Source organism: Arachis hypogaea, chromosome 18 (genome assembly GCF_003086295.3).
Source record: "Arachis hypogaea cultivar Tifrunner chromosome 18, arahy.Tifrunner.gnm2.J5K5, whole genome shotgun sequence".
Taxonomy (NCBI): Eukaryota; Viridiplantae; Streptophyta; class Magnoliopsida; order Fabales; family Fabaceae; genus Arachis; species Arachis hypogaea.
The window spans coordinates 24,386,166-24,447,113 of record NC_092053.1 but is presented as its reverse complement, the minus strand read 5'-3'; the positions used below and the strand labels follow the sequence as shown (position 1 = coordinate 24,447,113).

Sequence of the window (60,948 nt, the reverse complement as noted above, 5' to 3'; positions counted from 1 at the left end):
GCTACAGCTTTGTCTGCTACAGACAAGTATAGAACGAGCTCTTCCCCACTAGAGGTCGGGTCAAAATTGGAGGTAGGCTCAAGAACCTTTTGAACTCCTGGAATGCTTCTTTGCATTCTGGAGTCCAGTTAAACTGATATCCCTTTCTTATTAGCGAGAATAGTGGAAGAGATCTTAATGCTGATCCTGCCAAAAACCTAGAGAGGGCTACAAGTCAACCATTCAATTGTTGAACCTCTCTTAAGCAAGTCGGGCTTTTCATTTCCAGGATGGCTTTGCATTTATCGGGATTTGCTTCAATCCCCCTTTGCGTCAGCATAAACCCCAGGAATTTTCCAGCCTCCACCGCGAAGGTACACTTTGCGGGATTTAGCCTCATCCTATGTAACCTTATGGTGTTGAAGACTTGTGAGAGGTCTTTCAAGAGGTCGGTTTCTTTCCTGGTTTTTACTAGCATGTCGTCTACGTAGACTTCCATTAAGTTCCCGAGGTGGGGAGTGAACACCTTATTCATCAGCCTTTGATATGTGGCCCCGACATTTTTTAATCCAAATGGCATCACCACGTAGCAGTAGTTTACTCTAGGTGTGATGAAGGATGTTTTTTCCTGATCCGACTTGTACATCGGGATCTGGTTGTATCCCGAGTAGGCATCCATAAATGACAAGTATTGATACCCTGAGCTAGAGTCCACTAGAGTATCAATGCTTGGAAGTGGATAGGGGTCTTTAGGACATGCCTTATTCAGGTCAGTATAGTCGATGCACATCCTCCATTTGCCGTTTTGCTTCTTGACTAGTACTACGTTTGCTAGCCATGTTGGATATTTAACTTCTCTGATGAAGCTGGCTTCCAGGAGTGCTTGTACCTGCTCTTCCACCGCTTGAGCTCGTTCCGGGCCGAGCTTGCGCCTATGCTGCTGTACAGGTCGTGACCCCGGATATACTGAGAGTCTGTGGGACATGAGCTCGGGGTCTATCCCTGGCATGTCGGAAGCTTTCCAGACAAAGAGGTCAGAATTATCTCTTAGGAGTTTTGTCAACCTTTGCTTTAGGTTTTCCTCCAGGTTGGCTCCTATGTTGGTATTTTTTCCTTCCTCTTCGCCGATATGTACTTCTTCAGTTTTTCCACCTGGTTGTGGCCGCAACTCTTCTTTGGCTCTCGCGCCGCCGAGCTCTATAGTGTGTACTTCCTTGCCTTTTTCTCTCAGGTTTAGGCTTTCATTGTAGCTTTTTCTTGCCAATTTTTGGTCTCCCCGTACCGTAGCTATTCCCGCATATGTCGGGAATTTCATGCAAAGGTGAGGGGTAGATACCACTGCTTCGAGTCGATTTAGGGTAGTTTTGCCAATCAAGGCATTATATGCTGACCCTACGTCGATGACTATAAAGTCTATGCTAAGAGTTTTGGATTTTTCCCCTTTTTCAAAGGTTGTGTGGAAGGAAAGGAATCCTAGTGATTTTATTGGTGTGTCGCCTAGTCCATACAGGGTATCGGGGTAAGCCCTCAACTCTTTTTCATCCAACCCTAGTTTGTTGAACGCGGGCTTGAAAAGGATGTCTGCCGAGCTCCCTTGGTCTACTAGAGTTCTGTGGAGATGGGCATTTGCCAGGATCATGGTTATCACCACTGGATCATTGTGTCCAGGGATTACTCCTTGCCCATATTCTTTTGTAAATGAGATGGTTAGGAGGTCGGGTGCTTCGTTCCCGACCTGATAAACTTGCTTGAGGTGTCTCTTGCGAGATGACTTGGTGAGTCCTCCTCCCGCAAATCCTCCCGAGATCATATGTATGTGTCTCTCGGGAGTTTGTGTTGGCGGGTCTCTTCTGTCCCCGTCATCTCACTTTCTTTTTCTATGATTGTCCGACCTTTCCATGAGATATCTATCAAGTCGGCCTTCTCTGGCCAACCTTTCTATCACATTTTTGAGGTCGTAGCAATCATTTGTTGAGTGGCCATACATCTTATGGTACTCACAGTAATCACTGCGGCTTCCTCCCTTTTTATTCTTGATGGGTCTAGGAGGTGGCAGCCTTTCAGTATTGCAGATTTCTCTGTATACATCCACTATGGAAACTTTTAGAGGAGTATAAGAGTGATATCTCTTTGGTCTGTCGAGACCGACTTCCTTTTTTTTCTTGGGCTCCCTTTCTTTCTCTTTTATCGAGTGGGGGTGCCCAGGTCGCCAACTCGGCTCCCGTAGTCTGGCATTCTCCTCCATGTTGATGTACTTTTCTGCTCTTTCTTGTACATCACTCAAGGAGGTGGGGTGTTTTTTTGATATGGACTGCGAGAAGGGACCTTCTCTAAGTCCGTTTACTAGTCCCATGATGACTATCTCAGTGGCCTTGAATCTCCAAGCACGCTTTGTTGAACATTTCCATGTAGTCACATAGAGGTTCTCCGACCTCCTGTTTTACTCCCAGGAGGCTCGGCGCGTGCTTTATTTTGTCCTTCTGGATGGAGAACCTCATTAAGAATTTTCTCGAGAGATCCTCAAAGCTGGTAACTGACCTTGGGGGAAGGCTATCGAACCACTTCATTGCCGCTTTTGACAGGGTGGTCGGGAAAGCTTTGCAGCAAGTGGCATCAGAAGCATCAGCCAGGTACATCCGACTTTTGAAATTGCTTAAATGATGCTTCGGGTCTGTGGTTCCGTCATAGAAGTTCATATCGGGGCTTTTGAAGTTTCTTGGAACTTTCGCCGTCATTATGTCCTCCATGAACGGATCCTCTCCTCCCAGGGGCGACTCTTCTCGGTCGCCACGGGAGTTCCGACTTCTAAGGAAAGATTCTAGCTTCAAGAGTTTTTCTTCCAACTCTTTTCGTCGCTCTATCTCTTCCCTGAGATTTCGCTCCGCCTCTCGTTGTCGCTCTAATTCCTGTTCCAGCTGTTCCAAACGACCTTGATGACCATGGACCAACCTCATTAGTTCGGCCGCATGGGGTGGCCCTTCCTTTCCCGATTCGCGTCCATCCGAGGAGTTTACCTTTGGATTTTTGAACCCAGAGGTGCCTTCTCTATGCTGGTCGTTGGTCCCCTGGTGAAGGGTCAGGTCTGCGTCATTGTTTCCAGTGTCCAGATTTTTCTGTTCGAAATCAGACGCTGTATTGCCATCCTCTGGAGAATTGTCCGCCATTACTGGTTGATCTCTCGGGTCCCCGGCAACGGCGCCAATGTTACGATGGGTAACCGGAGATTGATGAGCTGGACTCGTTAGGCTGGCTCGATCGTCTGAGGAGGGAAGCCTTCGCAAGGAATCGCGCTTCTAGGCCTCCGTCCGACTTGTGAGTATGAGTGAATGGGGGTAGTACCTGAAAAGACACTCCGATGCCTAAGTCAGCAAGGGTGTAAGCAGGTTTAGAGAGTATTGGGACTTAGAGATACTTGAGAGATGTCAGTGTATTTATAGTGGTGAACCAATAACCACCGTTGAGGTAGCTCCACCTTTTAAGGTGGGTAACTGTCCCTTTATCTTAGGAAAGTTGAGATATAGCTCCTGAAAGTGGGTTGAGAGATTTTAGGGGCAGTTATTTTAGTGTTATCTGCAAGCTAATTCTCGTTCCCGACTTCTTTAGAGCAGGTCGTGGTGGGCAGGGACGGATTCAGAAATGATATTATGGGGGGCCAATAACACATATAATATTAAAAATTATGTAAAAAAATTATATAATATAAGATGTATTATAAAAATATACGGATAGAGAATATATTTTAAACTAAAAAAAATATGTGTATACTTTTTTACTAATGAAGTGGTCGATTCTTCGTATAATAAAATTCACCGATAATAGAATTTGTGTCAAAATTTTTAATGATTTTCTTTTCAATATAATTAAAAGACAATTAGCAAGAAATTCATCTTTTATTTTGTTTCTAAGTTATTTTTCACAATATTCATAGTTGAAAAAGATCTTTTAATTGTAACAGTTGAAACAGAGAGAATTAATACCAAACGAATAAAAAAAACGGCCACAAGAAGAAAAAGAATTCACTTTATGAGATTTAAAAATTTTATTTAATTAAAAAATATTAGTAATAATATCTTTTTCAGATTTTTTTTAATATTGTTATTTATTTTTTAGATATTAAAAATTATCAATATTTAAATTAGACTAAACTTTTATTTATATTAAACTAAATACTAAATATTTTTAAAAAAAAAATAAATTATACATAATAACTTATTACTATTAAAAAAAGTTGGGGGGCCGAGGCCACCACTCGCCCCCTTATGTCCGTCCCTGGTGGTGGGAACCGACTTCAAGGGGAAAGTTGGTGTGAAATAAGGACCAATTCCTTGGATTGGGCCTTTCTTTTTTTAAACCTGTGTCTTAGCGTTGGGTCAGAGTATGAACACATACATAAAAATAGAATCATAAGTAATAAAATTTTACGGTCCAAAATAATACTAAATAAAAGAATACTGAGAGTACAAACAAAATTATTGAATATTTTTTTTATTTGACATTGTAAAATTTATTATTATAATTCTTGTTCATTGTTTATTATTCTAATTTGTTATAATATATATTATTGTTCCTATTGAAAATGATAAATTAAATAAAATAGTAATCATACATAATAATAAAAACATAATTAGTAAAAAGTTAGAATTCAAAACAGTAAATAAAATAAGATTATTGAGAGTACTCATAAAAAATATTAAAATATATTATTTTATATGTTATTTTTAATTTAATAAATAAATATTAATTTTTATTAAAAAAATTATAACAAACTAAATTAGAATTTTATAAAAAATATTATATAAAAAATATACTAAAAGAAATATAAAAAAGGATTAAATATACTAAAAAATAATATTATAATTTAATATTATATTTTTTTAATAATTAACTAATTATTTATCTAAAAGTGATTTTAACTAATATTATCCAAATAATTTCATTTTATCAAAATCAATTTTAGTATAAAATTGCCAAACATAAATCATGTTGACACAAACTCACTTCTATCCAAAATCAATTTTACAAAATCACTTTCATTTAAACTCCAGTTTGACCAACTCTAATCCAAACACACACTCAGCTGTTGAGTAAGAAGTGGTTGCTGTGTTTGATAACCACAAGTTTGAAAGGAAAAAAGCACGTTAGAGATTTTTAAAAGCTTCTATTTTTTGTTTGGTTAATTTTCTTCTTTACAAACACAGAAGTGATTTTGTTTAGCCACTACCTTCAATATTTATTTTTCTTTTACTAATTTTATCTTTTATACATGTTATTATATTATTAATAAAATTCTTATTATTTCTCTCTTTATAAACTCTTTTTTTATTATTTATTATTTATATTTTTATTAATTTTTTATTTGATATTATATATTTTTATAGTTATAATTTTTGTGTATTATATTTATTATTATCTTTTTATAATAGAATTTATTGATCCCATTAAGTAAAATAAATTAAACAAAAAAAGTAACCATAAATAATAATAATAGTTAAAAATTATATAGTACTAAAAAAGAGTACTAAGAGTATTAAAAATATACTATATAAAAACATATAAAAAATATAAAAAAATTAAACATATATAAAAAAATAACATTATAATTTAATGTAATGTTCTTTTAAGTAATTATTTATCTAAAGTGATTTTAATTAATATTATCCAAATAATATTTATTTTATCAAAATCAATTTTGGTAAAGAGTTGCCAAACATAAATTATGTTGATACAAACTTATTTCTACCCAAAATCAATTCTATAAAATCACTTTTATTCAACTGATTTGAAGTTGATTCATTCATTGTTTCAATTCAAAAGTACAGATCAAAGAAGAAAACGAAAAAGAAGATGAACGACGAAACTAATTGCGTTGAATCAATCCAGATCCATAATGTAGAGAAGAAAAACGCGAAAGAGGAGAACAACTAATTTAATTAGGTTAAAGAAGAAGAAAAAGAAGAAGAAGATGATGATAAAGAAGAATCCGAAAGAGATTTACGTTGTATGAGAAGGTTTACCTTGAGAAACGTTGATAAAGCAAAATAAAGATTTCTTATATAAGTTATAAGAGGCGCGTGTAAAACAAACGAAGATGTAGAGTGGGAAGTGAAAGTTACATGGATACATGCATGTAATTTTTACATGGATACTACCCCTCACTTCTAATAATATATATATATATATGCGCTCTCTTTAAGTGTTCCCTATTAAATCACGCCGAGGATAGAGGAGATATTCGGAAGTTTTATTTAAATATTAATTAATTGCACATAGACTTTGATAGCACAAAACGAGAAGAGAGAGTTCTAGCCACACGACGACTTTGATAGATTGATATCGGAGTTGTATATATGCCATATGCATGTGGGAGAAGGTTGTAAACGACAGAGGTAAATGGTAGCAAATTGAAGTCATGAGTAGCTACAAGAAATTGATGAAAGACAAAATAGAACAAAACAAATTAGAGATGATGAGAGAAAGCTTTGGAGAGCCACATAGGTGGACCAACTAAAAGCCTACATGTATAATGACTCCCCACCAATACCAATTATGAGAGCGAAGGTTCCCCACACAACATCCAATGAGAGGTGGACTGCGCTACCAAAATCCTTCAACTAAGATTAAATAAAAATAAAATCAGCTGGCCTATCCAAACCAAACACAACTCCATCGTTAATTACAATTTCAATTAATAAATAAAAGGGGAGGATGAGGAACAACAACTAATAACAAGCTAAGCTGGGTTTTGACCTTGATTGAAGATGGGTTCTCAAGTGTCCAAACAGGTGGAGCGAAGAAAGGCGATAAAGGCTGAGAAGAAAATATTGTCAGATCTAAAGAGCAGCAGCGAGGAAGAGTACCCAGGGAGTGAGTATCGCCCTAAAGACAGGAAGAACTGGATGTTAGAGCTGAACCCAGAGAAAGTTCGAATCAACCAGATCGTGTGGCCAGGAACACACGACTCTGCCACCAACAAGATTGGCATCCCACTCGTCACTCGCCCCTTCGCTCAGTGCCAGTCTCTCTCCATCTACCAGCAACTCCTCTGCGGCACCAGAGTCCTCGACATCCGTGTCCAGGAGGACCGCCGCATATGCCACGGCATCCTCCTCACTTACAGCGTCGACGTCGTCATCGCCAACGTCAAGAAGTTCTTGTCCGAGACTCAGTCGGAAATCGTCATCCTCGAGATTCGAACGGAGTTCGGCCACGAAGACCCCCCGGAATTCGACAAGTATCTGGAGGAGCAGCTGGGGGAGTTCTTGATCCACCAGGATGACTCAGTATTCGGGAAGACCATCGCGGAGTTGTTGCCAAAGAGGATCATATGTGTTTGGAAGCCCAGAAAATCGCCTCAGCCCAAGCCGGGAAGCCCCTTCTGGAGTGCGGGCTTTCTCAAGGATGATTGGATCAACACGGATTTGCCGTCCACCAAGTTCGATGGCAACTTGAAGCATCTCAGCTCGCAGCCGCCCGTTTCGTCCAGGAAATTTTTCTACAGGGTGGAGAACACTGCAACCCCCGTCGCAGATAACCCCGTTTTGTGTGTGAAGCCCGTCACGGGCCGCATTCATGGCTATGCTAGGCTCTTCATCGCTCAGTGCTTCACCAAGGGCTATGCTGACAGACTTCAAGTCTTTTCCACGGATTTCATTGATGACGACTTTGTTGATGCATGCGTTGGACTCACTCATGCAAGGGTTGAAGGCAAAACCTGAGACAATTCTCAATTTATCTTTCTTCAAAATTAAACTTATTTAAGTTAGTTATTCTTGTTCTGCTCTTATTCTCCTCCTGTGGTATCGGTCATAGTTCTTATTTCATTTATCTGTAGATCCGTTATAGAATGTTTGCATGTTGATGGGCTTGTAAACTTTGTATAGGCTATTTGATTGTAATGTCAAAATAAACTAATTAAATTATTGGTTTCTTAGCTTGAGCAATCCCATTCATATAGCGCAACGTGGAAAATAAGAGTGTAATGAACTGCTTTTACCCTGAGCCTTAGCCATGAGGAATCCATGAGAGTACTGCGGAACACGATTTTCATTCCATTCAACTACACGAAATCGACGATTATTATTGCTTTAGTATTAACTATTATGTACTGACTTAATATGTGTCGGCACAGCGAACGTGGATGCCAACACACAATAAAAGGATTTGGTTCCAGGATATCTACTTTTTCTTTTTAATCATCTTTCTGACTTGCAAAATACAGTTGGTTCCTGCTTTTTAATCAATCATTCTTAGTGTTAAGAGAATAATTAGAATCGAATTAGATCAATTAGTATTATATTTGTATATTAATTGTAAGATTTTATGTTTTTATTACTTTAATTCTATTAGCAGTTATATATACTCTTTTTACATTGTATTTTTACTCTCTTGTTCCTAACATGATATCAAGAGTATAGGCTTTTTTTTCGTTCATAGCCCCTTGTTTTTTCTCTTCCGGCAGTATTTTTTGACCTCATTTTTTTATCATTTTTCGACGCTTTGACCCTATTTTTTGATCATTTATAATTTATGATTGAGTAAAGTATCGTTTTTATCCCCAACGTTTGGGTAAGTTCTGTTTGTGTCCCTAACGTTTAAATCGTCCTATTTGTATCCTTAACGTTTATAAAAGTGATTCAATGTTATCCTACTATCAATTATACTAACAAATCATATTATATTTTCTAATTATTCTCACTTGGATGTATTCATTTTCAATTAGGTCTCACTTGGATGTGGTCGATTTTAATATTATACGCACTATTTGTGTTTAGATTCAAAAGTGAATTATGTAAATGTTATAGGAATTAATTTTAACATTTGATGAGCTATTTTTCGAAGTAGATCATCGATTCTATCCAAACATTTATATTCTAACTTCAAGAAGAGGTTTTTAAAACTCAAGCTAAAGCGTTCATGATGTGTAATTGGCGGTAGGATAACATTGAATCACTTTTACAAACGTTAGGGATACAAATATGACGATTTAAACGTTAGGGACACAAATAGGATTTACCCAAACGTCGGACACAAAAACGATACTTTACTCTTTATGATTTAATTAATATAATTTATTTTTTTTATTTTTTACTTTTAGTAACAAATTAATTTATAAAGAACATTATGTACTCTTTATTTTTTTGGAATGCATTAATATTTATACTAGAAAAAAATAAATGATAAAATTGAAAAACTGTGATTTAGCCAAAAAGAAAATTCTAAAAAAGGAGAGGATTCATTTGATTTGAGGAAAAAAAAAAAGGTTAGCAGGTTCTTTCGTCCAAACAAATTAAAGCTATAAGAGATTTTGGTTTTGGCATGTTGTGGAATGTAGTTTTGGCTTAAAGCGAGAAAGTATGAGAAGGAAGCAAGCATGGGAATGGTTTTGACAGAATGAAACAGAAGATTTCACACTTTACAACAATGAAAAGGGAAGTGAATGTGATCATGTGAGAGACTGACCCAAAATGCAGTGTGTTAGGTGAGTTTCTCTCTGCATTGCACCATTTCCATGCTAATGAAATGTCAGGAATATAATCATGTGCTTTATCTGCTTTTATATATATATATATATATTTTTTAAAAAGGTTCTAAGTTATGTTATTGTTAGTCGAAAATAATTAATTTTAAAAAGAGATTGGATTTGAGATTTAGGAAGCGTGTTTCTCAAAAGAAAGATCTACATCGAGAAAATTTATGACAGGGAATGTATATTGTCATGATTAATCAACAAACTGTTCGATGTGATTAATAAAAAAATTTAAGTTTTGAAGGTTACTTCTGGCCCGTTGCTCATGTCAAGTAAAAGGAGTGGAAACAGTTAGTTATGAATTAATGTACGTGAAGATAGGGGTGTAAGTTACCGAACCAAACCGAAATTTATCACAAAACCGAACCGAAATTTACAATAACCGAATAAAAACCGAAAAAAATCGGTTTTTTTGGTTTTTTTCCGATGTAAACCGATCGGTTCGGTTCGGTTTTCGGTTGGCTCGGCAAAAACCGAACCGAACCGAACCGAACCGCATAAGTGGTTTAGTAATACATTGAATGGAAATTTTAGACTTAATAAATGTGTTTGTTTTATGTTTAGTTGTTGGAATGAGTTGAAATTGTGTTGAATTTGAATGTAATATAATATTATTTCAGTTTATTGATTGTTTTGAACATCATTTTACTAAAATTAATTTTTTATTAGTTAGAATTTAAAAACCGAAAAAACCGACCGAACCAAACCGCTTTTGGTTCGGTTTGGTTCGGTTCGGTTGTTGCGCAGATAGCAAACCGATTGGTTGGTATTATGTAAAAACCGAACAGATCGGTTCGGTTGGTTTTTGGTCCAAAACCGAACCAAACCGAACCGATAACACCCCTACGTGAAGATTATCAACAAACTGTTCGATGTGATTAATAAAAAAATTCAAGTTTTGAAGGTTACTTTTGGCCGTTGCTCATGTCAAGTAAAAGGAGTGGAAATAGTTACTTAGGAATTAATGTACGTGGAGATTGTATTTTAATCTGATTGGTTGAAAATTCTTATAAATAGGAGAAGATTTGAAGGGACAAAAATTAGAATTTTATTTCAGAAATTACTTACGTAAACTCACATTCTAGCGACTTACTGAGTTTGCTTCGAGTTAATTTTATGTAGGGTTCCTTCCATTTGTTTTTACATTTTCATTTATATTTTTCGTAAACTTTATTTTCTTTGCAAATTTACTTTTCAACCATCATTTACTTTCTCTGTTCTCTTTAAGATTCAGCACTTTATTTTTTTAATTTCAAAGTCCTTTGATCATGTCGAAGGCAATTTATTGCTTTATTTAAATTCAATGCGATTTATTCTTATTCTAGTCAATTTATTTTTGAACTACTTTGTCCCTATTTTCATATTTTCTTTTTATTTTTGTTCAATTAAAAAAATACTTTGATGTACTTTAAAAGAACTGATACTCACAAAAACTAATTCAACAACAACTTTCACAAAAATAACCTTTAATATAAACTAGCTAAACACAAAGATCTGTCACTCATTCTAATTATCAAATATTGTTACAGGATTAATTCTAAGCTTCTTAAAAATTTAGTTACTTAGAATATATTTAATACAAATTAAAAATTTTAAAGATAAATTAAAATAAAATAAAATTTAAAAATATTTCTAAAATTTTAATAAATTTTACGGACAAAAATTATATTTTATACATTTAAAAGATTAGGAGGATTTAAAATTCTCAAATATAAACATAATAAAATGTGAATGAAAAATTAAATAGAAACCAAAATTATGAAATAAAATTTAATTTTTACGATTAAATAGTATTTCATTCAAGGTGTTGCCACTAAATCTCTTGTTCCTATTAAGCTTAGATTACTAAACTAGATGAAAAATATTAGACTAAAATATATTTTTTGTTGTTAGAATTTTTTTAAAATTTTTAAAATATTTTTAAGTTTTATTTGTTTTAATTTAATTTTTAAAATTTTTTATTTATATCAAATATATTTCTGATAGCAAAATTTTTAAAAAAATTAGAAATAATTCAGCAATAATGCATGATAATTTTATTTGATTTATTTATATTAAAAGTTGTTTTTGTAAAATTATTGCTGAATTAATCTTAAATATTTTAAAAATTTAACTGCCAAGATATATTTAAAAAAATATATACTTTATCCGAAATATTAATTCTTGAATATTCACTTTGAAATATTTGACAATTTGTCCTATATTATCGTGAAGGAGAGGTTCTATGAGAGAAATAGAAATCAATCTTCATTCATTAATTTCAACTCACTAATGGTACATATATGTTAACCGCTTTGAGTGCAAAGAGAGTAGTAAAAAATAAAACCATACTTCTAATGAACCGCCTATATTATCTAACTAGCTTCTAATTAGTTTTTCTAATTAATTAATTTACTCATGAAGCATAATATGCCCCTCAATTGGCATGTATAAATTGATCATGCCAAATTTAGAAATGAGATTCTTGAATTACCTTATAGATACTGACTTAGTAAAGACGTGTATTAGCTAATGTTAGGTCCTAACGTGTATGAGCTTGATAAATTTTTTTATTATTTTTTTTCGAACAAAATAGCAATCGATCTCGATATGCTTATTCCATTCGTAAAAGGTGGGGTTAGAAACAATGTGGATAGCAAATTGTGAATCACAGCTACCATGACCTTGTACTCAAATTCTATTGAGGATCTAGAAACTGTGTACTGCTTCTTAGATCTTTAAGACACCAAAAAATTCTCTTATAAACACGCAATAGCCAATCACATTACTTGTGTTAGGGCACCCTGTCCATTCTGCATCAGCATATGCCATGAGCCTCAAATTAGATTTGGTTGAGAAAAGCAATTCTGACTAGCTATGCCTTTTAAGTATCTTAGAAGGTGGTGCAATACATTTTGGTGTGTGGTGGTAGGACGAGAAAGAAACTAGTTGAAGGGTAGAGATAGTATAGGTGATGGGAGGCCGTGAGATTGTGAGATACATCAATCTCCCAATCATATGTCTATAGTCAGTTGGGTCAGGAGAAGTAGCTCACCATCTGAGGCACACATCCTCAAACTAGTTTCCATGGGTAGGAAAGTAGACTTAGCATCAATGAAGTTCGCATCTTGTGAACAAATAATATTTTCAGAGTATATTTTTTTCTTACTTAACACATTTTTTTCTTACTTAACACGATGCCTTCTGAGGATTTGGCCAGCTCCAATCCAAGAAAGAATTTGAAGAGTGACTCGAGCAATTTTTGCACCTTGTGAACCATCTCAGATGAAGGACTTACTAATATTATGTCATCTACATACACAAGTAGATAGACCTTGTAAATTGTCAGTGCCATATGTAAACAAAGAATAATCCCTCCTTGATTATTTGAAGTTGTTGCTGAGCAGGGTAGTAGAAAACTTGTAGAATCATTGTGGATTTGTGGTAAAGCCTGTTTGAGACCATATATCAACCTGTTCAGCCTGCATACCATGTTCAAATCCTTGCATTTATAACCAAGTGGAAAATAGGGGTGGCAAACGGGTCGAAATCCGCTTGACCGATCTGCATAACTCACTAAAAAAGAAGAATCGGGCTGAAAATTTAAAACCGTCATAATTAAAAAGCCCACTTAACCTGAACTGCCTAATCTGCGAGCTTTGCTGGGTTTCGGTGCGGCGGGTCGGGGTTCTCCGGTGGGCCCATTGCTTTTTTTTTTTTTTATAATTGAAGATGTTCTAAGTTATAATTTGGATTATGTTTTATGTTTGATTGATTAGAGACTTGAAGATGTTTAATTATATGTTTTCGACAATGTTTGTATTATTTTTTACAATGCTACTTTTATTATTTTGTTTCAGAAAACTTGGTTGATGATTATGTTTATTACATAGTTAGAATTATAAAGATTTTAATGTTTGTGAATTAGAAATTATAATTTTTTTATGTCTTTAAAAATTATAAATTTATTGAAATGGTTGTGAAATTATATATTTTTTAATATTTAATAATTTATTAATAAAAAATAAAAAAATTAATAAAAAATAAAAATGGGAGGGATTAGCTCGCTAACCCGCCGTTAGATAGGGTGGGGGAGGAATTCGAGACCATCTCACTAGACAGGGTAGGGCGGGCCAGTGCACCAAATGGCATGCTTTTGGCGGGACAAAGCGTGGGCAGACTAGCCCATTTGCCACCCTTAGTGGCAAGTCTATGTACACTTCTTCAAACTGTAAAAAAGTGCACTTGAACAGTAATAAGTTTTGCTATTTAGATTCATTTGAAACAAACACTAATTAGTAATGGAAGCCAAGGACAAGAGCACTTGAACAGTAGTGAGTTTTTCTATTGAAAAAAAAAGTATTTTTATAGTCGATTCCCGCTTGTTGAATGTAATCCTTCGCAACAAAGCGAGTCTTGTATCTCTCTATTGATCCATCAGTCTTACACTTCACCTTATTCACCCATCTACAACCAATAGTATGCTTCCTTGTCGGTAGCGACACTAATGTCCAAGTGTTGGTGGACTCCATGGCCTTCAATTCCTCATCCATGGCCTTCCTCCATTTCGGATACTTGATAGCTTGGTGAAAGAAAGATGATTCAGGTATAGTAGCAATGTTTGCCACAAAACTATTATATGACTTGGACAAAAAAAAATGGTGACACTGACAATCTTTAAGATACTATGGTGGTTTTGTAAGTCTGGTGGATTGTCTAAATGGAAGTGCAGGATTAGGGAAAAAGATATGAGGTGAGGATTCTTCCAAAAAATTATCAGGGGCAGCTTCATATGTGATAAAGACTGATGGGGTGGTGACTATAATTGGGGATGAAATTTAGGTTGTTCCATTTAAAAAATTATCTACGAGGGAGGAGTGACTACGGGATAGTTTACAAAAAGAAAACTCATCTTCCATGAAAGTAACATCTCGAAAAAAAAATTATTGTTTAAGTCATACAATTTTTAGTCCTTGTATCCAGAAAGATAACCAACAAAAGTTGTCACTGTCCTTGGAGTAAATTTATTTTCTGAGACATTAAAGTAGATGCATGAGCAACACCCAAAAATTCTTAAAGTCTCATAGTCAGGCTGTTTAAGAAAGAGATGTTTATAGGGAGTGCAATATTGTAGTGGTGGACTGGACAATCTGTTTACCAAGAAGATAGCTGTCAAGATGCTTTCACCCTAGAACTCAGTTGGCACATTGGATTGAAAGAAGAGGGTTGTTGCGACATTGAGAAAATGCTGACGCTTGCATTCCATAACTGAATTTTGCTCAGGTCTCTCCACACATGAGAACTGATGTAAGATTCCTTTTGAAAGCAGAAAATCAGTGAGAGCTAGCTCTTTCGCATTGTCAGATCTAACCTGTTTCACTTTGACACTAAACTATCTTTTTGTAAGAACCGGAATTTTTTATGTAAAACTATTTTTATAAAAATAATAATTTTAAGTGCCCGAGATGGATTCAAAATTTAGAAGTTTTAATTTGAAAATATAAATGTGAAAATTGGTTTTCAATGAATTTTTCTGAGTCAGAAAAATGTATTTTCTACGAAAGACCAAGAACCGGCAGTCAAACCGGTCAAACCGGTTTAAGCCTGTCCGGTACTGTGTTTTGAGAAAAATAAGATTTAGAAAATTGGTTTATTGTTTTGAAAGGACAAAAATAATTTTAGAATTTAAAACCGGGCACTAATCTTAAAGGTTTTGGCCCAAAGTGGGCCAAACGAACCAAAAACGCTAACGAATTGGATCGGACCCAAACCGGGTCCAAGGTCCAACACATATAAGCTAATTAAATGAGCTTTGAACTCATTTCTCACCCTCCGCAAAGAGAGCCACGTGGATTGAGAGAGGGGAGGTGGTGGTACTATTCATCATCACCTTCCGGAAGCCATAACTTTTGATCCGGAGCTCCGATTGACAAGTCGTTTGCGGTCACGCGAAGCTCTCGATGAGCTCTTCCTTTCTATTTAAGTTTTTCTGGTAAGAACTCGAAGCTCACTCCCCAGTTTTCTACCCTAAGTTTCTGCGCGATTTTGGTTATGGGTTTTGAGTAGATTTTGTGATTTTGCTTATTTAGGTGATCTCTAGTAGCGAGTAATTGTTGGATTTTACCCCTAATCTCGTTGGGTAAGATAAAATTTCACTAAATCCTTGTGCTTATTTGTTTTGTGTATCTTAGGTTTTCATTTTGGTGATATATATGATGTTAGATTGAGTTTTGGATGTTTGTTGGAGTAGGTACGGTTGAGGTTTTGGATCAAGTTTGGTGGCTTCATTTTGGTGTTTGGTATGTTTGGAAATCGGCCAACATATGATTTCGGTTTCTTTTATGTAATATGTAATGTTTCTAGACACTTAGGCTAGTTGACCCTAAGATAGGATTGAATGATATTGGTGTATGAATAATTATATGTGAATTGATGTAGTTGTTGATTATATTGGATTAGTGTGGTTGATGGTGATTGTTGGGAATTATGGGTATTGATGAGTATTTATGGTGATTAGTTATATTGGTGAATAATGAGGATTATGAAAATTTAAGGTAATAAATTAATGTAAAATGTTGTGGTGGTTTGGAATAAAGGATATTGATGATTATGATGTGTGATGATGTATGTTGATGATGATTTTTGGATATTGAATCTTGTGGTTGATGTTATGTTAAGGTTGGTGGATTATTGTTGATGTGTAATGTTGTTGAGAGTTGTGGGTATGGTTGATAATTGATGATGGGTTGTGGAAATGATATTGATGAATAGAGAGAATTAGGATTGTTTGTGATGATTTTTGATTGTTGGAGAATAATGATTATTGATGGTTGAGGTTGAGGAATAAGTGGTATGAGATTTTGTGTTGATTTGGTAGTATTTGGATTGTGAGTAGTTTGGTTTCGAAATGAGAGTTTTGGTAAAAGTAAGTTTTTAAGGTTTTTGGTAAAAAATAGATTTTTTAGTGAACTTTGACGGATCATAACTTGAGCCTCGATTTTCAAAATTTGTTAAAATGTGCTTTAAATTAAAGTTTAATGAAAACTCTTTAAATTGATATAAGGTTTGTAAAATTTAGATTTTTGTAGAGGAAGTTATGATCCTTCAAAGTTTGGTGTCAAAATCTGAAATTTTATAGAGTTGTAGAATTTTGTGATTTCTGGTATGTGCGTACGCACAGCCTTGTGCGCACACACACACCAAGGAAGTTTTTACAACTTGTGCGTACGCACAGCTCTGTGCGCACGCACACGTTGGGAAGGTCAGTCTGTTAGGGGCGCTAGCATAGCTTGTGCGAGTGAACAGACTTGTAAATTTTCGTACCTGTGCGTACGCACACTTTAAAAATCTTCCTGGGCGTGCGCACGCACACCCCTGTACATAAGCACACACCCTGTTTCTCAAACTTAAACTTTGTTTTCATCTGTTTCACTTTTCCAACAAGCTTGTAAGCTTCTGTAACACCATTTTAAGACTCTTGGGCTCAATTTTGGATATTGGAACATGGGAATAGTCCTAGGAGGTTTAGTTTGGGTTTTACTTTGATAAGTTAGCAAACGAAAGTTTAGGTTTTTGGTGTGGTGAGGACGAGTTAGTTGAGAGAGAAGGAAAAGTGGTGAATATGGTGATTGTTGACAACGAATTTAAGAAACTGATGAACTAAGGAGTTCGGAATGGAACTTATGAAGTAATGATGGTTTTGACGAGTATGAGTGGAAGGGTGTTATGAGCAGCGGCCTTTGAGATTGAATATGTGATTATGATATGCATTGTTCTCCGTCGTAGGGGCTGTGGCAGTCTCCCGCCTACGTTCGGATGTGAGAGTCGAAGCTGGGCTTCTCATTCATATTTCTCGCAACCAGAGGAAGGTGGTAGGGCACGCTCCCTCGGAATATTTTCCTCTGAAAGGAGAAGGTGGTAGAGCACTCATCCCTCAGAATTTTCCTCCTTATGCGCAATAGAGAGACTAATCCGGGAGTTGTCGGCCAAATTTTTTGTCGGGCTTGGCATTAACCGATATGTGATATCATAGCCAATAGCGCAGACATTCCTCATGTGCATCTTCTATATGTTTGCTTGCTTTGTTTACTTGAGTTTGCCTAATTGTATAACATGCCTACCTGCTTCTTGAACTACTTGTTGTATATGAATATTATCTGTGTTTTACTTGTTTGCATTAATTGTGATTGTCTGGTGCTGATGATGTTAGGTAGGCGGTGGCAATGGGATCGCACGGATGTTAGGTTGGCGAAGGCTGTAGGATACAGCGGTGTGATTAGTATTAGTTAGAATTTCTCTAATTTTAGATAACCCGGTTTATGGTTTGAGTTCTTTATATATTTACTTATTTTGTTCTAAGCTTGAATATCGGTTTGATGTGAAGTTCTAGGATTGCCTTCGGCGTCCCGGAGCCTTACATCTTACCGCATTGGGCACTGTTACCATACTGAGAACCTCCGGTTCTCATTTCATACTTTGTTGTTGTTTTTCAGATGCAGGTCGTAATCTACTTCGATGAGATTGCGGATATAGTGACAGAGCGGAGTATGGTTCGTTCCTTATTTATTTCTGTTTTACTTTTGTCATAGTATTCTCTCACCTTTTGTATATTTATCTTAATGGCCTTAGAGGCTTATTTGAGAGATAGGTTGTATAAGCTATTTTAATTCTAAAACTCTGTATCTTTCTATTTGTAACTAGTCGGCTTAAACTCCGCAAGCTGCGGCTAGTTCTCTATGATTATTATATTCTTATATTTATATATATTTTATTCTCTTATACCTATACCTTGTATCTTATGCGTTAGCTTCGTGTGAACGTTTCACGCTTTTGTAATTCTGTCTTTGAGCTCAATCCTTCATCAGGCTTCTAGAATATATTATTTCCTTCTATATATAAATATGTATAAGCTTTAGGACTGTCGTAACCTTTGATTAACCTTTGATTTACGGCTAGAGGTAAGGTTTAGGATAATTGGGGTGTTACACTTTCAATTATGTTAATAAAATTGATAAGAGTATTAGTAGCATCTGATTTTTGCTTTAAAAATAAGTCCAAGTGAATCTTGAATGATTATCAACAATAATGAGAAAATATCTCATGTTATTATAAGTAAAAACTCAATAGGGTCCCCAAATATCACAATGAATAAGATCAAAAACAGAATTATAAAAATGATTATTTGATTGAAAGGATAAACACCTAAATTTAGCTAAAAGACAAACTAGACATTTAGAGTAATTATTCTTCATGGGTTTAGAAGATTAAGTGTGTCTGAGTTTATTCAAGACTTTCTCAAAAGTATGTCCTAATCTAGCATGCTATATATCTCCATTAGGAGAGAAAATCATGTGACAAGAATTATTGGTAATAGTGGGTTGTGACTCTAACACAAAGAGGTCATCAATTTCATCACCTCTGCTAATCACTCTCTTGAAGGTCATGTCCTGTATGACAAATAATATATCAACGAAAAATACAGTGCAATTAGATAATTTTAGTAAAGAACTGATAGAAATTAAATTTATTCTAAAGGAAGGTGTTGAGTTAAGTAATTAACTAAATTAATTGATGATGACAAACATTATTTTATTGAAAAAATTACCCAATTAGTGTTGATTATTTCTGATTCAGTGATGCAGGCCATAATAAGCAAACATAGCAGCAACCTAATATGAAACAAAATGAATCTGCTGGTGGACTGTCAAAACAATGGAAGCCCAAAGAAAACAAAACAAGGAATTCAAATGGGCTGAACCAGAAAAGAACCAACCCAAGCCCGAATTCATCTCTCAAGCCAATCCCTCCAAATTGCTTCCACTAAAGCAACGTTCACCTTTTTCATTCGGTCAGAACTCAGAGAAGAGAGAGAGAGCTTCATCCCTAAGCCATTCATCGAAGAAGAAAGAAAGAGAAAGCTCAATCCAAAAAGCAAAAGTCTAATCACCAAAAATCAAACCATATCAAGCTAAGTCTGAAGCTAAAGGTGATTTATTTCCCTTTGCATGCATCCAATTTTCTTCTCTTCTTCTCAAACTCTCTGCTACTCCAAATTGAGATAAATGAAGAAAGTGATCTCTGTTCACCACTGCTGTAAATCAATGGTCAAATTTATTTCTTGGAGACAAAATAGTATCTCAAGGGTTTAGACATTGGATTGCCATTGAAATACTATTCTTGAATGCTTCCCTGAGGCTTTCGGTCAAGTAAGAGAAAGTCAGACTTAAATTTCTAATTTAGGGATTAACTAAAAAAATGATGTGGTAAGTTGGTAGCACACAACTCAAGGAGTTGACCTAGGAGAGAGCAACTCAACAATATGCAAGGAGATACAAAAGAAAATTTTGTTCATCATTCTGAAGACAAGGAGAGAGAACAAGTTTTTTGAGGTTTATGTTCTGAGAAGAGTTCTCTGAAGAAGTTCACCAGCTTGGACAGTGCTTCCTAGTTAAAGGAGCATTCCGCCAGAATGAGGAACTAAATAAGAGGCAAGCAAATCTGGTTCATCACATAGTAAAGAAGCTGTTGAAGAATTAATCTCCTTCATGTTTTACATATTGTAATTTTCTTTTCAATGTTTATCTTTCTGTAATTTCTTGAGGTAAAAGGCTGAATAAGAGGGTTCTTGAAAGAGCCTAAGAGTGGAAAGAGGCAGAGAGAAACACTTGAGTGAAAAGGCTAGAGTGATTTTAGATTTCTTTAGGTTGATTCTGTGTCTTGTATCTTGTACCAGTGAGGTACCCTTTTGTTAGTTGGGTGAGCACTAAGAGTGAAGAGTTAGGTATTAGCATAGCCAAGTCAAGTTAGGTTAGAACTTGATAAGAAAAGGATTGTATCAATCCTGTGGAATTGGTGTATGTAATACTTTAACTATAGTGAAAATTCTACCACTGTTGTAGTAGAGACTGGATGTAGGTTACATTGCACAAGGCAACTGAACCAAGATACATGATGGTGTCAGCTTCTCTCTTCTCTGCTCTGTTCTGTTTTCTGATATTCATGAGATAAAACTAAATTGTCTCATAAATTTTCCGCTGCTGAGTTCAAATAGATTCAGATTGAAAGTTTATAAGTTAAACCTTACATCGTTAAAGTAAAAGAAGGACATAGATTCACCCCCCCTTCTTTAAGCCTTCTACAACCTTCAGAAGGGTTAAAAATGACATTATGAATGGTCAGATAATGGTTGATGACTATGTTTCCTATGGATAAAGTACGGATTCTTGTTTGATTTGGTAAGGCTACATAATGGTTTTGCAGGGGCTTGGGATTCAAAAGTAGGAAATAAGAATTGGTTATGTGTATAGTAGCTCCTGAATCTATGATCCAAGAGGTAGAATCTGCTTTTTGTTTCAAATATGATGAGAAAAAGATTTCACCTGCACATATTTTTGGCTCAATTGCTTGCAGTGCTTGCTGTATTTGAACTAATGCTATAAGCTGGTTGTACTGTGTAGCAGTGAGAGAAAAAGCAGCATTTTGTTGAGTTTCTTTACAAGAATTGAGAGCTGAGCAACATGATTCACATGGTTCTTAGTGCCACTGCTCTTGTTCTGAAGATAGCCAGGAGGAGTAACCATGTAGCTTATAACACTTATCTTCAGTGTGACCTCAGAAACCGCAATGAGCCTATAAAGGGCGATATTTTTTTTCCTTTTGCTTGAGATTAGGAGTGGGCATGGACTTTGGTGACTATTTTCCTGCAAAGGCCATGTGTTGATTTGGTTGAGCACTGGTGAGTGTGGGTTGTTTTTCTTCTTGCAGAACTAGGGAGAACACCTTGCCAATTGGAGGAGGAGGATCTGAGAGCAAAATTTGACTTCTCACATTTACCAAGTTATCGTTAAGACTAGGGATGGCAAACAGGCCTAAACCCGTCGGGTCGGCTCACGTAACCCGCCAAAAAAGTAGGTTGGGATGGAAAATTGGGACCGCTAAAGAACAAAAGCCCGCCTAACCCACATCGCTTAAACCGTGGGCTTTGGTGGGGCGGGGTAGGCTTCCCCGCCGGGTTTAGTTTTTTTGTAAGGGGGTATTTTTGTAATTTTTTTGCCAAAATCCAACTTCTTGATAAACCCCAATTTTGTGGTTTATCTTGTGCTTAATTTGGGGGATTTTATCACCTTTTCCCACATTTATTCAATGAAATAGCATGGTTTTGTAATTCTCCCTAAATTTGTGCTTAAGTGTGAAAACATGCTTTTTAGGTCTTAAAATAGCTAAATTTAACTCACTTTAATTCCATTCGATGCCTTGATATGTTTGTTGAGTGATTTCAGGTTCACTTCCCCAACCCTACTTACAAGAGTATGAAGATGAAAATTGAGTGTTTTGGATTATGTTTATGTTATTTTGGAGACAATATTTATAATTATATTTTGGATTATGTTTATTTTGCTTTAGAGAGAATATTTATAATTATGTTTTGGATGAAAATTTGGTTTATAATTATATTTATTAGATATTTATAATTACAAAGACTTTAATGTTTGTGAATATAAAAAATATAATTTTTTATGCCTTTAGACATTATAAATTTATTAATGTGGTTGTGAAATTATATATATTATTTAATAGTTAATAGTAAAAAAAAAAAGAGGAGATCCGCCAGCCCGCAGTTAGGCGGGGTGGGGTGTGATTCTAGGACCGCCTCACTAGGCGGGACGGGGTAGGCTTCTGTCGGGGTGGGGCGGGCTTCCCCACTTGCCACCTCTAGTTAAGACCTATTAGAAATAGCATCACATACTCTTGATCGAGATATGCTTGAATTGGCTTGACACGCTACAAGAGCAAGTGACCAGAGGTCTAAAAGTGTTCAATTCTTCCCAAAGAAACTTTAATTTGGTGAAGTATTGAGAAATTGTTAAAGAACCTTATTGTAGTGTCATGAGCGATTTTTTCGGCTCGAAAATCCGCGGCGCGTTGCTTTGAGAGAAGTGAGTTTCCAAATCTTGCTAGAGGAGAGCAATTGAGCCAGTATAGATGACGCTCACAGCGATGCCCTTTGAGATGGACACAATATCATTTGCGCATTGTCAAGATTAAGGAAGTGTGAGATTCAAAGATGGATTTGGTTTGGACAGAGAACCATCAATGAACCCTAATTCACGCTTTTCACTTAGCGCAAGACGCATGGAACGATACCAAAAAGCGTGATTATCTTCTTGAAGTGGTTGTGAAACTCGCACTAGCCTTGGGTGGTCATCGGACTAGAACGAATAAACATTAAGAATCGGTGAAAGTTGTAGACGATGCATGTGAGTAGGAGATGGTTTCGAAGAACACATATCTTTTAGAGTGGTTGACATGATAACTCAGGAGCTGAATTGAAGAGCGATTCTAAAGATGAATCGAAAAAAAGTAGAGAGAATTAGAAAAAAGAGGTAGAAAAAATGAGAGAAAATAATGAAAAGATTTTTTTAAAAAAGTTGAATTTTCTGTGAAAAGTTTATTAAAAAGGAAAATCTGAGAGCGAGAGCACCTAAGAAAATTTCATCTAATACCATATTGTGAAGAAAAGATTCTACTAAAAAAATCAGATCAAACTTTGAATTCCACGCTTGCTTATTCTTTTATTTTTTATCTAATTAATTTTGAATATAAAAATAAAATAAAATTTTAAAATATAAAATCGTAATTAAATTTTGATCAAATTATAAGGATTAAAAAAAAATCTAAAACACTAATTTGATTAATAAAATAAAAAAAACAAAAAAATTGAATTTAAAAAAAAAACATTTTAATAATTTATTTGATAAACATTTCAATGTCCCAGAAGGAACCAAAAACTATCACTCTATCAGGGATTTCAATTTCAATGGACCCCCAATCAAAACAACTCGATAAAAGCACGAGATGTTCGTTTCCACCACCATCTCTCACTTCTTGTTTCTCATCCACACAAACACATTTCACAACATAATATCCAAAACTTATATTAATAAATAAATAAATAAAGTTGTAATAAAAACATAAACAACAATAACAATTAAGAATTTAAAAAAAAAATAGACAAGAAAATTTTTTCCCCTCAATTTTCTCGTTCATTCATCACAACACAGTCTTTTTCACTTCACTTCCCTCTCTCTCTCTCTCTCTCTCTCTCGGGAGCTGCGATCCTCTGCATCCATGGCTACCGTACAACTCCAGTCCCTCACCCTCTCTCGCTCCTCCGCCCTCTCCGCTCCGACCACCGTGTCCTCCATATCCGGTCGCCGGGAATCCATCAAGCTGCCGCGCCACGCCGGACTTAGACTCGCCACCTCGACTCGCTTTTCCGGCTCACCGAGTCGCGCCGTGTCGAGAATCGCCGCCTCACGTGCTGGTGGACGCGTCGTGTGCGAGACTCAGGACACCGCCGCCGTCCAAGGTTAGGTTTCGGTTTCGAAGTTGTATACTTGAGATTTTTATTTTCTGCTTTGGAAATTGGAAAATTGTTGAATTGTTGAAAATAATTTGGGGGAAAAAGTAACCTTAATCTCGTGTTGGCTTATCGAATTAAACACTTGAACTTTCGTGTATGACTGTATGTGAATTTTGTGGATGTCTTGTTTGTGATTTCTGACAAGTTATTATTCTTCGTTTTTTGGTTGCTAAAATTGTTCTAATTAGTTGTACAAGTTAATTTGCAATTGTTACCGCGCGAGTTTAATATCAAATGTAATAGAATGACTAAAGCCTAGAAAGCAGTTTGAATTGTTTTTGTTTTTTGGTCCAAGAATGAATCCATTATGTGGTTGAAAATTTGTTTTGTAATTTTGTTCCCCTTTCTTGTGTATGTGTAATTGTGTGTGAGTAGGCACATTTCTCGAATAGATATTTGTTTCTATAGGGAAAGAAAGGTACAGATGAATTAGTTTGAATAAATTTTCATATTTTGTTATCTATGACCTTCTTGTAGTTCTCTATTAGCAAGAAGCCTAATTTGGTAATTTTAACAGTATTAGCATATCCTGTGACTTTGATGAAATTTACACCAATTAATCAAAAGAAAAAATAATTTCTTTGGGTTTTGGTTACTCTCCTTTTTATATTATGGAAGCAAAATTCAGGGTTATGCATGTATTTTCATGAGTGTTAAATGGTGAATGTGTGGTTGTATGCAATCCTTATTGCCTAGAACTTGTATTTAAAAGTGGATCTTTTGCATCAAAATCATTAAGTGTGTCCCGTTATAGTGTTTACTTGGATGGAACTGGTTGTTTGGGTTTGTTCATTTGTGGTTATTAGATTGTTGAACATCAAGCTCAAGGTCGTTGTATGCAGTACGGATAGTGAAAATGTCTCTTTGGAGAAGTGAGGTGTATAGTTAAGTCATTTGATAAGTTCTTTAGTAAATTGACATACTTTATAGTGTTATAAAAGGTTTGTGAAGTGTTTGCTTGGTCGTATGGAATTCATGCCAAAATTGATGAAATAGAACTGTTATATCAAGGATGATGCTACCCTCAAAGGGGGAGAGAGTGCAAAGAAGCTATGTTAGTATTCCAGGTTTTAACTCCTAGGGTATGCAAACAACGGGTGACAACTGACAAGTTTGTGGATGAACTATATGTGTGTGTTAGTTTACTTTTACTCCTGGTTTTGCTCCATCAAAATTTCCACCCCATTTTACCCTCCAACCAAACAACCTCATAAATAGAGGAACTGAATGGCAGATGCATGACCAATCTTTTGCTGAAAGTTTTTGGAGACACTCGTCAATGCATGTTTGAGAGAAATAGTAATTGAAGTTAAAATATTTTTGTTTTGTTGGATATTGCAGTGGATCCCATTACTGACGCAAATTGGCAATCGCTTGTGCTCGAATCCGATACTCCTGTTTTGGTCGAATTCTGGGCACCATGGTGCGGTCCCTGCCGTATGATCCACCCAATAATCGATGAGCTAGCCAAGGAATATGCCGGGAAGCTTAAGTGTTACAAGCTCAACACTGATGAGAGCCCTTCCACGGCTACCCGGTATGGAATCCGTAGCATCCCAACCGTCATCATCTTCAAGAATGGTGAGAAGAAAGATGCAGTAATTGGTGCTGTGCCGAAGACAACATTGATGACAAGCATAGAGAAATTCTTGTAAGAGAGGCGGCTTCAGCTGGAAGTGAAGCTATTTTTCCAATTAGCTTCCAATGTCTCAACTTTGGATGATGATTTGTTTTCTTAAATAATCATTTATGGATATGGTACTGTATAGCTGTTGGATTGCAACCACATTCTATGTTCTTTTTAGATAATGTTATAGTAATCAATATGATGCGTGAATTTGGCGTCCAATTATAGCACTTCCTGATTCCATTTAGGCATTGCCTTTCATTCCATCCATTATTTTTTCCCCCTCAATTTTTTGGTTCAATTCCATGAATTTGAAATGTAGCTCGGTACATATTCTCTGATACATTTAAGTAGCATTTTACATGAAATAATAATAATAATAATAATAATAATAATAATAAAACAGAAATGGATATTGTTACTTCTAATTTGATGTCACACCTTTTTTTTCTACAAATTCATTCAAATATAGTAATATTCAATGTAAAAAAAAAATGTGGAGTGGTATTATAAAAAATTAGGTGGAGTTATTATCTTCCTAAAAGACTACATTCCTTTTTTTTCTTGGACACGGCAACCATACAGGTTTTTGCTTTGATTATTAATGATTTTTATTTTTATATTTTTTTTGGTTTTCTTTTTTTTTTGGTAAATTTTTTGGTTTTTAATAATATCTCGCAGCCTGTCAGATCAAAGACTAATTCGCCGTAGATTGGAGATTTACTTAAGGAACTAATTCGCCGTAGATTGGAGATTTACTTAAGGATTTGTTATTGGCCAATAAATTGATGTATACACAAGACAGTATTCTTAAAACGGACTAATGAACAATCACTAGACAAACTCAGGTTGGATTTGATTATTAATGATGTTAATGGGATCTCCATGCCCCATATAGTATTGCTATGTAAAATGTAACTACTCTCTAATCTTTTTTTTTGGGCTTAGGCCCAGTTAGAATTAAAAAAAAATTACATACCAAATTTATTTTTAGAAACCATTAGATTTTCGAAAAAAAAAATCATGACAAAAAAAGTTTTGGAAAAAAATCATAGAGATAAGAATTTTTTATTTAAATTAAATAAATATAATAATTACGAAAAAATATATTTAATGAAATAAAATTACAAAAATACATAAAATGTCATCCCAAATACAAAGGTAAAAGCACAATAAATGCACAAACCGAAAACTCTGCATCTAGGAGATAAAAAAATTGGATGCACCCAGGATATGACACAATGATATAGTTGTGCATAAACTGAATGCATTATATCTGGTATATAGACATCGAGTAATTCAGCGCACTGTACCCGAGATACATGTTTAAGTGTATAGGGTTCTCTGTACCTTAAATAAGTATATTAAAAAAAAGGTCTATATAAATATCTTGTTGGCTCAAACTATTCACCACACTAAAATCATCACAATTCCATCATACCTTCATCTTATTATTTAAAAAAAAAAAGGCCAGTAATCAATTTTTTTTTTTTGTGTGTGTTAGTTTATCCAATGAGATTATTAGAAACGGTGAAAAGGAAGTGATATTTGAGTGTAATTCACCTGTGATGCTACGATCTTGTCGCATTGATTCTCTAGATGTGCTTAAAATTACCATATTGAGCAATATAGAGGCAATTGGATCAAAAGAAGATGGTAGAGTCGCATATAGATTCCTATCGGCTTTGACTGGGGTAGGTTTCGTTAATAGGACATTTTGTCTTGAAGCCAATAAGCACATCAGTATAATGTTTGATGTACATGCTAGGCTAATGCCGCAACATGTTATGGAGTAGGAGGTGGTTCTGGGTCATCTTCTTCAATACCCGAAGCAGTCCCAGTATTGGCAATGCTGATTCACTTCGCTGTGGTATATCCACGACATCACTAACTCGGGTAGCGCTAGCGAATGATATGTGTGAGATAGCAATGCAGAGCCCCAAGATAGCCGCCTGCAAGCATCAAAGTCCTCCAGTAGGGACAACCATCTAAGGGGGAGGAGATTGGCTGACTTGTCCGTGAAGAAAAAAACACCAATCAACATAAGCAGGTAACACCGCGCGTACTGACAGAGGGTATCTGCGTCTGCACCCGGCGGAATGTGAGTCACCCTGTTCTTGAGCCAAGTCATCCTGAGCCCAAAAACCTGCCATTTGTCCTTTGGCTGAGGTGGAGACCTATCACCCAACAAGTCCTCAGGTAGCATGCACGTGGATCTGCTGAAAATCTTTAGTACATCCGCTTATCGGGTTACCATCTGTGCACAAACCAAGATGGTATGCTACATCCTGGAGTGTGATAGTGACCTCGCCCCACGGGAGGTGAAAAGTATAGGTCTCTGGTCTCCACCACTCCGCAAATACAAAGAGTAGGGCATTGTTGAAGATGAAGTCCCTCAGCTCGACTACATGTCCGAACCCTACCTTCCGGATATATAGTAGTAGCACGCAGGCAGTGGGATACCGAGCGTCACCCGACATGGAAAGAATAGCCTAAGTGCCTGTATGGATACCGTTCATTAGTCGTGTCAAACTTATTGCGTATTTTGCATAACTTATTAGATTATTTGTAATAGATTACTTCAAAACACAACTTAACTTAATCTAACCATAACTACTTATATCAAGTAGTTCAGATTCTCATTATTCATTATACTTAACAAGATATATTATTGACTTAAAACTAACCATAAAAATAATTCAACTATTTAACAAAAATTTAACATCTTAAAATTTTACATTTAACATTTATTTCATATACAATTAATCAACTCATTATGTTATACTATTTCAGCACATGTTGTATAAGTAATCTATCATATCAACTAATTATTTAATTCAACAATATAAGAACAATAAATTATAAATATCATAAATTATCAACTAATTAAATATTTAAAATAAAAATTCCACGAACTAACCTCAAAATCCAATGCTCCAATCATATACCATATTGTTTCTAGTCTGTTAATAATCTCTGATCATATATAACCTCCTCGTTGAGCCATTTATGCTTTTTAAACTTAAAAAAAAACTTCAAATGAGCACCCACATCTCGGTTGCACCCTATTATATAAGCGTCGAATGTATTTCAGGTACTGTAAACCCCAGGTAATTAGTAAATAATTAATCAGTAAATTAATTATTATTTAAAGAAATTAAAAAATTAAATTTTATAGTTTAATAAAGTAGAAATAATTAAAATATAATTTTTGACACTAATTTTAAAGATTTTGGCCTAAAACTAAACTAATAGACCGAACCGATTTAACCGGATCTGAACCGGGCCCAAAGCCAACCCATATGAGCTTTGCTTTGGCCTCCCTTTCCATTCAACAAAGCCATTTACGCAAGAAAGAAGAGAGGAGAAGATTAAGAACGATATCGAATCCCTTATTCCTCTAAAAATTCAATCGTCCATAACTTTCAATCCGGAGCTCCGATTGATGAGCCATCAGCAGCCACACGTTCGTCTCAAAATTTTCTACAAAATCCACTAAACAATTTAGTAAGAGAGTCATGTTTTTTCACCCAGTTCTCCCCTCTTCAATTCATGATTTTGGGTTTTAGTATTGAGAGATTTTGTGATTTTGATGGTTTAGGGGTACTCTAGTGGTAGATAATCACTGGATTTTTTCTATTTGACTCGTGGGTAACGGTAAGAAAACCCTAACCCTTGTGAATTAGTGATTTAGTGAGCTCAATGTTGATTATTGTGATATGTATGAATTAGATTGTGTATCTTGTTGAATTGGAGTTAAATTGGTGGATATTGGAAGCTTGGAATTGAATCCTCAGAGCTGAAAATTCAATTGATAATGAGTTGGAGCTTGGAGATTGAGCAACGGTGGATAATTGAGGTGTTTCGGGCTTATGGAGGAATCAGACAAGGTATGATTTTGATTTTTCGTAATTAATGTTTACTGTCACGTGAAAACTTAGGCTAGAAAACCTTAAGATAGGAATGAACTGAATGAATTATTGATGGATTATGTATAAAAGATGAATGAATTTGTATATGTTGAATTATGACTTTGAAGAGTATAAAATAATCATATTGTTGATGTATTGAGGGTTGATGGAGGGTTTGTGAAATTGAATTGAACATATTGGTTGAGAAATGTGTAGTTTGATTTTGTAAACGATTTAATATTGGAATGGTTTGATTCTGAAATAATTTGACATTAGAAATAATATGAATGACTGAGAGGTGTTTGGTTTGGTAGTTGGGAACCTTGAGGGGTGACAAAAGTCCAAGTTTTAGAAGAGATGTTGCCAAAATTTTTATGAAAATAAGAGACTTCGTTTGAAGTGGTTATTTAGAAATATTTGAATTTTTAAGAATTTTATAATTTGATTTTGAGTTATTAAGAAAAAGATTATGTTTTGAGTTTTCTTTATTTAGAAAAGAATAAATTGTGTTTTGAATATGAATTATTGATGAACAGAATGGGAGGAATGATGATGATTGATGAGATATGATTGATGAATAATGAGATATGATGATGATTGATTTTTATATTAACTATGTGGGCACCTTTACTATGTTGAGAACCTCCGGTTCTCATTCCATACATATATTGTTATTTTCAGATGCATGACGTGAAGCACCGTACTGAGCATTTTGGAGACTCTTGGGAGCAAAGAACTATTTTGGGACTTGGTGTTTGTATTTGGTTTATGTTTATATATGTGTATAGATTCTCCATCTTGTATATATAAAGATTTTGACTCTCTTAGAGGTTGACTTGGAGAAACAGGATTTATATTTATCTGTTGGTTTATTTTTGGGGTTAATATATATATATATATATATATATATATATATATATATTCTAACCAACATTTTTTTCGCAGGTCGAGTCTAGATCTTGATTATATAACTATCATTTGGAACTCTACTTTTATATATATACTTTTAGAGGTCGTAGCGCCTTACCTATTTACATCCTAAATATAAAGTTCTGTGTGGTAAGGTGTTACAAGTAACAACCCAGAATCACGTAATCCACGTATTCCAGGTGTAGTGTACCCAGATGCAACTGCGATATGAAAACAATGTGCAATTACATATATCGGGTACTGCATAACTGGAATGCACATTTATTGTCGGGATATGACACTTTGAGTATTTTTGTAATTTTATTTTAGTAAATAATTTTTTTGTAATTATTATATTTATTTAATTTAAATAAAAAAATCTTAGAGATCATGATAAACTACTATAAGAGTAAGGACTATTTTGGTCATGGTTTTTTTCATTTTAAAAAAATGAAGTACGACTATACTTATCTCGTTTACACTATAAACAAGATAAGTTATATATAAAAATTGGTAAAAAAACTATCCAAAATACATATTTCAGTAATTAAAATATTTATTTTATTTATTAAAAAATCACAAAAATTAACTAGTGAAGTGACGCTTTAATTCCACCCACGTGTTCGTGATTTATTGGTTTTTTATGAAAACATCTAGCATAAGAAGGGATAAAAGTGGACCGGACTATCTGACGAAGCTTGTGATTCAACTCATTTTATTAAACAAGCCAGACTTAGATTTTATCCTATTAGTTAAAAGGGTAAGAATATAAGCTTTAAAGAAAAGCTTATGAAACTCATTGAGTCGACTCGTCAAGATATTTTTTTGTAAAAATAAATTAATTCTCAATTTAGATTTTTAATTATTTACTTGTATTAAACACAAAATGAAACTAACAGGAATCAATACTCAATAGTCAAGACTAGTTAAGATTATAGTTTTTTGTTCAAAGAAAAAGTTTATATATTATAAATATGGTTATGATGTGATACGTGTTCAGGAGGGCATTTTTGTCATTTTGGAGCTAAGGGGCGAAATGATAATTTTATCATATTCAAAGATTTGAATACTAGAAGAATTGTACCATGCGAGTCTTGGACATCAAGAAAACCAAGAGTCCGTCTCAAAAACAGTGGTGCTGAGAGGGCAACAACGCACAAGGCCCAATAAGCTAAATCAGGACAGCAAGAAGCGTAATAATGCTTTTTAAATTCAATGGGAGGCATAATTTATTATTGATTTTCGAATATTTAGGCCTTTATTTTAAGTTTGTTTTGTTGTTAGAGTTTATTGGAAGATTTGATTTACTTTTAATTTGCTTAGTAGTATTTTTAGGAATTTTAAAATTTAAATCAAATATGATCTAATCTAGTAAGATCAAATCTGATTTAAATTAGTTATCATATTTTTAGAATTTTAAATTTAAATCAAATCTGATCTAATCCAATAAGATCAAATCTGATTTAAATTAAGTTATCTTATCTTATCTTTTAGTTAGTTTGTTACGGGCCTATTTAAACACCTTTGATGAGATAATTTACACAACTTTAATGAATAAAATTTCTTTAGTGCTTTATGCACGTTTTATTGTGTGAGAAGTGAGGTGAGTGATTTGCTTCGTTTGTTGCATGAAGAAGATTGAAGGATCCAACACTAAGGTGATCTGCATGGTGGTTCTTTCCGTTTTTGTCCCTCTAATCTAGGTTGTCAAGGACAAGTTCTTTGAAGGTCTAGTAGGAAATCCTTTCCGGTGATCTAGGTTGCTAAGCACAGGTATCTTAGAAGTATAGTAGAAAAAATCCCATTTATCTATTCTTTTGTTATTTCTTATCATGATGTATGACTAACGATTGATATATAATAAATTATACTTTACAAATTATGAATTATAAATTTTAAAATATATTTAAGGACAATTTAGATTTTTTAAGTTTATTTTTTTGAGTTCTAATTCACGAAATATACTTTTCAAATGCGCTTGTGAGCTTGTTGGGCTTTAAATAAACTGGACTCGAGCCTGAAAAAAAAAAACCTGTGAAAAGTAATAGGTCTAAGTTTGAGCCATCTATTTATAATATAGGTCATACTCGTCAAAGGTAAAGTTCGAATCGATTTGATCTATTTTCACCCCTAACCACGAAGAAGTTGAGAATCTACCATGAATTAATATATAAAATAATATTACTTTAATTTAATAAAAAATAATAACACATTTATCATTTTGAATAATATACGAAAATCTTTAGGCAATTTAGCTAAGACTAAGGTTGAAAGTGAGTCTAGTTAACTCATGAGCCAATTTGACATCGACTCATTAATAGTTCGATAAGCTGAATTTATGAGTCGGTGAGCCGAGCTTTAGTTTAGATACACTCAGCTCATTAGCTCGTGAATTAGCTCGATTATATATATCATAGTTGTTAGAATTGAACCGTGATCGAACCGATCAAGTTACTGATTTATTGGTTTATTGATTCAATCGATAAATTACTAATTGAACCGATAAAACCGATCTTACATAAATAAAAAATAAAAAATAATAAAATAGAAAATTAAAATTTAAAATATATATTTATTAATATTTTAATATATAAATATTTAAAATATTTAAGATTTGTTTTGATAATTGTATAAATTCTATCTGATGAAGCTTGTGATTCAACTCATTTTATTAAACAAGGCAGAGTTAGATTTTAACCTATTACTTAAAAGGGAAAGAACATAAGCTTTAAAGAAAAGCTTATGAAACTCATTGAGTCGACTCGTCAAGATATTTTTTTGTAAAAATAAATTAATTCTCAGTTTAGATTTTTAATTATTTACTTGTATTAAACACAAAATGAAACTAAAAGGAATCAATACTCAATAGTCAAGACTAGTTAAGATTATAAATTTTTTATTCAAAGAAAAAGTTTATGTATTATAAATACGGTTATGATATATGATTAACGATTGATATATAATAAATTATACTTTACAAATTATGAATTATAAATTTTAAAATATATTCAAGGACAATTTAGATTTTTTAAATTTATTGTTTTGAGTTATAATTCACGAAATATACTTTTCAAATGCGCTCGTGAGCTTGTTGGGCTTTAAATAGACTGGACTCTAGCCTGAAAAAAAACCTATGAAAAGTAATAGGTCTAAGTTTGAGCCATCTATTTATAATATAGGTCATACTCATCAAAGGTAAAGTTCGACTCGATTTGGTCTATTTTCACCCCTAACCACGAAGAAGTTGAGAATCTACCATGAATTAATATATAAGATAATATTACTTTAATTTAATAAAAAATAATAACACATTTATCATTTTGAATAATATACGAAAATCTTTAGGCTGTTTAGCTAATACTAGGGCTGGAAGTGAGTCTAATTAACTCATGAGCCAATTTGACCTCGACTCATTAATAGTTCGATAAGCTAAATTTATGAGTTGGTGAGTCGAGCTTGAGTTTGGATAAACTCAGCTCATTAGCTCGTGAGTTGGCTCGATTATATATATCATAGTTGTCAGAATCAAACCCGTGATCGAACCGATTAAGTTACTGGTTCATTAGTTTATTGGTTCAACCAATAAATTACTGGTTGAACCGATAAAACCGATTTCACATAAATAAAAAATATAAAATTAAAATTTAAAATATATATATTTATTAATATTTTAATATATAAATATTTAAAATATTTAATATTTGTTTTGATAATTGTATAAATTCTAATAAAATAAATATATAAAATTATAATAAAATAAAAATATTCATAATTAAAATAAAAAATACTATATTATTATTAAAAAATAAAATTAATATTTGATATAACTTAAATTTGACTTAATTAAATTATATATAAATTATAATATAATATGAGTTTTTATATAATATATATATTATATGAACAAATATATATAACAAAAAAAAATTTCTTTAAATTATACTAGGTATTAAATATATAAAATTATAAACACACTATATATATATAGTAAGAAGATAGTTGGCCTAGTGGGGGAGTCATGTCCATCCATTGCTAAGGTCCAACCGTCCAAGGTTTGACACCTTGCTGCAGCAATTTTGCAAAATCGCTGCAGTTTGATTGGTTTTGACCGGTTCAAACGAATTTGAACGATTTTTTACTTAAACGATGAGGATATCAAACCGAATCGGATAGGGGTTCGATTCTTTGGCTAGTCGGTTGGATTTTTATATATATATATATATATATATAAAAGTTATAATTCATTGATATAAAATTATAGATTATTTTTTATTTGAGCCAGTTCGTGAGCTTTCGATGAGTTAATATTGATTAGTACCTCCTAATAAAATAGTTAAAAAATTTTAATTATTAATTAGTATTGATTCTAAATAGGAGTGTTCATAGGTTGAATCTCATTCATATATCTACAGTGTTATCCGCATCTGTTCTGTTCTAAAAATGGTGGATATTAATCAGATACGCAAACTAATAAAATTGGATTGCGAATTTCAATTAAATATCCGTGCAGATTTATAAAAAATAAATAAATAAATAAATATTTTTTATATTTTATTTCAACTAAAAATTATTATATATGTTATATTATTTTGTTTTTATTATTACAATGGATAAAAAAAAACACTCCTTTATTAATTTTTTTTTTCTTTCTTGCCGAGGCACAACTAACCTTGAAATTAGGTTTATCTAGAAAATTCAAGGACTCAACTTCCACACACCACACAAAAACTCTTATCAAACACATATAGCTAATTACTAAATTGTCCCTGCACAGGTATATATATAGATGTATATTGTATGCTTTACTCATTCAGTACATATATCAATATATCTATATATATAGCTGTTTAGTTTAATCATTAAGCCATGGCGGGGAAATCTCTAACCGGGTTTTGCTTCATCCTCCTCCTCCTCGTTGTTGCTCGTAAGTCATTAATTACTTCATATACGCACGCACGTATTCCTAAGTCATGATTATATATAACATAATTATAATGTATACTATTATTATATTATTATAAATGATTATATATCTAATAGTTATAAAGGCAACAAAAAAAATTAAAATTTATATCGAGCCATTTAGTTATAAAAATTTTGATTTATATTTGAACTATTGTAGATAGAGACCTATAAATAATTATATATATGTATATTATTATATATTAAAAAAAGAAAAAGTCTAGGGGGTCAGCAACTTTTGTAATTTTTGGTCAGCACTTAACTATCAAAACAAAAGTGAGTGATCTCCCACCATTAGATGTAATCTCACACCATTAAAAATACTATTGATGGCTAATTGATGGTTACAAAACACCAAAATTGCTGGCCCCTAGCATTCCTCTTAAAAAAATTGTTGATACCTTAATGTTGGTGCGTGTAGAGGAAATGGTGGTGCAAAGTGAGGCAGCAACGTGTGAGAACCTGGCGGATACCTACAGGGGACCATGCTTCACCACTGGAAGCTGCGACGACCACTGCAAGAACAAGGAGCACCTGCTCAGCGGCCGCTGCCGCGACGATTTCCGCTGTTGGTGCACCAGAAACTGTTAAATTACGCATCATGAGCTACGTACGTAGATCGATCCATGATGCTGGATCTGAACTAGCTGGCTAGGAGCATATATTATATACATAAATAATACTTCTAGCACTGCATTTATATATGTTACTATTTTTGTATGTGTGTATTGTATTGCACTATTGCGTAGTACATAACGGATGAGTTATGTACGTGCGTGATTAATAAAATTTCAATTTATATATAATTGTCTCTGAATTTTCTTCATACATATATGATTATCAATTTTAGTTTTATGTTTGATATACAATTTGATGACAGATATAATATATAACTATAGGGAAATTGCAGTACTTAGAATTTAATTGTGTTATATGTACGGCGTATTATTGTTGAATTTCATGTGTCATATTGAACATCTCACTGACCTGGCCTGTTAATCTGTTATGGTTCGTTGATCTAATTTATTTGGTAAAACTAGATCTTATTTTTGGTAAAATTAATTATACATTGGACTAATGGACAAACCAATAAAAAATAAATAAATAATGGGAGAATCCAAAGAGAAGTGGGAGCGGGTCGGCGGGGGAAGGGAATAATTAAGTTAAAAATTTAAGTAGCGCAAGCAACTTTAATTCGTGTGATTTTATTTGAAGTATGACATTATGAATTGGAGAGGATATGAAATAGAAGAGAGTTAGTTAATAACTGAGAGTTAGTTAGTTAGTTTATTTGTTAATAATAGGTTTTTGTTATTTTAGTTTTATTTGATTATTCGATTAAGGATATTGTACAAGAAGTTACTTGCACGGGTTGTGAATTGGCCGGTCTTGATGGCGACGGGTTGAACTCTTCGAGTGACGGGGTGGTATTTGCAAAAACACTCCAACGCCTAAGTTAGAATGGATCTAAGAAGTATAAATATGGAATAGGATTGCGTAATGTATTTGAGGGAGTCTTTGACTCCCTTTATATAGTTTGCGGTCGTTATCTTTTTCTATCTTATTGGTCAATGGTTATTGGGCTTACCTGGACCGTGATGGTGACCCAGGTCCAGGTAATCGGGTTCGGTGGTTGCTTCGTAAGAGGACCCGGAGGTCGGGTCCGAAACAGTTGTCCTCGGAGTGAGAGTGAGAGTGTTTAGTCTCATCGCTGTGGGCGCTTTGGTGTGGTCATGAACTCATATCGGTGTGTGTCATCCGTGGTTTTCGGCCGAGGTCGGAGAATCGTGGAATGCCTAGATGCCCCACCGCCTGTTCGTTGGTTTTTCCGAAGGGAGGGGGGTTTCGCTAGTTGCGGTTCACTCAGCGCCATAATGACATTTAATGCCAAGGGAAATTTTTTGGATTTTTCAATTTTTCCCTCCAACTTTTCGTATTTTATTTGAAACGTTGGGGTTTTGCTTGTAATTGTGCCTTTTTGCTTTATAACTCCCCCTGCTTCTCCCATTTTCTCTTATTCCGTATTTCATTCTTGTTGCTTGCATTTTTTGTTGGTTTCATTCGCGCGTTTGCCTTTCTGCCTTTCATGCTGTGTTTCCTTCTCTACTTATTTCAGACGATCAGGTGTGTATTTTGTTCTGTATCCTCCTTCTACTTGCTTGTCTACTTTGTTTTTTCTGTGTTTTGCTTTCGATTGCTCTCTGTTTCTGCATTTCTCTATTTTGTGTTTTTTTCCTAGTGCTAGTGGTAGAGAATTAGGAGGTGTATGCCACTGTTTTTGGCGTGGTTCTGTCATGAGTAGGAGGGGAAGAGGTTGTCTTTTGGGCTTCCTTTTGGGTGCACTTTAGTTAATGATTTTCTTCTCGTTTGGTCCTTGGGGGTGATGATGGTGCCCTCCCCTTTCTTTTTTAGGTATGGCGCGACGGAGAAGTGAGGGTCCTAGGGCTCCCGTTGTCTCGGCTGGCGGCGTTCCAAACGTGTATTATTGGGTGACCTTCGACATGTGCGGGATGCTGTTGCGAGTGACGGAGGCGGACCTCCAGATGCTCTGTGATGAAGGGGATGTTTGTGGGGTGGTGATGTGGAGCATCACTATGAGCTCATGCTCCCTGGGGTGGATGAGAGGGTCTGCTATATAAACCATGACTCCCTTGAGTTGCCGATTGGATGTGGGTCTATGAATCCATCTTCATGCAACTGGGGGAGTGGCTCCCTTTCTCGGATTTTGTGCAGGCGCTACTTAATCGGTGTTCGGTGGCGCCATCTCAGCTGCATCCTAATAGTTGGGTGACCATCCGAACTTTTGAGTTAGTTTGTGAATACCTGGAGCTTCCTGCTTGGGTGGAGGTGTTTTTGTTCTTCTTTTTATGTACCCTTCCGACCAAGGAGGAAAAACATAAAAGGGTTACATATTGTTCCGACCAAGGAGGGAAAACATAAAAACGTTCCGGGTTCATCCGAACTGACAAATTTTTGGGTTATTTGAAGATTCTTTTCACGGGTTTAAAGGAGAATACTTTAAAGTTTGTCATGCTCGGGGGTACCATCCCTTTTGGTTGACCTTGGAGGGTGAATGTCGGTATGCAACGTACTGGAATTTTGGAGCCAGTGCATCGTACTTGACGCGTGTCTCCCAAGAATAAAGACATCAGCGATGTTTTGTGGTTGATTTTCGGGGAATGGTCGTTGAATCCTCGGGACGTCATGGGTGATCCGGTGACATGCCGAACTTACATTGGTGTGTGTTTAACTGCTTTCTTTGGTAACTCTTTGGTAACTTTTCCCTTTTTCAGTTCAGATGGCCGGTGGGTTGACCAACTTGGCGAGGTTGAAAGCTGCCATAGCCCAAGAGAAGGGTGAGGAGGGTTCTCCATCAACGCCTCAGTCTCGGCCTCAGGCAGATTCCCGAACTTTCTATCAGGACATGGTTTCGACCGGGGCGGTTGGTGTCCCTTCGCCCAGGCCAGTTGTCGGTAGGGCCGAAGAGGAGGTTGTTGTGGTTTTATTTGCCGAGGTGAAATGGAAGTGGAGGAGAGTGGCGGAGGGGAGTAGAAGGGAAAATGTGGAGGAGGAGGAGGGGCTGGTGCCCTCTGTGGCGGATCGGAGTTTTGATGCTCCGGCCTTCATTGATCAGCACCTCCTTCCCGGTACAGAGGAGTTTTTCCACGACTGTGATGTCACCGGCCAGACGAAGTCGGTGTACTAGGACCTCCTTCGTTCCACTGTTATCGTCCGTAAGGCGGAGCCGGTGTTGGCCCAGGTGGGGCTTTTGGATGGAAAACTTTGCCAGTCCCAGGCGAAAGCCTGGAAGTTGAAAGAGAAGCTGGAGGTGGCAACGTCAACTCGTTTGAAGGCCGCCAAAGATGCCAAAGACGCCAGCACCAAACTTCTCCATATTCCTGAGGTGGAGACTTCGCTTCTCACTCAGCTGTTGGGTGAACGCAAGCGGGCCTCAGATGCCAAGTCTAAGGCTGCCATCGTACTCACCGAGGTAGAGGCTCTAAGGGCCAAGGTGGCAAAGCTGAAGAAGGAGAAGGGGGCGTTGCTGGAGGATATCAAGGGTGTGATTTTGACTATTGAGGAGACCATGAGGGCCTAGGCTTTGGTCCTTGCTTCAGGTGTGGATGTGTCTGTAATGGGTCTGAAGGTTGTGGTAGGCTTAGAGAAGGGGGGTTGAATCTATGCCTTCCTTTTAAGTTGCAGTTATGACCCTTTTAAACAAACTTTCAATTCTGATTATATTTGTACTCAGTAGTAGAAATTTATGAGACAATTTATTTTTGTCTCATGAATATCAGAAAATAGAACATAGCAGAGAAGAGAGAAGCTAACACCAGCATGTATCCTAGTTCGGTTGCCTTGTGCTATGCAACCTACGTCCAGTCTCCTCCACAACTATGGAAGAATTTTCACTATAGTTAACAGTATTACATACACCAATTTCACAGGATTGGCCCAATCCTTTCACACTCAAGTTCTAACCTAACTTGACATTGGCTATGCTAATACCTAACTATTCACTCTTAGTGCTAACCCAACTAAGAAAGGGATACCTTACATGTACAAGATACAAGACACAGACACACCTAAAGAAATCTGAAAATAACTCTAGGCTTTTTTCTCAAGTGTATCACTCAACCTTTTTTCACTCATGGCTTTTACCTGAGCTTTCTCACAATGCCTTTTCTCACAAAAAATTACAGAAAGATAAACATAGAAAAGTACATCACAATCTGTAAAACATGAAGGAGATTGACTTCATCAACAGCCTATGTGCTATGCAAAAAATCAGATTAGCAAGCCTCTGATTCAGTTCTTCATACTGGCGGAATGCACCTTTGATTAGGAAACACTGTCCAGTTAGATGAACTTCTTCAAAGAGCTCTTCTCAGAACATACACCTCAGATTTACTGGTTTTCTCTCTTTACTTCTGAATGAGCAGAAAGTCTTCTTTTATCTCCTTGCATGTTGTTGGGTTCTTCTTCCAAAGTCAACACCTTGAGCCTTGAGCTTCACCAATCCACATATTCACTTTTTCTCATTAAACCTTAGAGTAGAAACTTTGCTTCTGACTTCCCCATCTTGACCGAAAGCCATAAAGCAGTAACCACAAGAGTCTTCCAATTGTCAACTTGATCTGAGCCCTTAAAAACTAACTTGGTCCCCAAGACATGTTTGAGACCGTAAATTTACAGCAGAGAGAAACAGAAATCCTCTTTTCCATATAGCTCAAAACGGAGATACAGAGAGTTGAAGATGAAGAGAAGAAAGTGTGTTGCATGTAAAAGGAAATGGGTTACCTTTAATCCTTTGATCTTTTCTTGATATGGCTTGAAATGGTTGATTAGACCTTACCCCTCTTTGCTTAACCTTCTCTTTCCTTCTTCTTTCATGACTAGCTTAGGGACTAAGCTCTCTTTCTTACTTTTTATGAGTTCAGTGATTTGACTAAGACAGAGAAGAAAGGAATGTTGCTTTGGAAGCAATGAGAGAGAGTGAGGACTTCAATCTTATACGAGAAGCTTGGTGGGATCAACTTGGATTGGTGGACACGGGCTTGGATCGGGTTTGATTTGCTTGGCCTGTTGGTTCCTTTCTTTGTTTCTTTTGGGCTCCACTTGATTAACCAACCCATTATCCTTGATGTTTTTATTTTCATTCTATTTGGGCTGCTTGATTGAATTTTGGCCTGCAACAATTGATAAATAATTAGCAACATATTATTATTAACACTCAACACTAATTATTTCTTTTACCTAAAAATAATGTTTGTCATCACTAATCAATTTAGTTAATTTCTTAACTCAACAATCTCCCCATTGATGACAAACATGATTTAAGCAATAATCAAAAGGAAATGAATTTGAGTAAGGTTTAGAAACTCCCTTTGATTTTTGTCATTTGCTTCTATATTGCTCCCCCTTTCCTTTTCAGGATTAGCTCCTCCTGGATTTATGCTTTCCTCTTTGATCCTATTTTACATTGTACTTAAAGAGAGCATAATAAAGAGATACACACATTTATCTTGCTTAAAGGATATCAAGTAAGCAACACCACATTATCAGCCAATCATCAAGCTAATATCAGTAGCCAAAAGATTCAATCATGTGAAATCAAGTTTTAATGCAGAAATCAAACAAAAATCCCAAAAGAAATACTAGTAGCTTGCAGCAATGCCAAAAATCATAAGACACATTTACCATCTAGTATCCATCTAGTATCCTATTGCTATTACTCCCCTTTTTGTCATCAAGGGCGGATAATAAGCATGATCAACAAAAACAATGTCTTGAACCCTGCAGGAAAGAGTCAGATCACAGTGCAAAGTACTAACTCAACTATCAAAAGTGCAACAGTATTTAGAGTTATTACATTCATCCAAAATAAAAAACAGTTTAACAGTAGCAAAAGAAATAGAGTTTATGAGACAAAAAAAAAAAAAGAGTAGCAGCAGCAGTTTTCATGAGACAATTTCTAGGCATCAGAACCATTCTCCTCCGAATCAGCTTCCTCTTCAACATCAGTGGCAGGGTCTTCATCCTTTTGAAGGTTATCAATGAAAGTCATGAATACAGCCACTCTATCGCTTGATTTCCTTGGGAAATTCTCATGCTTGCTAGCTAATTTTCTTTGCTCTTTGCTCATAGCAATCATGTGATTTGATTGGGAAATGAACTCTTGAACAACATCTTTGACCACATTCAGCAGAGCAGATTTCTTCCCAGTAGAGATGGATGTACCCTCAGTGGAAAGAGAAGTAGATTTCTCAGGAACAAAGTCATCATCTTCATCATCTAAGACCACCCTTTCAGATCGAGTAGGTCCTTTGGGCTGTTTCACTGAACCACCCCCTTTCAGGTATGAATGTCTATTTTGATATTTCTCATTGGTCAAGTCAACACCAAAATACTCAAATATGCAAGTTAGAAACATGCCATAAGGAAGTGCTTTGTCTTTTTCACTCCTAACAAAGTTAAACATATATCTAACCATCAAGTATGCAAATGAAATTTCAGTTTTGGTGAGAAGGGCATATAAAACAAGAGTATCAGTGTAGGAAACCCTTTGATATGAGCCACTTTGAGGAAGTATAATGTGGTTGACCATTCGGTGCAACTGAGCACGCTCATATCCTAGGGCTTTGTGAGTTGGTGTAATGCCATCAATTAAAGAAACATGTTCACAAATATGAGCCAATGCATCATTGTAAGAAAATCCAACACCTTCATCCCACTTAACTGAAGTGTAGGCACATGGCCCAACATCAGTATACTTCAAAGCATCACTGATAGTTTCATTGTTTAAAACTATGTCTCGGTCCTTTACATATGAGTGAACAGTGCCTTCATGATAAGTCATGTTGGGATAAAATTCTTTGACCAATAAGGGATAAACAGGCTTTTTGATGTCAAAAAGATGATTCCAGTCCAGAAAAATCAAGTTATCAACAAAAGGAAAACCTTTTCTTTTCAAAGATGGCAAATCGGCTAGAAAAGATGGACACAGGGTACGATACTGAATAACCCCCTCATAAAAGTCATTATTCATGGCAGATTTGAATCTATAGGGTTATAGTTCAAATGAGAGGTCAAAAAATGAGCTTTGTGATCAAAAGGTCCAATGTCTGGTTCTTTACTGATTTAAGAGGAACTCGAGCTTTACCTCGTTGAGATCGCACAGGAACCGATCTGGATTTGGGTTGAGTTGGCTCGGGAACTGGTTCCTCAGCCGCCGGACGTTTGTCTTTGGAGGAGCTAGGTTTTGAAGAACCAGGTTTTGAGGAGCCTGGTTTGGAAGGCGTCACCTTTGGTGGTGGCGTCGGCTTGGCAGAGGCAGAGAATCTAGGTGTGGTCTTGGTCCACACCATGGAAGTAGTTCTTGGAGGAGAGGTAGGAGGAGAAGGTGAGGGTGTGAAGGTTCGGTCGTGAGAGCGAGTTGAAGGCTTGGTGTGAGGCTTGAAGATTTTTCACGAGGAGGCCTTTTAGCAATGGTTTTCTTCCTCATTTGGTAATATTTAGGCTTTTGAGGGAAGAGAAGCAGTAAAGAGAGTAGGAAGAAACTGAAGGGTTTGAGGAGAAGTTATGGAGAAAAGAGAGGGAGTGTTGGTAACCGTACCCAAAAGAAAGTTTCTCAAACCATGCAACTGCATCACCACTGATTTGACTTGAAAAGACATGACCTCATTAAAGAAATATTTTATTTGATTTTAAAATAAAATAGGAAATTAATTTTAAATTTTGAAAAATAAAAAATTAAACTAAAACCCTTTTGGACCAGAAGACATTAAATGAAAGCCTTTTCAAAAAAATAAACACACAAGCCAAAAAAATTATCAACCAAACAAAAAGTGTAACATTCATATTTGGGCCCAGAGATGGTTGGATTTAGGAAAACACATTGGACCACTCTGGATCTGATTTATGAGGTTAGCCCAGAATAACTTTTACTTGAAACAAGCCCAGAGCACGCTGATAGAAAGGAGTGTTCTTCATCTTCCCAGAATTGTCTCATACCTGTTTATGAGACAAAATGCTCCAGCAAACAGATTAGCAATATTTAAACAAAGAATCATAGCTCAAAATTCCTAGGCTAGTTCTAAGCATGCAGAATCTGTCCTCAGCAAGTGGTTTTGTGAAAATATCAGCTAATTGCTCCTCCGATTTAACAAATTGAATGCTAATATCCCCTTTTTGGATATGTTCTCTAATTGAGTGAAATTTCACTTCAATATGTTTAGTCCGAGAGTATAAAACTGGATTTTTAGAAATATTAATGGCACTCATATTATCACACAATAAGGGAATATTTTCAGTATTTAACTTGTAATCAGCAAGATGTGTTTTTAACCATAAAAGCTGAGAAAAACATGAAGAGGCAGCTATATACTCAGCCTCTGCAGAGGATAAAGCCACCGTTGGCTGCTTCTTGCTAGACCAAACATTTAAGGACTTCCCAAGGAAGCAACATAAGCCTGAAGTGCTCCTTCTATCAACTCTATCACCGGTAAAATCTGCATCATAATAACCAACTGCAGAAAAATCATCAATCTTAGGATACCAAAGACCAAAATTGGATGTGCCATGAACATATCTAATGATCCTTTTAACTGCAGAAATATGTGACTCTTTTGGTTTGGATTGGAACCTAGAACACAATCAACACTTTGCACAATATCGGGTCTAGAGAAAGTTAAGTACATAAGGGAACCAATCATTCCTCTATACCTAGTCTCATCAACATCTTTTTCAGTTTCTCCCTTATCTAATTTTGAATTAGGATGCATGGGAGTTCCCATGGGTTTGGCATTTTCCATACCAAATTTCTTAACTAATTCCTTGGCATACTTCTCTTGATGAATGAAAATACCATTTTTAGTTTGTTTAATTTGCAGCCCAAGGAAAAAATTAAGTTCACCCACCATACTCATGTCAAATTCACTTGTCATGAGTTTTCCAAATTTAGAACAAAGGGATTCATTTGCTGATCCAAAAATAATGTCATCAACATATATTTGGACTAGAATAAAAGAATCATTAGAATTCTTGATAAATAGAGTTGTGTCAGTGGTGCCTCTTTGAAAACCATTTTTTCAAAAGAAAAGAGCTAAGTCTCTCATACCAAGTTCTAGGAGCTTGTCTTAAACCATAGAGAGCTTTAGATAATTTGAAAACATGATTAGAATGCTCTTTATTTTCAAAACCAGGAGGCTGCTCCATATACACTTCTCTATCTATCACACCATTAAAAAATGCACATTTCACATCTATTTGATATAATTTAAAACCACAAAATGCAGCATAAGCTAAGAGAAGTCTTATGGCTTCTATTCTGGCAACAGGGGCAAATGATTCATCAAAGTCTATTCCTTCTTCTTGGTCATATCCTTGTGCCACTAGCCTTGCCTTGTTTCTGGCAATGCTACCATCTTCTCCCAAATTGATCCTTCATTTTCCTTTCTAGTGGAAGACCGTGTTTGCACTCCATGAGAGACGTCCCCAATGACAAATTCCTTAGGATAATTCTTCAAGAATCTCCATTCACGAGGTCTAGTAGATTTGGAGGCAGATTCAGATACCAAGGGATTCTGGATGCTGCTGGCTTCAGGATTTCCTTCAGATTCATGAGACAAAATGAAATTGTCTCTTGAATTTTCAACAGTTGCAGTTTCTGGTTCAGCTTGACCAGAATTTTCCTTTTCATGATTTTGAGTAGTTTCATCTTCCTTTTGAGCTTGATTTCCTGCATCACAATCTTCCAAAATGCTTTTCACTAAATTAGTATCACAAAATGTAACATGTATGGACTCCTCAATAATCCTAGCATCTTGATGATAAACCCTATATGCTTTACTAGTTGTGGAATATCCTACAAACAAACACTCATACGCCTTTGGATCAAACTTACCTAATTTTCTTTGTTATTTAAGATAAAACATTTGCATCCAAAGATGTACAAGTAATCTAAGTTTGGTGGGTAGCCTTTCCAAAGTTCATAAGGGGTTTTCTTCAAAAATTTCCTTATGATTGTTCTTTCAAAATGTGGCAAGCCGTGTTAACTGCTTCAGCCCAAAGAAATTTTGGAACATTACTCTCACAAAGCATAGCTCTTGTCATCTCTTGTATGCTTCTATTTCTTCTTTCCACAACACCATTTTGTTGCGGTGTTCTTGGACAAGAGAAGTTGTGAGATATTTCAAATTCCTCACAAAAGGATTCAAACAAATTGTTTTCAAATTCAGTTCCATGATCACTTCTTATAGAAGAGATTTTTAAATCCTTTTCATTTTGAATTTTCTTGCAAAAAGGTTCAAAGGCCGAAAAGGCTTCGTTTTTGTGTGCAAGAAATAAAACCCAACCAAACCTAGTATAGTCATCCACAATCACTAAACCATAATGTTTACCACCTAGGCTTTGAGTTCTTATTGGACCAAATAAATCAAAGTGTAGCAACTCAAGTGGTCTTTTAGTAGAGATGTCTTCCTTTGGTTTAAAAGAATTTTTTGTTTGTTTTCGCATTTGGCAAGCATCACAAGTGATGTCTTTGTCAAACTTTATCAAAGGAAGGCATCTTACTTATTCTTTCTTTACAAGTTTTTTTATTTGAAACATACTTGCATGGCCCAATCTTTTGTGCCATAACCACTTTTCAGATTCTTTAGAGTGAAGACAAGCTACATTTTTTATCCCTTAGTTAATCAAGAGTAAGACTATACATATTATTAAAACGCTTGGCAACAAACATCACTTCATTTGTCTTTTCATTAACAACACAGCATTCAAGTCTTTTGAAAGTCACTAAATATCCTAAATCACACAATTGACTTATACTCAAAAGATTGTTCTTCAAACTACATACCAAAAGTACATCATCAATGAAAGTAGATTGCTCATTACTTACTTTTCCAACAGCAATAATTTTACCTTTACCATCATCTCCAAAGGTCACAAAACCTCCATCATACTTATTTAGTTTGATGAAGTAAGTTGACCTTCCAGTCATGTGCCTTGAACATCCACTATCCATGTACCACATGTCCTTTTTGTTCTTGGATGTGATAAACCCCGATTTCGTGATTTATCTTGTGCTTATTTTGGGGGATTTTATCACCTTTTTCCACATTTATTCAATGAAATAGCATGGTTTTATGATTCTCCCTTGATTTTCGCTTAAGTGTAAAAACATGCTTTTTAGGCCCTAAATTGGTAATTTTGATTCACTTTAATTCCATTCGATGCCTTGATGTGTGTGTTGAGTAATTTCAGGCTACAAGGCAAGTATTGGATGGGAGAAGTGAGTAGAAAAGTATACAAATGGGAGAATGCATGAAGAAACAAAGATTGTGAGTGCATCAAAGGACGTGCACGCGCACAAGGCGCGCACGCGCAAAAGAGATCTCGCTCACGGACGCGCACGCATACATGCTGCTTCCGCGCGGATGGAGAAATTGCCAATCGACGCGCACGCACCAATACTCTTACATGGCCCACTTGAAGGCAAAACGCTGGGGGTGATTTCTGAGCTGCCCAGGCCCAAGTCCAACTTATTTCTGAGTGTATTTCATGTAGAATTGAAGTCCAAGCAAAGGGGGAGCAATTGTTTGAAGTGTTAGCATCATGTAGAGTAGTTTCTAGAGAGAGAAGCTCCCTCTTCTCTCTAGAATTAGGATTAGAATTTCTTAGATCTAGGTTTAATTCATACTTTGATTTACTCTTCCTTTGTAATACTTTTTCTTCTACTCTTCCCCTTTCTAGTTTTGCATTCAATTCATGTAATTCTCTACTTTTATGTTGATGCATTTTTGTTCTTCTATTTTCAATTCAATGCAATTTATGATTCATGTTCCTTTATTGTTGATTTGATTTTGTTGTTGTTTAATTCCTTGCAATTGAGTAGTGTAGATTTACTTTCCTTGCTATTTTACTATGTTTTCCTTTTTTGCCTTCCAAGTGTTTGATAAAATGCTTGGTTGGATCTTAGAGTAGAATTTTTTGCTCTTGGCTTGGGAAGGTAACTTAGGAACTCTTGAGTCACTAATGTCCAAGTGATTGACGATTGGGAGCCATTAATGCTAGATCTCACCAATTGATTAGGTGGAGAACCAGGACTTATGATCTTGGATTGACATAACTCACTTGACTTTCCTTTATTAGTTAGAGGATGACTTAGTGGGGTTGATCCTTGCCAATTCTCATGTTGTGGTTAGTGATTAGGATAGAGATCCTTGACCACCAACCTTTACCAAGACCTTTTTAGTTGTTAGTTTATTTTCATTGCCATTTATATTTTATGTCTCTTATCCCAAAAACCCCAAAACATACCCTTCATAGCCAATAACAAGGCACTTTATTGCAATTCCTAGGGAGAACGACCCGAGGTTCCAATACATCGGTTTATAAATTTTTGGGGTTTGTGCTTGTGACAACTCAAATTTTTGTATGAAAGGATTATTGTTGGTTTAGAAACTATACTTTACATTGAGATTTCATTAGTGAATTCTAAACCACACAAAAATTCGTTCATCAAAATGGCGCCGTTGCCGGGGAGTTGCAATGGTGTTATGTTATTGGCTATTGTGAATATTGTAAATATGTTTGCCTTTTGCTTATTTGTTAGTTTTTGTTAGTTTTAGGACTTTGTTGCTTATTTTTGTTAGCTTTTGTTTTTATTTGCTATTATGAATTCTCAATACTTTGGCTATGAGTTTGGCTCAAATTATGTTGTAGGTAATGGGAACTACAATGCTTACATGCATCAAGGATGGAACAATCAAAGATGGAAGGAGTCTCAATGGATTGATCAACCTTCTTGGTGACAACAACCTCCGATTTCTTATGGGTATAATTCTAATCCTAATGCATATCAATCTAATGGATGTGGTGACCCTTATTATAATTGTCAACAATCACCACCACATGCCTATGAACCACCCCCTCAACATAACTTTGAACCACCTTACTCACAAGCCCCCTCCCACCAAACACCTCATTATGACCCTAATTCTTATCCACCATACCAACCACCTTATGAACCATATGAACCATACATGGAACCACCACCATTCCAACACAATTACTCTCAAGAACTACCTCAATATACACCATCTCCATACCCTTACCAAGATGAACCAACTTCCAATTATGAAACCTCCTTTCCAAACAATGAACCTTCTTTTTCCACACCACCTCCAATGGATGATCCTCTCTAAGAATGTGTTAGTTCTTATATTCGAAGGCAAGAAGAGAACCAAAAGGAGTTCAAGAAGTTAGAAGCTAAGATAGCTACCATAGCGGAAGCCGTTAGCAATATGGTCTCCTCCCAACTAAGCCTAAGTAACCAAGGCACTCCCATTGACGAATGTGGAGAAGCAATTAAGGAGCATAGTGAGGGAGTGAGCTTAGAGCTTCAAGGTGAAAAAGATGAGTTGAAGCAAGAATTGGTACAAGGGGAGGAAGTTAAGACAATTGAGCCGGAAGAAGTGGTTGAAAACATAGGAGATGTTGGAAGCCCATGGGAATGTAGAATTAGAGAGTCCTCTTCCAAGATGGTTGATGTTGATGTTGAGGAGGGTGTACAACCTCCAAAGCATATCATGATTGAAGACTTTGAAGAGGTTGATCAAGAGATGGATTCAATCATTGAGGAGTTCCTATCTACAATTGAATCCTCTCCCATTGGGCTTGAAATTGAGATCAAGGAAGAAGATGCACAACCTCCCATGCCCTTGGTAAGCAAAGAAGAAGAGATTGAATTGGAAGAGAGCTACCAAGAGGAAGAGGTTGAAATTAAAGAAGCTTATGAAGAGGTGGAGATAATCAAAGAAGAGCACAAGGGAGTGGAACTTGGAACTTGCAAGATCATTAGGACCACCCCTTCCTAAGTCACCACCAATACAACATTCAAGTGGGTAAATTCTTATCCCTAAGATTTAATTTCTCACTTGAATATGGTTTGCTTGAGACGGATGAGCAACTTAGAGCTCTTTGTGGAGTCAATAGTAGGAGAGAATTGGTTAGTGGGCGAAAATGCCAATCAAGGTTCCTTATGGTTAGAAACTCAAAGTCTAAGTACAATGGTTGGTATAGTTCTCAACTAAAGGGGTCTAGGAAGATGCTTTGGTGTTTACTTGAGAATTCGGATCACTTGCCACCCAATTGGAATCATAATGATCAATTTGAAGATGGGTGTCAAAACAAAGTGTGGGATCCCGGATCGCACAAGGAAAATCAACTTTGGGAGCTCATGGTTTGTGAAGAACTCCATCAAAGCTTGAAAATATTAACATTGAAGAATGGAGCTTATTGGAGATTCAAGCATTGGTGGGTGTTCCAAGATGGTTACAAGCACAAGCCACCTTGAGAGGAGCTCCCCATAAGTCCAACTTAAGGACAATAAACAAAAGTGCTAGGTGGGAGACACCCACCATGGTAATATCTTTTCATTTTCTCTTTTGTAAATATTGGTAGAATTAGTTTAAATTCATATTTAGAGTAGTTTGTTGAGTTTATTTGGTAGTTTGATATGCTAAATAAGGTTTTATGGTGTTTGGGTAGCTGTTTGGAGGTTTGGAATGCTTGGATTGGTGCAAGAACATGGAAAAATTTTGAAAAATAGAGCACCAACCCGCGCGCCTCAAGCATTTTCGACCATCCACGCGGGTGCGCCATGTGCGCAGACGTGTGGATTGAAAAATCTCACCCCTCTATATATTGACCCGAAAGTTGCGCCTACACTGCGCCAGCACCATGCCTGAGGCACAAACCACCCGAGCGTGCGCGCACCTGGCGCATACGCGTCCTTCAAGTTAATCGCGCAATGCGCGCGGACACACGCTATGCGCGTGCGCGCCGATAGCGCTACCTGCCCTCTCAGCCAAAAACCAGAGAGTTATGCCCAGTTTGTGCCTATTTTGTGCCTGTAACCCACGCGTGCGCGCACCTGGCGCGTACGCGCGCTTTGGCAAACTGCGCATCGGCGCGGAAGCGTGCATGACGCATCCGCGCCGGTCAAAAAAAAATTCTTTTCTTCCAATTTCTTTTATTGCATTTGCTTATTTTCATTTATTGCATTTTAATTTTGTTTTTATAGCTTGTTCTTGTTTTCTTTTCTAAGTTCTTGTTTTAATAATAGTGTTGAATATTCTTACTCAATTGTTGAGAGTCTCTTGGTTAATCTTGGTGCTTCTTGACTTGTTTGGTATTGTTGGGTGATGAAACTTTTAAATCAATGCTTAATCTTGTATGACTCTTATATCCCTTTGTGCATTGATATGAGCTTACATGTCTTTCATGACCCACTCTTTCTTGTTTGAACTTGATACTCGACATGCTCTTCATATTATTCACTTATGCTTTGACTTTCCTCTTGCATCAAGTATTAATTGATATGCCCTTTGCCTATATTGTTTTCTCACCTACATGCGTAGCTAACATGTGGTGAGAACCATACTCTTATTTGGCATTAGCCCCCCGTCTATGTTCTAATTGCTTTGCTATCTTTGTTGTAGGCTTAATTTTCTTTCTTTTTCTCTCCTTTTAGGTTGGCCACCAAGAAGGAAAGGAATGGAAAGGCTTCTAATTAGGGCAACAAACAAGTTCACCTGCACACCTTTTGAAGGAGCTCATCAATTGTAGCAACCCGTCCACCTTGCTCTTCTTTGCATGCACCGAGGACGGTGCAAATTTCTAAGTGTGGGGAGGTCGTCCGACCGATCTCCATGGGTAACAATTTCTTTTTTCAACACCAATTCTTAATTTCCTTTGTTAGTTAGTTGTTGCATTGCATGATAGGTTGCATACTAGTTAGAATTTGTACATATTTTACCACTTCTTTTTATGTTAGGACTACTTGGTTAGGGTGATGATTTCTTTTCCAAGAAAAATTATTTTTTGGGCACCCTACCAATTCGAAAAAAAATTTTTTTGTGTGAACTTGCTTGAAGAATTTATTTTGGAACATGGTTTTTGAGCTAAGAACACAAGCATGTGAGTTTTGAGCCTAATTGTGTGGTTACATCTTATAACCACTTATTTTCATTCTTGTGTGCATTGTTCTCTTTCTATAATTGTAATCTTTGATTTGTTTGATTCTTTATGTCCATTATTCCATGTATACATGTATTTATATGATTGAGGCCATCATTTCATTTAGCTCACTTACCCAAATAGCCTACCTTTCATCAACCATTGTTAACCAAATTTTGAGCCTATTTAATCCCTTTTGTTCTTAATGTTAGCACATCACTACCCTTAAGTGAAAAACAATAAATGTCCCTTAATTTGGATCTTTGATTAGCTTAGGCTAGTGAGGGTGTGTATCATTTTGGATATGGGAAATTTGGGACATTGGTTGAGGTAAAAGTATAATTTTTATTTTTGTTAAAAAATATTGGGAATTGGGTACATATTCATGCATCATATGTAAAACCATATGCATTGATACGTTTGTATATACTTAATAAAAATGATGATAAAGAAAAAAAATATAAAAAAAAGAAAAAAAAAGAGAAAAGAGAAAAAGAAATAAAAAGGGGACAAAAATGCCCCAAAGTAAAGTTCAATAAAAAATCAATGCATATGAAATGTTAATTAAAGAGAATGCATGAGTATGTGAAAAAGTGGGAATCATGGGTAGCTAGGTAGTGTATTAGAATTGTATAGGTTGTTAAATGTGTTAGGTGAGAGCTTAGCCTAATCAAAGATACAAATTTCAAGCTCATTTGACCATATGCATCCTTACCTTTATCCTAGCCCCATTACAACCTATGAACAAGTCCTCATGATGAATGTATGCATGCATTGAATAATTGTTGATTGTTAGAAGAAAAACAAATTTTGGAAAGCATGAGTAGAAGAGAATTGAGTGATTGACCCTATACACTTGAGCGGCTAGAGCGGATACACTTTCGGTGAGGGTTCGATGCTCAATCCCTTATTCCTGGCTTTCAAGAGCTTTCTTCTTGCAAGTCTATTTGAACTTCATTTTTATATTTGAATTGGTAGAGTTTGTGAGTCGTCATATGACCTTTGCCCTACTTGCTTATATGTGTTATTGGGGATTGATTTACTTTTAACCAAGTAGATAGAATCATCTTGCATTTAGTGCATTCATATAGATAGATGCATATAGTTTATTTACATTGAATAAATGTTCATACCCCTTTTCTTGTCCTTCTTTATTCTTAGAATGAGGACATGCTTAGTTTAAGTGTGGGAAGATTTGATAAACCCCGATTTCGTGATTTATCTTGTGCTTATTTTGGGAAATTTTATCACCTTTTTCCACATTTATTCAATGAAACAGCATGGTTTTATGATTCTCCCTTGATTTTCGCTTAAGTGTAAAAATATGCTTTTTAGGCCCTAAATTGGTAATTTTGATTCACTTTAATTCCAGTCGATACCTTGATGTGTGTGTTGAGTAATTTCAGGCTACAAGGCAAGTATTGGATGGGAGAAGTGAGTAGAAAAGCATACAAAGGGGAGAATGCATGAAGAAACAAAGATTGGGAGTGCATCAAATGGCGCGCACGCGCACAAGGCACGCACGCGCACAAGAGATCTCACTCACGGACGCACACGCATACATGCCGCTTCCGCGCGAATGGAGAAATTGCCAATCAACGCGCACGCGCACATGGCGTGCACGCGCCAATACTCTTACATGGCCCACTTGAAGGCAAAACGCTGGGGGCGATTTCTGAGCTGCCCAGGCCCAAGTCCAACTTGTTTCTGAGTGTATTTCATGTATAATTAAAGTCCAAGCAAAGGGGGAGCAATTGTTTGAAGTGTTAGCATCATGTAGAGTAGTTTCTAGAGAGAGAAGCTCCCTCTTCTCTCTAGAATTAGGATTAGAATTTCTTAGATCTAGGTTTAATTCATGCTTTGATTTACTCTTCCTTTGCAATACTTTTTCTTCTACTCTTCCGCTTTCTAGTTTTGCATTCAATTCATGTAATTCTCTACTTTTATGTTGATGCATTTTTGTTCTTCTATTTTCAATTCAATGCAATTTATGATTCATGTTCCTTTATTGTTGATTTGATTTTGTTGTTGTTTAATTCTTTGCAATTGAGTAGTGTAGATTTACTTTCCTTGCTATTTTACTATGTTTTCCTTTTTTGCCTTCCAAGTGTTTGATAAAATGCTTGGTTGGATCTTAGAGTAGAATTTTGTGCTCTTGACTTGGGAAGGTAACTTGGGAACTCTTGAGTCACTAATGTCCAAGTGATTGACGATTGGGAGCCATTAATGCTAGATCTCACCAATTGATTAGGTGGAGAACTAGGACTTATGGTCTTGGATTGACATAGCTCACTTGACTTTCCTTTATTAGTTAGAGGATGACTTAGTGGGGTTGATCCTTGCCATTTCTCATGTTGTGGTTAGTGATTAGGATAGAGATCCTTGACCACCAACCTTTGCCAAGACCTTTTTAGTTGTTAGTTTATTTTCATTGCCATTTACATTTTATGTCTCTTATCCCAAAAATCCCAAAACATACCCTTCATAGCCAATAACAAGGCACTTTATTGCAATTCCTAGGGAGAACGACCCGAGGTTCCAATACTTCGGTTTATAAATTTTAGGGGTTTGTACTTGTGACAACTCAAATTTTTGTATGAAAGGATTATTGCTGGTTTAGAAACTATACTTTACAACGAGATTTCATTAGTGAATTCTAAACCACACAAAAGTCCGTTCATCAGGATGCTAGGCAAATCTGCATGAAGAGTTTCAAGTAGCCTTAGGTATCCAAATTAATTTGGATCCTTTGAAGTTAATCCATCTTGGTTGCCCAAGTGCATTGAAATCACAAACAACGTTGTAAATTTTGTTTCCTACAACTCTCTTTTCAATGAAACATTGTGCATATGAGTGACCAAATTTGTTGCAATTAACACAATGATTTTCTGATGTGTGTCACTGAAATTGAGGTGAGTTATATTGCTTGAAATGATTAAAGGGTTGAAATTTTCTGGTTTTTGGAGGAGATGCATTTCTTTTGATAAACTGATTTTTATTAAAATTATTCCTCTTTGCAAAAGCATTTTCACCAGAATTTCTTTGAACATTTGGACTTTTCGAATAAGATGTTTTGTTGTAAAATGGTGATTTTTTTAAAACAACCTCATTTTTCGAAAGGTATCCCAAACCTGGCCTGTATGGGCTTGGTTCGGTTTTTGGTGAAGGCTCAGTTTCACTAGTGTATACTTCATCAACATTTTCTTCAAATGTTGGAACATATCCAATTCCAGATTTGTTTGGTATGGATTTTGTATTTGATGAAGAAGCTACAAACTTTATAGAGGAAACATTGGAAACTACATCTTCCTTGGCTATGTAACCTAAACCAAATTTTTCAAACAGAGGTCTTTGACTTGCAAGTAATTTGTCCAAGTTACTAGAACCATGAGCAAATTTTGCTAAGTCACCATTCAGTCTTTTAATCATATCATTTAATCTTTCATTTTCAGCAATTAACTCATGAGAAGGATCCACAATATGCTTTCTTTTTAATTTTTCAAGTTCAGATTTTAGAAATCTGTTTTCTTCAATGATGTCCAAAGCACATTCAGTTTCCTTTACTTTTTCTTTTAAAAAATCATTTTCAGCTCTTAACACATCTCTTTCAGATCTGCATTCATTGTACTTGTCAAGCAGTTTTGAGGTATTTAAAGTGAGATCATCAATAATAGCATATAAATCATCAATGGTCAAATCATAATAATTTACCTCATCAAGATTGTTGTTTCCAGCCATGAAGCAGTCTTTATCTTCACCTTCAGGTTCTTCTTCTTCATTTGAGTCGTTCTCAAGATCCTCCCAAACTGCCATGAGCACTCTCTTCCTTTCCTTCTTTCCTTTGTCCTCCTTTTTGAGCTTTGGAAAATTTAGCTTGAAATGTCCAGCCTCCTTGCAATGATGGCACGTCACCTTGCTCAAGTTGATCTTGTGCTCCTTTGAGATTGAACCCTTGTATTTGCCCTTGTTCTTCATCATCCTTCTAAATCTCTTAGCAAAAAACAAAAGCTCATCATCTGAAATACCATCACTAGACTCACTCTCTTTTGGTTCTATTTGTGACTTGAGGGCTATTCCCTTTTTCTTTGAGTTTGTGTTTGTGTGTGTGGATTCATAGGCAAAGAGTTTTCCTCTCAGCTCATCATAGGTTATGGGACTTAGGTTGTTGCTCTCGGTTAGGACAGCGGCAGTGGTTTTCCATTCTTTTGTGAGGCTTCTAAGGAGTTTTCTCACCAAGGTTTGTTCTGCATAGTTTATACCCATAGCACCAAGGTTGTTGATTATGATTGAGAATCTCTCAAACGCTTCATCAATGCTTTCTCCATCCTTCATATTAAACATCTCGTACTCTTTTCGCAGCATATCAATCCTCGTTTCTTTGACTTGTTTAGTGCCTTCGTATGTAACCTGGAGTTTTTCCTAGATTTCTTTAGCTGTGTTACATCTAGACACCTTCCGGTACTCTTCAAAGCTGATAGCACAGTGAAGAAGGTTGATTGATTGCTTTAGCATTCAACTCCATCTTCTTCTTATCATCTTCATTCCATTCAGCTTCTTCTTTTGGAGTCACCACTCCATCAGCACTTATTTTTGTTGGGATCTTGGGACCGCTCACAACAATCTTCCATATGTTGTAGTCAATGGATTGGATGAAGATCCTTATTCTTTCTTTCTAGTAGGCATAGTTCTTTCCGTTGAAGAAAGGTGGCCGGTTGTTTGACTGGCCTTCAGTGAGGGTGTAGGCAACTGTGGTTGTGCCCAAGTTGTTCGCCATTGGATCTTTGCTCCAAGCGGTTAAGCTTGATTCTTGAGACCTTAGCTCCTGATACCAATTGAAGGTTGTGGTAGGCTTAGAGAAGGGGGGTTGAATCTATGCCTTCCTTTTAAGTTGCAGTTATGACCCTTTTAAACAAACTTTCAATTCTAATTCTGTTTGTACTCAGCAGCAGAAATTTATGAGACAATTTATTTTTGTCTCATGAATATCAGAAAACAGAACACAGTAGAGAAGAGAGAAGCTAACACCAGCATGTATCCTGGTTTGGTTGCCTTGTGTTATGCAACCTACGTCCAGTCTCCTCCACAACTATGGAAGAATTTTCACTATAGTTAACAGTATTACATACACCAATTTCACAGGATTGACCCAATCCTTTCACACTCAAGTTCTAACCTAACTTGACATTGGCTATGCTAATACCTAACTATTCACTCTTAGTGCTAACCCAACTAAGAAAGGGATACCTTACAGGTACAAGATACAAGACACAGACATACCTAAAGAAATCTAAAAATAACTCTAGGCTTTTCTCTCAAGTGTATCACTCAGCCTTTTTCCACTCATGGCTTTTACTTGAGCTTTCTCACAATGCCTTTTCTCACAAGAAATTACAGAAAGATAAACATAGAAAAGTACATCACAATCTGTAAAACATGAAGGAGATTGACTTCATCAACAGCCTCTGTGCTATGCGAAAAATCAGATTAACAAGCCTCTGATTCAGTTCTTCATACTGGCGGAATGCACCTTTGATTAGGAAACACTGTCCAGTTAGATGAACTTCTTCAAAGAGCTCTTCTCAGAACATACACCTCTGATTTACTGGTTTTCTCTCCTTACTTCTGAATGAGCAGAAAGTCTTCTTTTATCTCCTTGTATGTTGCTGGGTTCTTCTTCCAAAGTCAACACCTTGAGCCTTGAGCTTCACCAACCCGCAGATTCACTTTTTCTCATTAAACCTTAGAGTAGAAACTTTGCTTCTGACTTCCCCATCTTGACCGAAAGCCATAAAGCAGCAACTACAAGAGTCTTCCAATTGTCAACTTGATCTGAGCCCTTGAAAACCAACTTAGTCCCCAAGACATGTTTGAGACCGTGAATTTATAGCAGAGAGGAACATAAATCCTCTTTTCCATATAGCTCAAAACGGAGATACAGAGAGTTGAAGATGAAGAGAAGAAAGTGTGTTACATGTAAAAGGAAATGGGTTACCTTTAATCCTTTGATCTTTTCTTGATATGGCTTGAAATGGTTGATTAGACCTTACCCCTCTTTGCTTAACCTTCTCTTTCCTTCTTCTTTCATAGGGACTAAGTTCTCTTTCTTACTTTTTCTGAGTTCAGTGATTTAACTGAGACAGAGAAGAAAGGAACGTTGCTTTGGAAGCAATGAGAGAGAGTGAAGACTTCAATCTTGTACGAGAAGCTTGGTGGGATCAACTTGGATTGGTGGACACGGGCTTGGATCGGGTTTGATTTGCTTGTCCCGTTGGTTCCTTTCTTTGTTTCTTTTGGGCTCTACTTGATTAACCAGCCCATTATCCTTGATGTTTTTATTTTCATTCTATTTGGGCTGCTTGACTGAATTTTGGCCTGCAACAATTGATAAATAATTAGCAACATATTATTATTAACACTCAACACTAATTATTTATTTTGCCCAAAAATAATGTTTGTCATCACTGATCAATTTAGTTAATTTCTTAACTCAACAGGGTCCATTTCGAACCGTTAAGGATGGTCAAATCTTGGACCTGGAGTGATTATTTGTAATCTTTTCTCATTTTGTAAGCCGTTTTTGGCATCACATATACTTATTTGGTTTGTAAGCCGATTTTTCGGCCGCTACTGTTTTTCTTTTTTATTTTGAAGTCATTTATGCTCTTTTTCTCGGTTTTTATGAATGCTTTTGTGGTCTTTTTGGTGGGCCGTTTGGTGCGTATAAATAGTTGGCCTATTGGTGGGTCATTTTAGATACTTGTTTAACTTTGTAGATATCCGTGTTTTGGCCTTAGGGTGATCGATCCCTGACAGTAGCCGTTACCTGTTACCTGTTGTACCAGTAAGATAGAGTCGTATTTAACAGTCAAGTAACTGATAGTAAGACTTCGAGCTAATTTTAAGCAAGGTATGAGTGCTTTGTATTTTACGCGATTGTTGTTGGCATTGAAGGTAATACCCCAGCTTCAGAACCTTGCATGTTTGAAGCTCTATCAACATATAGCGTCTATGTTGCATCGGTTAGGGTCGGATCATGTGTTGTTAGCTCAGCTATGAAGTCTGCCGGTGTTTGAAATTTATGGCACCACGTGCTTGATATTGAATGGCATACTCCGAAAGTTCAATTGACCACTTTATTAGTCTTCCAACAAGCTCTGGTCTTGTTAGAAATTGTCTTAATGGTTATTTTGTTTGGACTATGTTGATAAAACTTTGGAAGTAATGACTTAAATGTCTGGCTGTTGTTGTTAGCGCTAGAGCTAGCTTATCTAGCTTTGGGTATCTGAGCGCAGTATTTTGAAGCGATTTTTTAACGGAATATACTGACTATATTTTTCTATTTTTATAACCAAGACAGAGCTAACAACATAACCAGTAACAGATAAATACAGGTCTAAAGGATTACCATGTTCCGATTTTTAGTATAAGGGAAGTGAGGATAGTATATATGGTCTTTAGTTTGGAAAAGGAATTCTCACATGCCTTTGTCCAAGTACATTGTTTCTGCTTCCTCAGGATTTTGAAGAAATTATAGGAACAGTGGGCTATCTGAGGTAAGAAGCGTGACAGTGCGGCTAACCGACCAATTAGTTGTTGGACTTTTTTTATTAACTGTGGACTCCTCATGTCTAATATTATTGCTTTGTATTTTTTTGGGTTGACTTCTATACTACAGAAAGTCAGTATGAATCCTAAAAATTTTTCACCATGTACTCCAAATGCGCACTTCTCTAGATTCCATTTCATGTTATAGTTTTTGAGTTGTTGAAAAATTTCTACTAGGTCGTTTGTGTGGTTACAACCATATCATCTACAAATATTTCTACGTTTCGTCCGATCTGATTGGCAAAGATCTTGTCTATGAGTCTTGGATATGCAGTACCTGCATTTTTAGACCCAAACAGCATAACCTTATAACAGAAATTCTCATAATCAGTAATAAAAGCATTCTTGATCTGTCAAATACATGAATATTTGGTTATAACCATAATAAGTATCCATAAAATTTAAAGATTGAAAACTAGATGAACTGTCTACTGATTTATCAATACAAAGTAAAGAATATTCATTTTTTGACAAGCTTTGTTGAGGTCAGTGAAATCCACGCATGTCCTCCATTTGTCATTGTGTTTTTTAACCATGACTACATTTGCAGTCAATTTGTGAATTTGATTTCTTTGATGAACCCAGCATTAAGTAGTTTCTGCATTTCTTCTATGGACCCCGTGTTTGTTATCTGAATTTTAGAATATATTCATTAAGACTACATATTCGTGTGGAGTGTTCATGGATCGGATCCGATCCGCAATATTTATCCGAATTCAATTTGAAACTTGCAGATATCGATCCGATCCGCACAGTAATAGGATCAGATTTCGGATTTTATGTGGGTATCCACGGATCTGCAAAAAAAATAATAATAAATAAGTAAATATTATTTTTATGTTTTATTTTAACTAATAATTTCATACATATTATATTATTTTATTTTTATTGTTTAAGAAAAGTATGTTTAATAATATTTTAAGAATAAACATGTTTAAAAGAGTAAAAAAATAGTATTTTATTGATACTTTTTAATAAGAATAAAATTTTTAAAATATTTATGTGTTTTATGAATATATATATTCGAGATCCGATTCAATTTTATCCGCAAATGTGCGGACAGATTCAAACTAAAAAATTGTGGATATTATTGGATCTGATCTGATCCAATCATTTTAATGCAAATCGGATAGAAATTTTGATAATATTCAATCTGATCTGCATTTATCTCCTATATATAATCAATACTTAATAAAACACGTTTATTTTATTTACTTTTATACGGATTTATACAGCTATGTAGGCCGCGTTATAAGAGACTGATCAGACTTCATTTTTATCCGTGTCAAGCTTGTGAAGGAGGTTTACATTATCTCTAAAGTGAGAAAATATGTCATCCTTTGATTAGTTTTGTAAGACTCATCAACTTGTTTACATGGAAACTAAGTTATAAATTCTGAGATCATTCATTAATAATTTCACTTCAGATGTTTACGTGACCTTCGATAATAAATACAAAAGTTAATGAGAGTAAGAAAGTTTTTGTTCAAACATTGTCTAGGGTAAT

General features: G+C 35.6%; 3 protein-coding genes and 1 long non-coding RNA gene across 4 annotated transcripts; all 4 read left to right on the top strand.

Moving 5' to 3' along the window:
- Nucleotides 1-6,357: 6,357 nt before the first annotated feature.
- On the top strand, nucleotides 6,358-7,909 carry LOC112771564 (uncharacterized). The gene has a single exon (XM_025816350.3). The coding sequence runs from the start codon at nucleotides 6,738-6,740 to the stop codon at nucleotides 7,692-7,694; it is 957 nt and encodes a 318-aa protein (XP_025672135.1). The 5' UTR covers nucleotides 6,358-6,737; the 3' UTR covers nucleotides 7,695-7,909.
- A 15,401-nt stretch (nucleotides 7,910-23,310) lies between these two features.
- LOC112771294 (uncharacterized) lies at nucleotides 23,311-25,755 on the top strand. The gene is made up of 2 exons (XM_025815988.2): nucleotides 23,311-23,852; nucleotides 25,248-25,755. Exons 1-2 carry the CDS (start codon nucleotides 23,612-23,614, stop codon nucleotides 25,559-25,561), a joined length of 555 nt encoding a protein of 184 aa, XP_025671773.1. The 5' UTR covers nucleotides 23,311-23,611; the 3' UTR covers nucleotides 25,562-25,755.
- Nucleotides 25,756-28,884: 3,129 nt separating this feature from the next.
- Nucleotides 28,885-30,317, top strand: LOC112773094 (uncharacterized). The gene is made up of 3 exons (XR_003187781.3): nucleotides 28,885-29,190; nucleotides 29,266-29,423; nucleotides 30,126-30,317. It is a non-coding gene; the product is annotated as an uncharacterized lncRNA (long non-coding RNA).
- A 4,857-nt stretch (nucleotides 30,318-35,174) lies between these two features.
- Nucleotides 35,175-36,121, top strand: LOC112772840 (defensin-like protein). Its single transcript, XM_025817845.2, has 2 exons — nucleotides 35,175-35,277; nucleotides 35,737-36,121. Exons 1-2 carry the CDS (start codon nucleotides 35,220-35,222, stop codon nucleotides 35,904-35,906), a joined length of 228 nt encoding a protein of 75 aa, XP_025673630.1. The 5' UTR covers nucleotides 35,175-35,219; the 3' UTR covers nucleotides 35,907-36,121.
- The last annotated feature ends 24,827 nt before the right edge of the window (nucleotides 36,122-60,948 follow it).

Bases quoted from the DNA above. Each gene is read 5' to 3' on its own strand.
- LOC112771564 (XM_025816350.3), top strand. From the start codon at position 6,738: ATGGGTTCTCAAGTGTCCAAACAGGTGGAGCGAAGAAAGGCGATAAAG.
- LOC112771294 (XM_025815988.2), top strand. From the start codon at position 23,612: ATGGCTACCGTACAACTCCAGTCCCTCACCCTCTCTCGCTCCTCCGCC. The intron at 23,853-25,247 runs GTTAGGTTTCGG...TGGATATTGCAG, and splicing joins GGACACCGCCGCCGTCCAAG to TGGATCCCATTACTGACGCA.
- LOC112772840 (XM_025817845.2), top strand. From the start codon at position 35,220: ATGGCGGGGAAATCTCTAACCGGGTTTTGCTTCATCCTCCTCCTCCTC. The intron at 35,278-35,736 runs GTAAGTCATTAA...TGGTGCGTGTAG, and splicing joins CCTCCTCCTCGTTGTTGCTC to AGGAAATGGTGGTGCAAAGT.